General features: G+C 42.1%; 1 long non-coding RNA gene across 2 annotated transcripts; it reads left to right on the top strand.

Moving 5' to 3' along the window:
• Nucleotides 1-16623: 16623 nt before the first annotated feature.
• On the top strand, nucleotides 16624-47605 carry LOC108512435 (uncharacterized). 2 transcript variants are annotated; one of them, XR_001880603.1, is made up of 5 exons: nucleotides 16624-16686; nucleotides 24941-25229; nucleotides 26035-26219; nucleotides 28287-28552; nucleotides 47386-47605. It is a non-coding gene; the product is annotated as an uncharacterized LOC108512435 (long non-coding RNA). The 2 variants fall into 2 exon arrangements; XR_001880604.1 differs by lacking the exon at nucleotides 47386-47605 and adding an exon at nucleotides 31236-31362.
• The last annotated feature ends 24484 nt before the right edge of the window (nucleotides 47606-72089 follow it).

The following is a 72089-nucleotide window of genomic DNA, read 5'->3' as shown; positions in this document are numbered from 1 at the left end:
CGTGCGATTGCTCCAGATGGCTAATAGAACTTTATTGCCACAATCATTCTTAATGTCGCCATTCCAAAGCCCCTGTCTGGAGGCTCAGCTCCTGCAGTGGTACAGCAGTCCCTGGTTGCTGGGGGTAGGGCCGTTGCTACCTACCCCCCTCTCCTGAGCTTGATAGCATACTTCTGCATATGCTATGATGAACTGGCTCTTAGGAAGTCAAAGAATGCCACAAAACTCATCTTGGGGGTAAACATCTGCCCCTGGGCTGAGATCAGCACTTTGAAGAGAGGAGACAGCGCTCAAAGCAGTGGTTGGAACAGGCTCTCTGTTTTGGGTCCTAAGCATGGTGGAAGAAGGGTGCATGCCAGGAGTGGAGGAAGAGGGCAAGTAGGGGGTGACAGGCCCTCCATCCTCTCCCAGTCAACCCTGCTTGTCCCTCAGGGCTCAGCTTTGAGACCTTCCTGACAAGCCAATCCTGGTATCCTCTGTCTTTCACAACCTGTTCTTTTCTTCCAAGCACTTTCCTCCATTTGTGATGATAAGCTTACTTGTGGGCCAATATGTTTAATCTCTCTCTCAGACATTAAACTATGCAGGGCTATAGTTTGTTTTGATTGGCACAGTGCCTGGACATAACAAGTACCCAATAAATATTTGTGCACCCAATAAATAAACAAATGAATGAATATTACTATTGAGCTATCATTACTCTCTCCTGAAGAACGATTTTCTCAGGATCTACTGATAGAGAGTCTCATGATGTGCTTACTAGTAGGTGATTTAAGATTTGAAGGAAGGAGGAAGGACACTAAGATGCTTTCAGAGGTTAACAGAGAAATTAGATTCTGGGCCCTGAAGCCTGAGGCTAAGATGCCCAGTTTTGCCTGGCACGCAGTGGTTACTGAACATTTTTCGTTTTTTGAGACAGAGTCTCACTCTGTTGCTCATGCTGGAGTGCAGTGGCATGATCTTGGTTCATTGTAACCTCCGCCTCCCGGGTTCAAGCGATTCTCCTGCCTCAGCCTCCCGAGTAGCTGGGATTACAGGCGCCTGCCATCATGCCCAGCTAATTTTTGTATTTTTAGTAGAGACGGAGTTTCACCATGTTGGCCAGGCTGGTCTCGAACTCCTGACCTCAGGTGACCCATCTGTCTTGGCCTCCCAAAGTGCTGGGATTACAGTTGTGAACCACCACACTCGGCCAGCACCAAACATATTACACAGTAAGTGAATGAATGAGAAAAGGCTAGAAAGAATTTATTTACTCTTTGTAGATGGCAAAGTAAGCAAGTCTGTAGCAAGTAAGCAAGAGAAAACTACCTATGCCTGCCAAAAAAGGAACAGGGTTGTTTGAACCCTACTTGCTATACTCATGAGGTAATTTCACCACAGCAAGAAGTGGGCATTCGACTTTCCAACCCTCTACCTCCTCTTTATGTTCTCCCTGAAAGGAACTGCCAATGGCTTAGCACCTTCCAGCAGGGAGGCAGTGAGGTGCCAGGCCATCTCTCTGGGCTCTGGATGTGGTGGGACTGGAGGACATTATTGGTCAGTACCAGGATATGGACAAGGGAAGCCATGGGCCTTGGAAGAGCCACCAGAATAGCAGAACCACCTGTCATCAAGAAAAGGAGCTTGCAGGGAGGTCAGGAGGTGGGGATGCCTCCACCTCCCCACTCTGTCCCCTGGTCCTTTCCTCCACTGGGGCCAACTGCCTTGAGTAGGCAGGGCCTCAAACTGAAAGGAACTTACTGGGAGTCCAGGAAACAGCCAGGGTGGCAGAGTTGCCCAGCAGGATGCATGGCCTGCAGGCAAAGCTTGGTCGTGTTTGCTGGACTAGGTCAGTTGTATTTAGTCACTGTGGTTGTTGTGAGGCTGGGGGAAGCCTCATGAGGGGCATGGAGCTTGATTTAGACCCCAAGAGTAGGCTGAACTAGCAGGAGGCAGGGGAGCTTGGAAGGTGGGGGAAGACTGTGAGGACAGAATGGAGGAGTGGGGCACAGGGGCTCAGGGGAAAGGAGGCAGGGAAGATTGAAGAGGAGGCCCACTTCTGGCCAAGGAAGAGCTGCAGAGCTGGACTGTGAATCCAGGGGCCTGGAACTGTGCAGTTCTCCCTGCAGGCTGACAATGATAGGACCACAAAGATGAAGGTATGAAGGTAGCACTGAGGACTGAGAGGGGTAAGGAAGGGTGAGAGCCTCCAGCCAGAACAAACTATATATGGCCTGCAGAAAGAACTGGGAGATGTGAACTAAGGCCACAGATTTGGATGCCAGAAAAATCCCTATATTGGAGTATTAAACACCTGGTTTATAAGAAAACTTAGGAAGGATGTGTTGTGATCATTAGAACTCACCCTGGGTTACTAAGTTTTGTCAAATTAACTTCATATGTTGGTCAGAGCTTCTATCAAAATCTTCCAGGTAGACAGATCAGGGGAGAGGTCATACCTGTGTAAGCCCGGCTTGAGCACATCAGAGACCTTGCAGTCACACATTATCTCCACCATTCAGGAGGAAAAAATGTGTGTTTCACATATTATATCATTGTGGGAGTCAAGTAGGGGTGGGGGGAATGTTAAAGGTCTCTAGATAGGGTGAACATCTAACATCATGTACATGAGTTCATTTTTGAGAGTAGGGTACGTGTCAGCTGAGTCCTTTGGGAAGCAGACATGAGACTTGAGGGCAAAAGGTTTATTGGAGAGGAAGTGAAAGAAAAGTGAAGGAGGAAGTAGAATGAGGTGGGGGGGTGGGGGTGGGTGCTGTGAAAGCACAGTGCAGACCTGCCAGAGTCTTTTCAGTCCAATGGGGAGCTCTGGAGCCAATGCTGACTATTAGAAGAAGCCTTTGTTGGGTGGAAATGTCTGGGTCCTTGTACTAACTTACTCATTGGCCAGGATGACTGGTTCAAAAGCTAAAGTGGTCCTGGGGGATGCAACAGCTGTAGGTAACCACATTCCTTGCAGGAGGCCAGCAAGTCCTTCCTTGAGTGAGTATCTGAGTAGCACATCTCAGTGTCTGGCACCAGTCACTGTTGATAATAATGTTGGGATAGAAGAAGTAAATCAGGATTGTCCTCAAAAACTAGGACATCTGGTCACCATATTTCAGAGGACTTTTATAGAATTCAGTCTTGGATTTAGTCTTATTCTCTCTTGGTCCTATTTTGTTAATTTTTTTCTTTAACCAATTGCTTGTCTTGACTAATACAGCTAACATTCATTGACCACTTATTTATATGCCAGGCATGAGCTGAGCATTTTATATAAATTCATTCATTTAATTCTAACAACCTCAAGAGGCAGATACTATTATCATAGTTATTATAAATTACACATAAATACTTACTATAATTATATACTTACATATAATACATATACTTAGAAATAATACACAATATAGAACATTTATAATATAAGCTTATATGTGATATTATATGCTTATTTAATTATACTGGTATTATAATATCACTCATTTTACGATGAGGAAACAGGCACAGGGAGGTTATGAGGCTTATTCAAGATCATACATCCTATAAGTGGTAGAGCTGGGTTTTAAACCAAGAGGTTTGCTTGCAGGGCCTGAACTCGTGGAATTTTGAGCTAGCAGGATTTCCAGAGGTCATATCACTGAGATCCAGAGAAGTTATATAACTTTTCTATAGTCACATAGAAGGTTAGGACTAGTGCTTATCTCCCTGACTCCTGAGTCCAGAGTTTCTTTAACACAGCATACCTCAGATATGCTTATTTGTAGATAATAGAAAGTTGGAAAGGAAAATTCTGCAACTGAAGATACAATAGTGGTTCAAAGTGATTTTGATAGACTAGAATGGGGGCTGAACCAAAAAGATGAAAGTTAACAGAGACATATGTAAATGTCTACATTTAGGTTCAAAAGCATCAATTGTACAAGTGCCAGCTGGAGAAGACCTTGCCTGAATGCAGTTTGCTGGTAATGAGATCCATCAGAGATGACATGAGGTGAGAATGAGGGGATACAATTTTAGGCTGCATTAATAAGATGTCATTCAGATCACAGGAAATGAGGATCCTCCCCGTGCATCCCTTCTCCTACATCTGGGAAGTCAAGTACTAAGCTTTGTTCTTGACACTATGTTTTTACAGGGATGGAGACTAAGTCAAGAAGCCCCAGAGAAGGGTGCCACGAGAACATGGCCTCTAAACTGTTGCATGGAGAGTGACTAGAGGTGCTGGGGACTCAGTGGGACTGAGGTCAGGTACACTGGCCATTCAGCCCACATTGCTGCTCTCTCAGAGCTGGCAGGGGCTGGGCCACCTGTAGCCCATCCTCAGAAACTCTGCAGAGGCTGGGAGCTTGAGCTCACATTTGTATATGCAAACATGCTAGCCTTAATACCAGGAAGGTTTAAGTTCAAGAAATTCCCAATACTCCAAAGTCTCTTCCCCTAAAATTTCCTGGGACCCTTTTACTCTCCTATCCCATGACCTTTTGTTTTGTCATCATTAAGAGTAGTGGCAGAGCCCCCAAGGGCTCACCCAAAGCCTCTCTCAGAAACCTCACAAATAGGAGGGGAGGGTATTCTCTGCAGGGGGTTAGTTTTCAGGTAAGGGGATGGCTCGAGAGCCTGGGGATTTGGGCTGACCATTTAGGGGAATATCTTCTTAAAACTCTGTCCTATTTTGGCTTCAGGACATGGTCTATCCTGGTGTGGGTGAACAGGCTGGCTTACTGAGGTAGTGAGCATCCAAGGTAAATAGAAATCTGAGAGAGGGTGCATAGGATGAGGTGAATTAGAGAGTGTTGAATTTGAGGTGTGAGTGGGTTCTCCAACTGGAAGTATTTCTTACAGGTTAGGAGCTCAAGAGAGGTGGGGACTAGGTCTGGGGAGTGTTACTAACACACAGTTGGTAGTTGAAGCTGAGAGTCCAAGGAAACTGGGAAAGTAGATCCTCCTTACTGAAAGTGAAGTCTGTAGACCAGCAGCATTGACATCACCTAGTTAGAAAAGCAGAATCTTGGTCTCACCAGTCACAATCTGAATTTTAAAAACATCCCCAGGGCATTTATGGGCATGTTAAAGTCAGAGAAGTGCTGCTCTAGGCCAGTGGTTTTTGTCTCAACCCTGGGTGCATATCTGAATCACCAGTCCCTGGCCCTGCACTGAGATTCTAATTTAATTGGTCTGTGGTGAGACCAAGGCACACGTGTGTGTGTGTGTGTGTGTGTGTGTGTGTAAAAATACCTTCCCAGGTGATTCTAATATGTAGCCAGGATTGATGTAAATCAGTCATCCTTGAACTTGAGTGTGCGTTGGAATCACCTGGAGGGCTTGTTGAACTACAGGTAGTTAGGTCTCACCACCAGGGTTTCTAATTCAGTAGGTCTGTGTGGGGCTCAAGAATGTGCATTTCTAACAAGTTCCTGGGTGATGCTAATGCTGCTGGTCGCTAGCCAGGACTTTGAGAGCCATTGATATATAGAGTGAGGAGACGCCAGAAGAAGGTCCAGGATAGAATCCCAAAGAAAATCAACATTTATGAAGTCAGCAGAGGAAAAAAGGAAAGAGAAGGAGAGGCTTCAGACACAGGAGGTAAATCAGGTAAGAGAGCTCTCCCTGGTGTCTTTTCCACCAGACTATTAATGCCTTAAGGACTTACTTCATCCTGCTCAACCTTCCTCTTTGGCAAAGAATTAGTGTTCCAGATTCTCAACAACCACTACTTGAACATTTTAGATCTGATCATGTCACCTCCCACCTTCAGGAGCTGCCCGCAGCTTTCAGAATAAAGCCCAAACTCCTTAGCTCAGCACACAGGCCCAGCATGACAGGGCTGCTGGCATCCTTGGCTCCTCTCTCTTAATGGACCTTTTGCTCCAGGCATCACAAACTACTTGCCAATCTTCATTACGTTTGCTGTCTCATCCCTCCCTGTCTCTGCAGTACTTCTTGAGCCCTCTTCCTCTTCCTCATCTCACTGCTCCTACTCAGCAAGATTAGAATTCCTTCAGGGAAGGTGTCTCTTTTTATTTATTTATTTTTATCTCTTTCCACCCCACCCTCCGCCACCTCCAACTTCTAGCTCAGTTCAAACATTGCCTCCATCTCCCAAGCCTGCCATGGATCCTCAGGCTAGGACAGGTCCTCCTACCATGTTCCTACTTTCTGTCACAATACTCATCACACCACTTCACAGTTGTTGATTTAATTATCTGCCTCCCTCACTATGTGCGGGCGTCCTTTGAGCAGAGAACTGGGTCTTACTTGATTTTTGCATCCCTAGCTCCTAGTACAATGCCTGGCACAGAGCAGGCGCCAACATTTGTTCATTGAATGAAAAACTAGAGCAACTGGTGAGAAAGTGGATACGAGCGCAGACACATTTGGGAACCAATGTCCCCTTCCTTCAGCCCACAGTGTCTATCAGATGCATGCTTCCTGTAGATGGTTTGCTCCTTCCCCAGAAGGGAAGAGAAAGGACCGCCCTTCTTGTCACTGTCTCATGGGAGAGCATCTGCTGATCACTTCTGCAATACTTGCAATGGGTTTTTGGTGTCTTTATCTCCCTGGCTANCAGGGAAGGTGTCTCTTTTATTTATTTATTTTATCTCTTTCCACCCCACCCTCCGCCACCTCCAACTTCTAGCTCAGTTCAAACATTGCCTCCATCTCCCAAGCCTGCCATGGATCCTCAGGCTAGGACAGGTCCTCCTACCATGTTCCTACTTTCTGTCACAATACTCATCACACCACTTCACAGTTGTTGATTTAATTATCTGCCTCCCTCACTATGTGCGGGCGTCCTTTGAGCAGAGAACTGGGTCTTACTTGATTTTGCATCCCTAGCTCCTAGTACAATGCCTGGCACAGAGCAGGCGCCAACATTTGTTCATTGAATGAAAACTAGAGCAACTGGTGAGAAAGTGGATACGAGCGCAGACACATTTGGGAACCAATGTCCCCTTCCTTCAGCCCACAGTGTCTATCAGATGCATGCTTCCTGTAGATGGTTTGCTCCTTCCCCAGAAGGGAAGAGAAAGGACCGCCCTTCTTGTCACTGTCTCATGGGAGAGCATCTGCTGATCACTTCTGCAATACTTGCAATGGGTTTTTGGTGTCTTTATCTCCCTGGCTAGCTAGCATGACCACCTCTCTCCAGACTGCAATAATGCAGAACACATGCTCTACTCAGATTGGCAATTCTTGATTTCATAATGGACAGCTAGCAAGATGAGGGGCAGAGGGTGGAGGCATCTTTTTTCACTCCTGTGTGTATCCCATGCTGCATGTGGCCCACCCAAATAGACTGTGAATGGGAAATTCAGCCTCCCAAAACCGCCTGGTGGCCTGAGAGTCAATGTCAATAACTCCTTGGGCCCTCAAGGCTCACACACTGTGGTTGCTTGAGCCAGCTACTATCTGGGCAGCTTCCCGATGGGCAATTTAATACACCAAACTGAGGAAACTGCCTAGAGAGAAGAACAAGGAGAGGCGCTTAGAGGAGAGGCCCAAGGATGGTACAATATTGCCACATTGCCAAACGCACTCTGATCTTCACAACTGACATGAACAGCCTTTTTCTGTTGAACAAGAGCTTCCACACCTTCTCCTTCTTATTCCTCATGAGCGGCTCACAGGGAGGGAGGGTAGCTAGAGGTCAAATCCTCTTATCCACGGAAGAAGGCCCCAAGGGTCAGAGCATGGGTCCCCCAGTGTGTGAAGATGTCTTTGGATGTGAACCCAGCCTGGCCTGCCATGATCCTCCTCACCTCCTCAATATGCTGCCTACAAAAAAATGTTCAAACATGTATAAACCCATACAGGGTGCAAGTGCAAATTATTCCTTCTGTGGAAGTGCAAAATAGCCAAGTGGTGACAGGAACTTGGCAGGGATGGAGTGAAATGAGTCAGGGACAGCTTTTTGAGGTAGGAGAGCTGTTCTGTGGGGCTCAGAGAGGAGGAGGCATGGCAGGCAGCGGGTGAGGGGAGAGAATTTTAGTGGGAGCAAGACAGGGTAGGAGGGGATGATACACTGTGTGGCCTGCTTGCGGTGCTGGGCTGTGGACGGGAGCAATGAGACCAAGGGCAGGATCAGCTGGAAACGCCAAGCAACGTCTGATTAATGTGGGCTCCCAGGCCAGAACTGTGTATGTGGGTGTGTGTGTGTGTTTATGTGGAACATGGGTATGTGTGTGGGATGTGTGGGGGGTAGTGTGTGATGTGTGTGTTCCTGTATATAAGTTCAGGTAGGGTTCTGCGCATGTCAGAAAGTTCCCAGTTTTAGGTTCCTAATATTCTTCTTTCTTTTCTTACTTGTGGATAGATACTGCCCTTCATCCATATACACACTGCTCGGTGTTAACCCTACATTCCATTTAGTTTCGGCTACCTGGGATTATGGAATTTATTTAACCAGGTTAAATAGACATGGACTACTTAGGTTAAGTTTTCGCACACACTTAGCTCAGAGTCAGGTATGGCTGCATTTGGGGACTCAGACAACATTTTTGGCACGCTGTCTTTTCTGTCTCTCAGCTCTGCCATTCTTGCTGTTGGATCACAGGCATGCTCTGTTCATGTGATGGTCCTGGCACATATACCCATGTTTATACCCTCCCAGCTTCAAGCCCAGTGGAAGGAAAACAACTTTTTACCTGTAGTTTCAACGAAAATCCCAAATGGAATCTCACTGCTCGGTTTAGGTCATGTGTCCATCTCTGAGCCAATCACTGTGGCCTGTAGGACAAAGAGCTTTGATTGGCTGCTCAGGTCACATGCTCACCTCTAAGCTTCAGGAGTGAGATCGAGCAGCCCAGAGAGAGGACCAGTTCCCAAAGGACCTTCCGGATGCTGGTGCTGGAGGTGCAAGTAGGTGCTGAGTAGGCAGACACAACACCTGCCTCTTCCTGTCAAAATAGGGCTTTCTAGTTGTGTGAACTTGGCCTTCAACCTTGGCCCAGTCTGTGGTTGGCTTTCTCACCTGCCATTTTAAAAATAAACCTCTTGTGAAGGAAAGTTGTTTAAGACTCATACTAGGGGATCTGAAGGTGGGCAGAAATTGGAGGAAGGTAGGCTGGCTCAGAGAGGGAACAGAGCCATGCTTGGTTACCTCCTGTGTGTGTCAGGTCCTGTACTGGGGGATGTTCTGACATTATCTCTTCAGTCTTCACAACCTCCTTGTGAAGTGGGTACCAGTGCACACAGATGAGGCGCTGGTATTCAGAGGAGTGAATTCTAAAATTGGGAAGTGGCAAGGCTGGATAGCAAAAGTGTATACCCTTTGAGCCCACTGCTTCCTGTAAGGTGATCATGCTCCAGCTGAGGACAAATCTTGAGGCTGGATGGAACCTCGGTATTGTGGCAATACTGTGAGTACCAGATTCAGACTTCCTTTCTAGAGCCAGTTCTTGTACTCACTTGTTGAGTCCCAGGCTCCTAATATACAAAATGAGGATGATGATGTCTGTCCTGCTGAGATCCCAGAGTTACCTTGTCAGTCAAATGAGATCAAGGGTGAATGGGCTTTAGAAATGTCGAAGAGCTGAATGTTGTTAAAATAGTGACATCTTTCTGTACTGAGTAGTAAAGAGCCTCTGCTCTTGCCCACCCTGCCATCACTCTGGTTCCTTCCGAGAGCCCTTAGGTCTGGGACTCCTGGGACTGACCTCCATGATCCAGAAACCAAAGGAACAATGCCTTATTCTGGTCACAAGGAGAGGGGTTAGACTAGAGAAATACTGGGTCCTCCGGCTGCCCCTATGTCCTGCCCCTTCAGGTGGGCCCCGATGGCCCCGATGGCCTCGATGGCCCTTCTTTCCCCACAGTGGCCTCTCTTCTCCCTCTCTAATTCCCAGTGTTCATCATGAAGCTGACTGTACTGGAGGGGCTGGGAGTGGGGTTGGGGAAAGGTAATGTCTCCTGATGCTCTTCTCAGTACCTTGTGGGGTCCCTACATCCCCAGCCTCACCAAGGATTTCCTAACCTGTTTTATGTCACAGCTGAAGTGGGAAGGAGGGAGGAAGAATGACTGAAAGTCTCTGAGAAGTCCTATGGGAAGGGAAAATGTTGAAGTTTGTTTAGCCTGTGTTTCTGAATTATGATAAGTAATGCAGCCTGAGGGTTAGGAGCATGGGTTTGGGATCCAGATTGCCTGGAATAAACTTGTGGCACTTCACAGTGAACTTGGGCAAGTTACTAATGATGCCTGCATTTCAGTTTCTCACCTGCACAATGGGGATGTTTATAGCACCTACCGATTTTTGAGAGGATTGAGTAAAAGCATGTTTGTGGATCACTTATGTTTGGCTTACAGTTAGCTATTATTATTTTTTAACTTGGATTTTTTTGGCAACACCTATTTTTCTTCTTTTTTCCTTGCATCTTTTATTTTAGGTTCAGGGGTTACACGTGCAGGTTTGTTACATGGGTGAATAGCATGTTGCTAGGGTTTGGTGTAAAACTGATTTTGTTACTTAGATAGTGAGCATAGTACCTGATTGGGGTAGTTTTTCAATTTTACTCCTCCTCGCCACCTCTACCCTCAAGTAAGCCTTGGTGTTTATTGTCTCCCTCTTTGTGTCCATGTGTACTTAATGTTTGGCACCTACTTATAAGTGAGCACACACAGTATTTGGTTTACTGTTCCTGAGTTAATTTGCTTAGGAAAATGGCCTGCAGCTGCATCCATGTTGTTGCAAAGAACATTATTTCATTCTTTTTTACGGCTGCATAGTATTCCTGTATGTAGCACACTTCCTTTATCCGGTTCCCTGTTGATGGGCATCTAGCTTGATTCCATGTCTTTTCTATTTTGAAAAGTGTTGTGATATGCATGCGCGTGCATGTGCCTTTATGGTGGAATGACTCATATTCCTTTGGGTACATACCCAGTAATGAGATTGCTGGGTTGAATCATAGTTCTGTTTTAAGTTCTTTGAGAAATCTCCAAATTGCTTTCCACAGTGGCTGAACTAATTTACATTCCTACCAGCAGTGTATAAGCATTCCCTTTTCTCCACAACCCCATCAACATCTATTATTTTTTGACTTTTTGATAATAGCCATTCTGACTGGTGTGAGATGATATCTCATTGTGGTTTTGATTTACATTTCTTGAATCATTATTGCTGTGGAGCATTTTTTTCATATGCTTGCTGGTCACATGTATGTCTTCTTTTGAGAAGTGTCTGTTCATGTCCTTTGCCCATTTTTTAAAGGAATTGTTTGTTTTTTTGCTTGTTGATTTAAGTTCCTTGTAGATTCTCGATATTAGACTTTGTCAGATGCATAGTTTGCGAATATTTTCTCCCCTTCTTTAGGTTGTCTATTTATTCTATTGATAGTTTCTTTTTCCGTGCAGAGTTCTTTAGTTTAATTAGGTCTCATTTGCCAATTTTTCTTTTTGTTGCAATTGCTTTTGGAGTCTTTGTCATGAAATCTTTGCCAAGGCCTATGTTCAGAATGCTATGTCCTTGTATTCTTCTAGGATTTTTATCATTCTAGGTTTTGCATTTCACTCTTTAATCCATCTTGAGATGATTTTTATGTATGGTGAAAGGAAAATGTCCAGTTTCAATCTTTTGCATATGGTTAGCCAGTTATCCTAGCACCATTTATTAAATAGGAAGTCCTTTCCCCTTTGCTTGTTATTGTCAACTTTGTTGAAAATCAGATGGTTGTAAGTGTATGGCTTTATTTACGGGTTTTTAATCCTGTTTCATTGGTCTATGTGTCTATTTTTGTACCAGTATCATGCTGTTTTGGTTACTGGAGCCTTGTAGTATAGTTTAAAGTTGGGTAGTGTGATGCCTCTGACTTTGTTCTTTTTGCTTAGGATTGTTTTGGCTATTTGGGCTCTTTTTTGGTTCCTTATGAATTTTAGAATAGTTTTTCTTATTCTGTGAAAAATAACATTGGTAGTTTGATAGGAAGAACATTGAATCTATAGATTGCTTTGGGCAGTATGGTTATTTTAACAATATTGATTCTTCCTATCCATGAGCATGGAATGTTTTTCCATTTGTTTGTGTCATCTCTGATTTCTTTTAGCAGTGTTTTGTAATTCCTGTTGCAGAGCTCTTTCACCTCCCTGGTTAGCTATATTCCTAGGCATTTTATTCTTTCTGTGGCTGTTGTGAATGGGACTGCATTATTGATTTGACTTTTAGCTTGGATGGTACTGGTGTATAGAAATGCTACTGATTTTTGTACATTGATTTTGTATCCTGAAACTTTACTGAAGTTGTTTGTCAGTTCTAGGAGCCTTTGGCAGAGACTATGGGATTTTCTAGTTCTAGAATCATGTCATTTGTAAAGATAGTTCAGCCTCCTCTCTTCCTGTTTGGATGCTTTTTATTTCTTCCTCTTGCCTGATTGTTCTGGATAGGACTTCCAGTAGTATGTTGAATAGAAGTAGTGAGAGTGGGCATCCTTGTCGTGTTCCAGTTCTCAAAGGAAATGCTTCTAGGTTTTGCCTGTTCAGTATTATGTTGGCTGTGGGTTTGTCATAGATGGCTTTTACTATCTTGAGGTATGTTCTTTGAATTCCTAATTTGTTCAGGGTTTTTATGCTGAAGTGATACTGAATTTTATCAAAAGACTTTTCTGTGTCTATTAAGATAATCATGTGGTTTTTGTTTTTAGTTCTGTTTATGTGATGAATCACATTTATTGATTTGTGTATGTTGAACCAACCTTGCATCCCAGGAATAAAGCCTACCTGATCATGGTGGATTAGCTTTTCTGATGCGCTGCTGGATTTGATTTGCTAGGTTTTGTTGAGGATATTTGTGTCTATGTTCATCAGGAATATTGGCCTGAAGTTTTTTTTTTTTTTCATTGTAACACCTATTTTCATTCTCTGGAATGAATATTATGCAAATACTACTTTTGAAAATGCTAATGTAGAGGAATATTGGACAAATATGGAAGTATATGGTGTGTTCACCATGTGTTCTGATTTTAAATTAGAAATCAGAGTAGATTTTTGTGAGTAGACTGTGATTTGGGTTTTGGCTTAGACACTATGATTGTCATCCATTTAAGACATAAACAGCTCTTAAATAATCTTCCTTCTAGGCAATTCTTATCAAGCTACTCCCTTTCATGATTATCCATTACCTTTTTATATTGAGCCAGAAGCTTGTCAGTCTTGCATTCATTCCATTGCTTCATCTGCCTATTCCCAGGCCCATGTCATCAAGATTCTTTAGCACTCCTCACCTGTGTAGATGCTCCGTTCCAGCCCAGTCTGGGGCCATTATCTCTTTCATTCCCATTTCCACCTGTGAAGTTCTCCCACTCTTGCCAAAGCCAGGTTCTCACCTTTAAAACCCAACTTGAAGATTCTCTTTAGACACCACCAAAGTGTTCTGGAAAGGACAGATGAGGCTTTGGCCTCAGCCTTGTGCATGCTGCTTGGACTGGGTTCACATGTATCTGTGTGATCTAGGCATTTTCTATGGATTATTTTTTTTCTCATTTAAACAATAACCACTTTTCTACCCATCCCCCCCATCACAGCAGAGGCCAGACCTATTTCTTTGGTAGCTAGTGCAGGTCTTTGCATTCAGTAGCTGCTTCTCAGGGAAGGTATGAGGGGCTGCTTCTCAGGAAAGGTATGAGGGGCAGCTTCAAAGTTGAGGATGGGGGCCTAGGGTCAGATGAGTTTTCTGAGGCCAAATTATAGCAGGCTTGAGTTATAAAATCTATTAGACAACCAGAAAAGTAATTCCGATAGGATAAGTAGAGCGTGTTTAGAAAGCAGCTCTTTTAACTTCTTGCTCTGGAGTGGTAGAAATTAAAGCCCAGAGAAATTGGCTGAGGACATCACACAGTGGGGACTCTGGAATTGGACCGACTCCCCACCTGATGTCCTTCCATCTCCCACTCAACTTGACTGGCCACAGCTCATCTTCTGCTTAGATCCTCAGCAGGGACCACATCTGCCTTCATGACCCCATCTTTCCTGTCTCTTTAGAGGTGCCACCAGAGGATTAAGATGAGGGCAGTGATTTCTGGCAAGGGCTGGCTTCAAATCCCAGCTTCTTCACCCAGCTGTTCTTTTACATGCAGTGAGTGTTTGCAGAAAACATTGAGGCTTAAAGAGGTTGAGTAACTTCCCACGGGCACATATGACTTGACTTAAGATAATAAGTTCTGGAAAGATTTGTTTAGAAGTCCTTCCTTTGTGAAGCCTTCCAGACTTCCTCTCTCTGTGCAGAATTTTTCATGTCCTCCTCAGGGGCTATGCAGCACATTATATTCACCTGTATGAATGTCTGTCACCATGTTCTCTAGTCATCTGTTCATGGGCCTGTTTCCTCCACAGTCATGTAAGGGAGTAGAGAATGGGAGCCTGTTTTTTCACATGCAATGAATGTTTGCAGAAATAAATGTATTCAGAGTGACTTCTCCTGCCCTGCTCCTCTATTTTAAATTTTAATTTAATTCATTCATTTTAAAATAGGCAATCCCTTCCTATGGTTAAAATTCACAGGAAATATACAGTAGAAATTCTCCCTTCTTTGCCTTTCTCTTTCCAAGAGGCAAACAACGTTACAATTTTTAAATTGTGTATCCTTTAGAACTATTTTATATATGTGTATGCAAAGATATGTAAGTAATATCTCAGTATTCTTTTTGCATCTTCATTTTTGATGACTCCTCTGTGTTGTTGATGTTGTAGAGCCCAGGTTTGGAGCCAGATTGCCTGGGTGCAAGCCCTGGCTCTGTCACTTACTATCTATGTGATTTTGAGCAGGAACATTACCTTTTCTCTGCCTCAGTTTCCTTATCTGTAAAATGGGTATGTAGCAGTTCCTGTCCCATAGGATATTGTAAGAAAACATGTGTAAAGATTTGAAAATAGTGCCAGCATAGTGATATAGTTTGGATATTTGTCTCTACTGAAATCTTATGTTGAAATGTAATCCCCAGTGTTGGAAGTGGGACCTGGTGGCAAGTGTTTGAATCATGGGGGTGGATCCCTCATGAATGGCTTGGGCCATCCCCTTCATGATAAGTGAGCTCTGGCTCTGAGTTCACATGAGATCTGATCATTTAAAAGTGTGTGGCACCTGCCCGCCCACTCTCTCTCTGACTTCCTTCTGCCTTCGCCATCTGACATGCCTGCTCCCCTTTTGCCTTCCATCATAATTGTAAGCTTCCTGAAGCCTCCCTAGAAGCCAAGCAGATGCCAGCACTATGCTTTCCACAAGGCATGCAAAACTGTGAGCCAACTAAACCTCTGTTCTTTATAAATACCAAGTTTCCAGCATTTCTTTATAGCAATGCAAGAACAGCCTAATATACATAGAGTAGGGGCTCAGTGATGTCATCTATTATTTTGGGAGATTTGGGCTGCACCTCGGGGGCCTATAATGTCTCTTGAGACTTCTTGTTAACATCTCCTAGGGCCATGTTCTATACACAGTAGACACTCAATGAAAGAGACTCACTTAGGTACTTCCTTCCCAATGCCTTTGGTTTGTGTTTTGAGGGCAGCCATTCCTGAGCAGGATCTTTGAGGATCTAGGTATTTCCTGGTTTTATCCTCAATTCAACCCAGGGTCTTATGCTTAGAATCTGTAGCTCCTATGGGCACTGGACAAATCTGCCTCCCAATTATCTTTTCTTTTTCCTCGTGTTTATATCAGCAGAAATGAAGGAGAGAAAAATCAGCCTTTAACTAGAATTTTATTACCCATTGACCTCAGCCATCTCCATCTATCTCTCACTAGCTCTGCCCATTAGTTGTCAGGGCAACGTGGTGTAACTCCCTGCCGGCTGCAGTTGGCTGAGTTTAATTCTCCCCTGCTGCTCTCACTAGCTGGGCATGACTGTCCTGTGTAGTTGCTCCAGAAGCACTGTCAGGCACGGCCTTGGAAAAGTAAATCAAGAGAATGAGATGTGTTTGGGGGAAGTGATGGATAACTGCCTAGCCTCTTATTCTCAGAGAGTAATTACAGCTTTAGTATGGTTTCTAGGTCATTGCTGGAAATTGTGAAGTTGAACACAATGCAGAACTGTACACATGGGAATGACTGAAATGGAAGTCGTTCAGCTCAGCTGAACTGAAGCTTTGCTCTGTCCTGTCTTGAATCCCTGTACCTCTTCTGGACCTGATTGTCTGGTCCCACTCCCAGCCCCTCTCTGCCCTCTCTCCTTGTCTCTGACTTCCCTGGAGCAAGGAAAACCCTCTTCTAATTCATCCCCTCCTCATCTTGGCACATTTCTGTTTCCACACCCGGATTCTCATCATTTCCTTCCAAATGATCCATCTTGCCTCTTCTAGCCCCTGAAACACCTTGCTTTCTTCCCTTGCCAGAGTTTTAAATATTTTCCCTTATTTTTCTCTCTATTAGCAACTTTTCCTGCCTTCAAATATGCACAGGCCTCTTTTACCTTATTCACTTGTCTTCATTGCTGCTATAACTATCTAGCCTCATTTTATAAGTATTTATTGACACCTCCTACAAGTCTAGCTCTGGGAAGATGGTGAAGAAGACACAGTTCCTATCTTTGAGGAGCTCACAATTGAGCAGCAGGACAAAAATGTAACCAATGATGATGTCACACAGTGTGTGTACTGGGATACACAGGTGAGTAAACACTAACAAAACAGGGCTTGTGTTTTTTAGAGCCAGTTTACCATCACACCCCAGGGGCATCACCAAGAAAGTAACATTATGCTTGAGACTTGAAAGATAGGTAAGAAATTTCTGGGTAAAGAAAGGGGGAGAGGAAAGGGTAGGGGACATTTGTTTGCTGGGACTTTTTTAGTTACAAGTGATAGAAAATCAAATCAAACTAACTCAAGGAAAAGAAGGACTGTATTAGCTCATGTCATAAAGAAGAGGGTGTGATTTCAGACATGACTGGAATAAGGGGTTTACATAATGTTGTTGAGGATCTGTTTTTCTCTTAAAAGTATCTCTGTTTTCTTCTCTCTCTCTTTCTCTGTCTTCATTTTCACCTTCTTCTCTGTTTTAGCTCCACTCCCGATTTCACAAGGAGAGAGACCCTATGCCCTCTTCCAGCATTTAAATTCATCTTCCAGTTTACTCTACACATAGTCATGTGCCTACTCCTGAACACCTACTCTGTCCAGAAGGATGAAAGTAGGGTAACAGAAAAGAGGTTTTGTTCCCAGAAGGGGAAAAATTTACTGAGCAGGAAAAGAACAAGTTTTTCCCCACAAGATTCCAGGCAGCAGGAAGAGAGTGAGGTGTGAAAGGGCCTGATGGATTGAAGGAATGTTGAGGTGCTTGGTGTGTTTGGCATGCAAAGGTTTCCCATGCAATGCCAAACCTCCAGGATGGATGGCCCACATCTGTGACTCCATTCCCTCTGCACTAGTTCTCTGCATTTTAGAGTTCTCCTTGCCACTCCACTGACACTGATTTCATGAAAGGACACTACTGGACTCTGGTTCTGTTATAATCTGAATGTTTGTGTCACCATCCCCACTCCTTCAAATTCGTATGTTAAAGCCCCAATGTAATGGTATTAGGAAATAGGGTCTTCGGGAGGTAACTGATTAGACTGCTGCCCTTAAAAAAAAGAGAACGAGACACCAGAGTTTCCTCTCTCCATCATTAGGGTACAATGAGAAAGTGGCCATCTCCAAGCCAGGAAAAGCGGCATTACCAAGAATCCAGCCATTCTGGCACCCTGATCTTGGACTTTCTAGCCTCCAGACATGTAAAATAAATGCCTGTTGTTTAAGCCACCCAGTCTATGGTATTTTGTTTTAGCAGTCCGAGCTGACTAAAGTCCCAAAGCCAATAGCTTTTTCTGTCTTCATTTTGTTAACCTGTATTATTCGATAGTGACCCACACATTGATCAGGCTTTCCTTCTTGAAACTGTTACCTGTCTCCTTGGCTTTAGCAGTAATACCATCTGTTCATGTCTCCTACTTCCTGGCAATTTCTTCTTTGAGCTCAAATGTGCTTGGACAACTTTGTCCCTGGTCAACTTCTCTCTCCCTATAGTGTTTCCCCCAGAGCATCCCTTATTCCTACAGCTTAAACCACACTAATAACGTATCCAAAATTCTGGACCCCCTGAGTCTCTAGTTGCATACCTCTTGCAGTCTGTTGTGCTTCCTATTAGAGGTTTCATATTTACTCAGAGTCAACCTGACCCAAACAGAAGATATTATCTTTGTTCTCAAACTGGTTTCTATCACAATTTTTCTGCCCCTATGCGTAATGCTGTACTTCTAGCTTTCCAGCCTTGAAATCTTGGAGCTTTCTTTTAGAGGTCCTCTTCTACCCATTTGTTACCAGTCACCATGATGATCTTTGGTGAGTATTATTATTTCTGCGCTTTCATGCTAGCCCTCGACTCCAGGGCACACTATTTTTCTGGGCATGCACCTAAGAAATCTTTACCTGATCCAATGACACAAAGACTTCAAACTCAATTCCTTTGTGTTCAGACAACATGCTTCTTATGACTTTAATCTTTTAAAATGCATTGAGGCTTGGCCAGGCATGGTGGCTCATGTCTGTAACCCCAACACTTCAGGAGGTTGATGCGGGATGATTGTGTGAGGTCAGGGGTTTGAGACCAGCCTAGGTAACATAGCAAGACCCTGACTCTACAAAAGCAAAACAAACAAACAAACAAACAAAAAACAAAACAGACTTGGTGGTGTATGTATGCCTGTAGTCCCAGCTACTTGGGATGCTCAGGTGAAAGAATTGCTTGAGCCTAGGAGTTTGAGGCTGCAGTGAGCCATGATTGTGCCATTGTACTCTAGTCCAGGCAACAGAGTGAGTATTGAGGCTTGTCTTATGACTTATAATATGGTCTATCATGTGTACACTCAAAAAGTATGTACTCTGCTATTGGTTGGAGAGTTCTATAAATATCATTTAGGTTAAATTTGTTGATAATGTTCAAGTCTTCTCTATCCTTACAGATTTTCTGACTACTTCTTCTATCAATTCTTGAGAAAGAGTTATTAACATTTTCAACTTATATTCTAGATTTGTCTATTTCTCTTTGAAGTTTTATCACTTTTTCCTTTCTATATTTTGAAGCTATGTTATCAGGTACATAAATATTTAGGCTTATTATTTTTTCTTAATGAATTGGTCTCTTTATCATTATAAAATGTTTATCTCTGTTAATGTTATTTGCTCTAAAATATGTTCTGTGATATTGTCATTCCTGTTTTCTCTTGACTGGCATTATGTATCTTTATATTTAAAGTGGGGTGTTTCTTATAAGCAGTTATAGTTGAATTTTGATACTTTTATCTGATCTGATAATCTTTGCAAAATTTTGTTTGAGGATTCAGCGCGTTAATATTTAACATGATTATTAATATAGCTGTGTTTTCTTGTGGGCATAATTTTGGATCATTTTATATTGTTATATCTTCAATTTTACTAATCTTTTGTTACATCTAATCTACCATTAAACCCATCCAGATTTCTTATTATCATTATTTTAAATCTCAGGCTTTGATTGTTTTCATCTCTGGATTTGATTTGGGTTTTCAAATATCTTCCATGATCAATGTTTTCTTTAGCCTTTTAAACATATGAAATACAATTGTAACAACTGTTTTTAATGTCTCTTGAAGCAAATTATGTTTCAATTGATTGTTTTCCTCATTATTATTAGTTGTATTTTCCTGCTTCTTTGCATGCTTGTTTATTTTTTTATTGGAGTAAATTTTACCTTCTTGAGTGTTTGAAATTTTAATATTTTTGTAACTATTCTTAGCTTCATGTGAGATGCAGTTAAATACTTAGAAGCAGTTTGATCATTTTGCTTTAATATTTGTTTTACAAGACCAGGGCAATATTTAATCTAGAACAAATTTTCTCCAGTACTGAAAAAAAACCTCTCTGAATATGCTACCAAACAGTTCATTAATTAGAAAGTTTTCCAGTGTGACAAAAGTTCTCTGAAAAGCAACTTGGAGAAAGGAGACTTTATTCCATTGAATGGTTTGCAACCAGGGAAATGTAGCCTCTGGTGCAAAATGAAGGTGGGTTCCATAGAACAAAGAGAAGGCTCAGGTTTTATAGCAAAAGTTCCTACCCAGGTTCCCAATTAGGTCCACTTATGCAAATGTAAGATGGAAACTTGCCTAGTTTTGATTGGTTGATACAGTTGAGTTCTTATTGGCTGAAACAACTGAGCCCTGATTTGTCAATACAGTTGAACCCTGATTAGCCAAAGCAGGTGATCTCTGATTGAATGGTTCAGGTGAGCTCTGAAAGTTCCAAAGATAAAAAGGTACCGATTTTCAGAGAACTCAGAGTACATGTGTGACCCCTGGTCAGCAAATAGCCACTTGGTACTATTTTAAATTTAGGCCCAGTTAGCCACTCAGGATCTATCTTGAAGGACTGACTCTTTAAGGTTCAAATTTATTCACAGCAGTCTGGCTGGTAGGAATAGGCACTATTCCTGGCCGTGTGTGACCACCAAACACTGGCCCTTCTAATCTTCTTGGAAGGTTCCTTCCCTGGCTTCAGGTAGTCTTTTCACATGCATTTGCTGATTAGTAGTCTGATGAACACACATGGAGGACCTTCTCCCTATCCTTGGGGTTCCCTTTCTTGCTGCTCTCTCCTCTCTGGTATTGTGAGTACTCTGATACTCTCACTGACTTGGTCTCCCTGACTCCAATTCTGTGTCCTTATCTCAGGGAGTCTCATGGGCTCTGCCTGTGTTCTTCTTCCTTGCATGGTGGTCTGCATGCATTCACTGTAAGTTTGAGTACTCATGGGGCTCCCCTTGTTTGTTTACTGTCTCACAGAGATAACTGACTTTTGTTGTCTGATATGCAATGTCTTAAAAACTGTTGTTTAATATATTTTTAGTTTTTAGTTGTTTCATGCTAGAAGGTGTATCCAATCCCTGCTACTCCATTTTGGCTGGAAGCATTAAATTATTCATTTTATTTAAGTAGCTATATTTTAACAACTTGTTTTATTAGTACCTGCTCTTATTTCATAATGTCCTTGTTCTTTTCATAAATGATATTGAAAATCTTTTTAAGGACTTTAAATATATTAGATGCTTTATTGTATTTATTTCCTTAGGCCTAAGATCTTAAATCTCTTGAGTTTTCCCGTTTGTATGTCATGGAGTTGGTACTCCTCATATATGTAGTAACTTTAGGTTATAAGTTAGTCTTTGTGGGTAATTTGTCTTTCATATATTCCGAGTTGTGGAAGCCTCTAGGTAGAAAGATTGTATTGTTTTCTCAACTGTGACATTTTTTGGGGGGATTGATCTTGTCCAGAGCACTCAAGGACCACTTATGATGGACCTCCACCCATGAGGGCAATTTTTTCCTTGTTCATGGTGAAGGCTTTGTCATACATGATTCTGTCTCCATTTTACCTGGGTCTAGTCTCTGACTCCATACAGGAGTCATGCCTGTGATGTACCCACACGTGTCCTATGGGCTGCTATATTGTTCTCTGGTTTAGGAATACTCTTAAAAGTTGGCTTGTGGATATATACTTTCCTAGGTTTTAACCATAGCATTGTGTTTTTAAATATATATTATCTATCATTTCTATGCATTTAGATAAGGAAGAGAGGTTTTCAGTGCTTGCTCAATCTGCCATTATAAACATAAGCCCTTCATAGTGTTTGTGTCACTGAGGATGATGGTTCCCTTCCAGCCCTGGGGTTAGCTGTAGTATTTGAGATCTGAAGGGTCTTAGTTGGCTTTTTACTTGACAGAACAATATTTTCTCTTACACAGATTTCATCCATCTGAAACTCCAAATGGTTCCTCTCCTTGTTTCTTCCCCTTCCCATCTAACTCATCTCTGTGGCTTACAGTGACCACCATTATCTGTCCTTGCTTCATCTATTGAACTTTGGTGACCTACAGGCAATTTAAAATAGTTACCACAGGCTGGGTATGGTGTCTCACACCTGTAATCCCAGCACTTTGGGAGGCCAAGGAAGAAGGATCACTTGAGCCCACAAGTTTGAGACCAGCCTGGGCAACATAGAGAGACCCTGTCTCTACAAACAATAAAAAAAACTTAGGCAAGCATGGTAGCACCTGCCTGTAGTCCCAACTACTTGGGCGGCTGAGGTGGGAGGATTGCTTGAACCTGGGAGTCGAGGCTGCAGTGAGCTCTGATCATGCCACTGCACTCCAGGCTAAGCAACAGGAAAAAAAGTATTTACCACTATCTGATGGTATATTAGTCTGTTCTCAGGCAGCTAATAAAGACATAACCGGAGACTGGGTAATTTATGAAGGAAAGAAGCTTGATGGACTCACAGTTCCACATGGCTGGGGGGGCCTCACAATCATGGTGGAAGGCAAAGGAGGAGCAAAAGGCACGTCTTACATGGTGGCAAGCAAGAGAACGTGTGTGGGATAACTGCCCTTTTATAAAACCATCAGATCTCCTGAGACTTATTCACCACCACAGGAACAGCAAGGAGGAAAAACCTGCCCCCATGATTCCATAACCTCCCACTGGGTCCCTCCCATGACATGTGGGGCTTATGAGAGCTACAATTCAAGATGAGATTTGGGTGAGGACACAGCCAAACCATATCAAATGGTCTTTCTCTAGACAGTAAAGATCTTAATGCCTTCTTCAAGCCTAGTGATTACTACATTTCAGGTATACTAACTGTAGCTAGAGCTACTTTTGGTTTGGAGTGAAAACTATAAATTAAACAACAGTTATAGTAGGCATACTTGGTATGAAACACCATGCACTATGCAGGAATCAGACAACATCAGTGTATGCGCTTTCATCATGTTATGTACTAAACACGTTGACCTTTTTGTGGCCTTTAACCATGTTTTCCAACCTGAGTTAAATTCTTCTTCCTCTGTCTTTCTCCAGTCTCCCGACCTTAACATCCACATTCAAAAGTCTTCAGGAACTTTACTCATGCATTTTTGTCTTGTCTTTGGGCTCTTTTATTAGCCAGAAATGAGGTGCGTTGGTTCAGTGTCCTTTAAATAGACTTTCCATTCTGTCTAGCTGACTTCTCAGGGGAGTGCTCCCATCCCACACAGAGGGAGCTGGAGCAAAACCTTTTCCTTTAGACCTTTCCTAGGCTTGGTAACCCAGTTTAATGAAACAGAAAAAGTCAAATCTGGCTTCTCCCTAGCCGTGTTCTTCTGTTACAGAGCCTTCCATTCAGTGAAAGTGGGACTGGGGATGGGCAAATTTCCCTGACCTTGGGGTTCTCTCCTTATCCTGGGGGCACCAGGCAATGATAGCCTCATTTCTTCTTCCTCTTCTCTGAAATTCATGACCAAAGGAGAGCAGCATTTCTTAGCAGCTGCACTTTCTAAACCAGGTGAGTTCTAGAAGAATGTCTTTATAGAAGAGGTGCCAAATCTTCCGGATCATGCATTTTAAAATATATGTAAGAGATAAGACATCTTAAAAGCAAATTCGTACTAGGTTCCAGACAGTGACTCCTAGCTAGCTGAACATTATAGAGTAGACCTCTGGTTTAGTTTAAAACTTGTCATTTATTTCCTTGCCCAAGGATTGTCTGCTCAGCTCCCAAGTAATGCTGAATCTCTCTTTGGTGTTTGAAATCATTCTGTTAGTGTTTTTTTTTTTTTTTTCCATTCATTGGAAAATGGATTATTTTCTCTCTAGATTTTGAAGGTAAATGCCTGGGTGGGACAGTGACGTGGGACTATCAGTTGAAAGGCTGTAAGAATTCCAGAGAAGAGAACATGTTGGATTCAATCACATATTGATTTTCAGCTCACTAAATCGTGGCTGCTTTGTAGCAAGGGTAACAAGTATGCTGTGCTTTTCAGAAAGAGATGTGATCAGCTTTTAAACAATAAAGAAGCACACTGCTGGGCAGAGTGATTCAATTTAAATCCGCATGAAAGCCAGTGGTGAGCTTAAAATAAACAAAGAAACATTAAAAGCCACCACTATGCCCAGTGCCTCATGTCAACAATAAAATAGGTATGGGAATTTAAGCCATCCAAAGTGAATCTTAAAGAAATCGAATTCCTTTGAGGATAACAGACTAGATTTAGCTGAAATATCTCAGTGGCTATACATTTAGTCATCCCTTTTCCAGGCATGAAGGAAGGATTCAGTACCAAAAAAGGGCTCTCTGATGGGCAGCCATGGGCCATGGTGGTCAGGAGGACTTCTCTTCCTCTAGATGATACATTTGGGCACCTGTGATGGGTCTATGGGACCAAAGACTCCCACAGTTTTCTGACAGGGGCTCTTCTTCCTCTGACTCTGTGCCTTACCTCATGTGTCCTGGATACTCCTCATCAATCCCCTCCTTTGGTATGTCCAATGCAGTGTGTCTCAGCTAAAACACTGTCCTTTCTGAGCACAGAAACAGAGCCCACACCCTGCTATCTCTGTGTAGCAATTTCCATTGCTGGTGATGCTCTTGGGAGAACCTGACTCCCTGTTCCCAGCTTCATGCTTATGAGGTCAGTTGTGTGTTTTGGGTTCTATTCATTAATAATGGAGAGCTCCAAGCCTCCCATTATTTGAGGGTCTAAGACTGCCTTGGTATCACCATGCTGAAATGCCCCTCTGGTCGCTGGGGCAGATAGGCACATGCTCGTCCTCTCCGAAATTGGGCCTAACCTGTGGAGTAGTTCCTCCTTTCCAAGCCCAGGAAGGTGCTATTTGTGTGTGTGTCTGAATAAGATTTTGCAGCTCTAATTTATGTCTTTTTTCGTTTTTGCATTTTCTCCTATTCTTTCTTCCTATTCACACAAGCTCTGTGCTCATTGCCTCAAGGAAGGTATATAATAGGGTAAAAGGCAGATGTTGTCAGCAAAACAATTCCCTTCCAGGTCTTTTTTTTTGTTTTTTGTTTTTTTTAAGAAACCTGTTTTTTAAAGGGAGATGGTAGATAAAAAGCCTCTTGATAAAAACACAAGGGGATAGGCTCCCCCCACTCCACCCTCAACCTCACCCTAGAACTTATTCCCTCAGGCTGGGGAATGGGAGGAGAAAGAGGTTGAAGAGACCAGAATAACAAAGAGCTGAGCCCAGCTACCTGGCTATGCCACTGGGAGGCAGTGAGGTCACTCTCAGTGAAGCCAGCTGCGTGGTACAGATGGGATCGCCTGCCACTTTTAAGGAAGAAGTTCATATACCAAGACTGGAACAGAAATAGAGACATGCAAGTCATGAAGGGGCCACATGGAAAGGGACAGCAGACATCTCACTGGTAACTCATGTATACAGGTGGGAATCCCCCTCTTCAATATCTTGGCACAAGGTAAGAACTTAGAAATGTGTCACAACCTATGGGAGTGGGAACCAGAGGTTTACTCAGTGTTGGAGAGACCACATTGTGTTTCATTTTTCCTCCTGAGCACATAGGAAGACTCTAAGCCTCTTGCATTTAAGGCAGGACAAGCTACTAGTTCTGATCAATGAGCTATGCATGGAAGTGACACGAATCATTTCTGTGCTAAGGCAGATAAAGGTCTTCTGTGACCTTCCAGCTTCTTACTTCTGTCACCATATTGAGAGGACAGAGGAGAGTCTTTCATATCCTGGGGTCCCTGAGTGACTGCAGAAGGCACAGTTTTCCAACTGACCTGTGCTAGACATGTAGCATGAATTAGAAAGAAGCCAGTGTTGTATCACAGAGATTTCAGGGTTAATTTGTTCCTTGCAGCAAACCCCAACCTATTTGATTAACCTGTTGGAAAAGTTAGAAATAAGTTAAACTGTAGAAAATAGAGTAAGATTTCTTATACCCCCAAATTTGTGGACTGAGGTTTGTGCCTACCATGAGGCTATTTGTTTTCCATTCATCAGCTTCAGTCAAAATGCAGATTTTAAGCTTCTTGAGGTCTGCGACTATAATGAAGTAATTGGTCACAAGTCCCTTCACTCTAGCATGGAGTGAGAATCTAGCATAGTGTCTGACCTACTGAAGATGTACAACCAAGATGTCAGTTCCTTTCTCCTGGTACCTCTACCTTCCTCTGGTGTGATAAATGGGAAGCAGGTGGGAAGCAAGGCAGTCTCAAGAAAAAGCATCTCTTTCACTTACTAAGACTACCTGGTGCCAGGTCCCATGGTGACCCCGAGGACACAGAGAGAAACCAGAGTTGACCTTGACCTGAAGTCTAAGGGCGCCGTTGGGGAGATGCTATCACCATGGTAGTATAGCACACAAGAAAGGAGGACCAAGAACTGAGAAGGGAGTTGCAGAAAGTGTGTCCTGGAAATGAAACTGGAAAGGAAATAATAAGAGGTAATGTTTGCTGAGTGCTCACATTGTGCAGAATGCTTTGCTTACAGTGTCTCACTTAATAGTCACAATGCTTCTATGACCCCATCATATAGTTCAAAGCCCTTTCCTGCTCATAGTTTGGGAACCTGGGGATTGGGGAGTAAGAATGAGACTGAGAGTTGTTCTGATTGGGAACACTGGGAGACATGAGAAATTCTATTTGTAAGTGCCATGCTGGAGGGCCCGTCAATCCCAAAGGCCTCTGCATCCCCCAAAAGGTCTTAGCTTCTGTAGCCAGCTTAGCTTCTGTAGCCAGTTTCCACTTGTCAACTCAGAGTCAGTGATGAGCCCTAAGATGGGGCATGGAAATAGGTGTTCAGTCTCCAAAAGGGGGAGGTCTGAGAAGGGACCAGACAGAAGAGGCACACCTGCAAGTGTACCAGGAATTGTAGAAACAGTGTCTTCTTTCAGCACCTTCTCCAATTCAGAGGTGAGAAGCCAGAGGCTAAGAGAGGGACAGACTTGCCAAGGCTCAGACAGGGAATTTGACAATACTGGGACCAGAACACAAGTCCCCTGGCTTTCCCCGCAAACCAGTATTATTCAATCATAAAGGCCTTGTGGAATTCTTGTGGTGTGACTGTCCCTGACCAATGATACCTCTGACCTCAGGGGCATCCCACTAGGGACAAGCAGATAAGGATGTATGAACAAAAGATGATGGACAAATGGCCATTCCAACTATCCATTTATTCACTAGGCATTTATTTAGGGCCCTTGTAGGGCTAAGCCCTGTGACAGGGCCTAACGCTACTGCCAGGAACTGACTGGATCCTGTGGCTCTTGCTGGTGAGGTGACTCTAGTAGTCAGGGTTCTCCAGACAAACAGAACTAATATACATCTACACCTATATATCTCTATATAGACTTGTCCATATCTATAGATCTCCTATTGGGGTGTGTGTGTATATATACATATATATATTCATATATATATATATATGAATGAAAGGAGATTTATTATGAGAAATTGACTCATGCAATTATCTAGGCTGAGAAGTCCCATGGTCTACCAGCTGTAAGCTGGAGACCCAGAAAAGGCTGGTAGTATAATTCAGTTTGAGTCTGAAAGCCTGAGAACCAGAGGAACCAATGGCATAAATTCCAGTCTGAGTACAGGAGAAGATGAGAGATGTTCCAGCTCAAGCAGTAAAGCAGAAAAAGGGGTGAATCCTCTTTCCTCTGCCTTTTGTTCTATTCAGGCCATCAGTGGATTGGAGGGTGGCCACTCACATTGGGGAGGGCAATCTACTTTACTTAGTCCATTGAGTCAAATGCTCATCTCACTGGAAATACCTTCACAGACACACCTAGAAGTAGTGTTTAATCAGTTATCGGGGCACCCTCTGATCCAATTAAGTTGACACATAAAATTAACTATCACAGTGACCATGGGCACATTGAAGGAGGGGCCCTAGAACTTGATGTGTAGCTTCTAATGAAATCTTAGCCTCATGTTGGGGCTCTGGGGCCAAGCCAGGGGTTGGTGAGGGAGACGAGGCTGGGAGCTCTTTGGTACTCAACCCATCTTCAGTTCCAGGGCTGAGACTTATAGAGCCACTACCTACCTGTGACTCAGAGAGTACTCAGAGCTCAAGGTCATTCTCCTTCCATGCCCCAGAGAGGACTGGTGTATGCTACTCCAGCCACCACTTCCACTGCCCTCACTGTCTTGGCTAGAGGACTGCACTTCCAGAAGCTGGACTTCTAATATGGGCACAGATGTCCCTATGGGATCAGTGTACTTCTGAGCGGAGACTTCTGACCATAAAGGTTTCTGCTTTACTGCTGGCTCCTCAGGACCATCATTAGGGTCTGTAGTGAATTTTCTGAAGCCCCAGAGCTTGCCATAGAGGATGGCTATGTTTTCGGAACTCTGGAATAGAGAAACCCTATCCCTGATATGCTAGTAACTTCCTGGAGGATCCTGAAGGGGATATGAAGACCCAGAATAGTGGCTATGAGAAGGGATTTCTGGCTTTAGGCAATGCCCAGTCCAGAACTCAGGCTTCTCTCAATTTCTTATAGATCCAATCAAAATCCTGGGACAGATTTTTAAAGAATCCTGAGATTCACCATTGACCCTTGACTGCTGTCTGAAAGTACAAAGCCAGTGTGAACTTGGAAGTTTACAGTAGCACTGGTGGTCCTGACTCTACACAGCTTTGGGCTCTTATTTGGATTCAGACACCAATGAGAGCTGTTAGAGAACCCTGACCTGTGAGGAAGCCTGTGGGACCTGATCACCTAACTCATGTCAACAGCCCAGGCCTCTGGGACTTTCGGAGCATCAGGTACTGACAGACTTGATGAGCTGGGACCTGGCTGTGCAGAGAGAACCCTGTGGTAGCCAAACTCAAGGCAGACAGTGAAGGGGACTGTAGTGCTGGTGGGAAGGCTAAGAGAGTCCACCAGCCTGAATCTAGGGCCCTGGATGGAAGCTCCTTTGTCTAGAATTAGGAGAGGGAATTGAATCTCTGGGTGAAGATTTAGAAGTTAGAGAAGAGACTCTGAATGAGACTGACAAGGAGTAGGGTCGCAAATGATAGTGAGTCAGAGCATCTGGGAGCCAAGCAGGGATGAGGAGGGAGTTGAGGGCTAGAGAGTGGGAGTTTGTAGCGGGCAGCATCCTGAGACAGGGGTAATGGCTCTGTTGGCTTTTCTGCACTCACTGTGACCTCACATGTGGGTCTCTGATGTTACCACAGCATGAAGGATGAAGGGTGGGTCAGACAGGGATGAGCCGTGGCAGATGCTGGGCTCCATGGTTTCGTTTGCAGGGTCTTGCCAGCCCGGGGACAGAGTCTTAGTGAGACAGTCTTCTCTGGACCAACAGAATCCTCCTTCTTCCTTGTTTCCTGCATCCCTCATCCAGTGTGAGACAGCCATGTTTGACCATCCTGCCAGGGTGTGAGGACATGAAAAGATTGTGTGGGGTGCCTACAAGGCAGCCATTGACTTCTTTTAGAGCTTAACAAAAATTTATCTGGGCAGTTCTTGGCTCCTCCTTAGACAGTGATGTGCATTTCCAACTGCCCCTCGTTGAATTTCATTTTAATAGGAGCTGGGAAGGGTGCAGTCCTGGTTTGGAGGCATCCATTTTTTGAGGGCTTCTGGCCTGTGTGAGGAAGCTGCCCTCTTGCTGCCTGGCCCCGTCAGAGGATCTGGGAAAGGGGTGGGAGAATGTTGACACAGGACCAATTTTTCTTGCTTTCGTAGGTGCTCATTAGAAATTATTTAAGGGATTATGGTATCTCCCCTGCCGGTCACAGTGGCTCACGCTTGTAATCCCAGCACTTTGGGAGGCTGAGGTGGGCAGATCACGAGGTCAGGAGATTGAGACCATCCTGGCCAACGTGGTGAAAACCTGTCTCTACTAAAATAAAAAAAAATTTAGCCAGTCGTGGTGGCGTGTGCCTGTAGTCCCAGCTACTCAGGAGACTGAGGCAGGGGAATCACTTGAACCTGGGAGGTGGAGGTTGCAGTGAGCCAAGATTGTGCCACTACACTCCAGCCTGGGCGACAGAGCAAGACTTTGTCTCAAAAAAAAAAAAAAAAAAAAAAAAAAAAAAAAAAATTTAAGGTAAGAACCTTAGTCACAGTTAGTTCCTGGGCTTGGGTTCTGGCTGCTCCATGGCTTGGCTGAGTGATATTTTGAGGCACTAAGGAACTCCTGTAAGATTTAGGGAATCATCCATTTAAAATGAAAGGGGAAAGTAGAGGTTTCTTCTTTCAGCCCTCAGAACAACTCTCAAACTCCTTGCCATGTTCTTCTACCAGCTCCTGCATGATCTGGCTTCTGCCCACTTCCAGGCTTTACCTCCTCTAGGCCAATCTCCTTCATGACCTTCCAGCCACTGAAATTTCTGTTTTTCAAACAGCATGACTTTATTCTGGCCCCAGGGTCTTTGTGCTTGCCATCTCTCAGAACACTCCATCTTCTGATCTGTGCATGGCTGGTTCCTTCTTATCATGAGTTGCTGCTAGATATGCCTTCTCAGAGAGGCTCCCCGTCCTCCCTTTAAAACAGCTGCCCTTTTCCCATCCCCCAATTATTTTTACTTCATTATCATATTTTATTTATTTTTATTGCACTTATTATCATCTGAAGCCATCTTATTTTTGTGTGTATACTTGTTTGTTTTCTGGTTGCCTCACCTCTCTCCACATGGAATGATATTGGGGGATTTGCTTGTTTTGCTCATTGCTATATCTCCAGTAGGCTCACCTCTCTCTACATGGAATGATATTGGGGGCTTTGCTTGTTTTGCTCATTGCTATATCTCCAGTGGTGTCTGGCACATATTCAGTACATGTTTGCTGACTGAATAAATGGAGATGGTTATTAACAACTGCCTTGCTTGCTTCACAGGGTGGTTGAGATAACCTAATATGGTGGTACATGCTTTGAATGTTCTGTGGTGCTAGCCCAAGCATGAGGAGTGCTAATTCTCTGCCTGTATTCTCTGAACATGCATCAGAACCCTGGGGATATGAGGCCAAGGAGAGGCACGGTGACAGAGGAGCACAGCCAGGGGCCTGGGAAAGTCAAGAAAGGGGTGGAGAAGGCCCCATGGTGCTTGCCTTATGGGTGCCAGTGTTGGCATATGAAAAAATCGCCAAGACTACCCACATTCTAGACCTATCTAGGAATTATCCAGAAATCCTAGGTTTGAGATGTCTGCTTCAGTCATTGGAAAAGCTTCCTGGCTTCTGTGGCATAAGGTCCCAGTGTTCCCAGTTTTCTTGAGGTAACTGGGTTAGAGGGAAGACCATTGCTTGGGTCTCAGAGACTAATTAGCCAAGGTCTCTATTAAGCTGCTAGTGTTACTACTAAGACAATGCCATTCAATCCCCGGCAGCCTGTCCTCAGGGAAATATACATTCAACAAATTTTATTAAGTTCTAAGTCCTCAAATGTAACACAAAGAAGTGGGGCAAACAGCCTCTAAGCTTCCTTTCCCTTTGATTTCCTAGGGTTCTGAATTGAACGAAGCTCAAGACATTATCTGGCACAGTTTCCATCCACAATCTGTCACTGGCGCAGCCCAGAGAGATCTCCGGCTGGAAGCCATAAATTTGGGTGGCTGAACCTGCTGGGAAATAAAAACCATATCAAAACTCATATTTACATACAATTATCTATTTGCATAGAGCTATGACACTCATTTTCTTGCAGTGGGAGGAGGCTTGTTTGAGAAGGGGATGGCTGCTTGAGGCCTCTCACCTCCTACCCCGTCCTTTTGCTGGAGTTGCTGTCCACTCCCAGTGTGTCTGTGCCCTGCTGGAATTCTTTCTTTCGCCTGAACTGATGCCTTTCATCAGATCAGGAGCAAAAGTGAGGAGGGTGTGACAAGCAGTGCACATGGGGATAAGCAGTGAGGGTGTTTAGAAAGTGTCTCTTCTATCATCTTACTATGGAGGGTGAAGAGGGCCAGCAGTTGGGCTGCTCAGAGGTGAAGTCCATGAGAACTGGGCCGGTAAAACTCAGTGCAATAGCAGCCCCCAGGGAGAGGCACTACCTGCCAGAGAGAATGAAGAAGTTCCTCGTCTGATACTAAATATTTCCTTCCCTTGGTTATTTGTCATGGAGAGATCTCAGCAGGTCATTATCATGTTACCACTTAGCCATCAATTAACAAACATCTACCCCTTTGGGTCATTTCTTATAAATCAATCTCTCCATTCCCCTCATTATTTGGTTGTTTTCTTTTAACAGCCTCTCCTGCACTGTAATTTATGGAGCCTCATCATCTAAGAGCACTACTCTTGCTCTGAATCCAGGGAAAGCCTTTTGTGGAATTTTAAAGGGCCGGTGAAAAAAATTGCACAAGCAAGAACTGTTTTGTTAGATTAAACCTTTTTGCGTTAGCATTATGTTCTTTTCCTCCACAGCACCATCCTGCAAACAAAAGGGGCAAAGAGCTCTGGGGTGGGAGTGGGCAAGTCACTGCATTGGGCATGGTTTGCATTTTCTGACTTGAATCTCATTGTGTTATTTCCTCTTCATATTTATTACCACTTAATGTTCATTTACATTCCCTCTCTGTCCACAGTGATCAGAGCAACACCTCCCAAATTAGCGTCATTTGCAAGTTTCATTAACATGCTGTTTATTCTCTGTTTTTCAGATCATTAATAAAGATGACCCCTGTGCACCCTGCCTCCCCCAACCCAATACATTTCCATGTCTTCACCCTTTGTTTGCAGACTTTGAGCGAGTTTTAAATTTATGTGGCAGCACTCCTTACTAAGCCAATTTGAATTAATTTTGAGTGTAACACTTTATACCACTATATCAAATGCTTTTCTTATAGCTGCATGCATTCCATCAATAGTATTCTTGCACCTTTCTATTTGGTATTCAGGCTGAAAGCTCTCAATTCTGCCTGGCATTTTAGTTCTTTAAAAGTCACTGTATCCTCTGTACTGACTAGGGACTTTCTCCTAATTTTTCGGTTATTTTGAAATGATTGATGTTATGAAAGAAAGGATTTGGAGAGCTATTTATGGCAATCGATAGCTTTCATCTTGCTCTCCCACCTCTGCTATTATGGTGAATAAGTAATTTTGGTGAAATTCCCTCACATTCCAGGATGTATGAGACCTGGACCTCCTATTTTGAAGGCTACAGATTTCACAATACTCCCTTCCCTTGTTTGAAACTGACTGTCTATTTTTTAACCTGTATACCAGTTTTGAAGCTGCTTTAAATGCCTGGCATATTGTGGGTTCTCAAAAACTTTTTTTTTTGAGTTAATGAATGAATACAATAAAACCTGTCAGTCATTTGTGCTTTTCCCCCTAATCGGTACCAATTCCTCATTTGGTGAGGTAGTGAACAGTTAAAAAAAAAAAAAAAAAAATCAAGGCTTCTAGTGGATTATAGGTGTCTTACTGTCACTCATTTATTTATTCCACATATATTTATTGAGACTTTACTTTGACCAGATACTGTTCTAGGCTCTGAGGGTATTGCAATAAATAGACAGAATCTTTTCTTTTATACAGTTTTAGACAGAGATAATGAACAAACATACAGGTATATAATAGATCATCAGATTGTGATAAGTATTATGAAGGAAAATAAAGAGAGATAAATAGAGACACCAAGAGAGAAATAGCATTTGGAAGCTATTTTTCTGTGACTGACTTATCATTTTTAGCTCTCAATCTTTTATCTGGAAAGGTGTAGAATTTCCAGAAGCTCAATAGTTAGAAATAATGACTTACACAACACATAGAATTTCATTATAGCAGGTGGTTAGGCAGGCCCTATTTGAGACTCATGTTGTGTGTACGTGCAGATGCACCCATGCTGGGCCAGAATCTGGACTTTTTTTTTTCTTTTTTTGAGACAGAATCTCGCTCTGTCGCCCAGGCTGGAGTGCAGTGGCGCGGTCTTGGCTCACTGCAAGCTCCGCCTCCCGGGTTCACGCCATTCTCCTGCCCAGCGTCCTGAGTAGCTGGGACTACAGTTGCCTGCCACCACGCCCGGCTAATTTTTTATATTTTTAGTAGAGATGGGATTTCACCGTGTTAACCAAGGTGGTCTTGATCTCCTGACCTCGTGACTCACCATGTTAGCCAGGCTGGTCTTGAACTCCTGACCTCAAGTGATCAGCCTGCCTCGGCTCCCAAAGTGCTGGGATTACAGGCATGAGCCCCCGCGCCTGGCCTTTGAATCTGGACTTTTTATAAGTACCTGGGACCCTCCCAGTTCAGGCATCCTTAACAAGACTCGAGGGATGTTATCCTTTTGGACTTTATGAAGATCAGCAAAACACTGATGGAGAGCACTGAGTTCACCCAGTGGACTGTACCAGGTACAGATTACCAAAGGGTCCACTTGGTATGAAGGTGCATACATCAGACCAGAGATAGCTTACAGACCCAGTAAAGGAAATCTCAGCAGGAGCCTGCAGGGGCTGCAAGACAGGCTGAGGACATATGTCTTCAACATCCTGTGGCAGGGTGCTGAGAGGACCTCAGCTTCTTCCTGAGTTCAGGCCCATAGCTCACCAGCTGGCTGGGGCCACTCTTAACAGGGATCCTTATTCTTAAGTGAAGTCACTTTTGCAGTCAATTTCATGATGGCTTTTTATTGTTTTTAGATTCGCCCCTTTTCTCCTTTGTTATTTTATTTTGTCTTCCCAATACCTTTTTGTGGAAAAATGATTGTTCCAAAATGCCAAAACAGCTGTTACTTTTATATTGGAAACCCTAAGATGGCACTTCTCCACCCGCAGGATAGCATTAAAATGCTTAGCTCAACTCTCACAGCTTCTGGCCTGGTGCCTCCCCAAGCTGTGAAGCCTCATGGGCTGCCCCGTCCTGCCTCTCCTGCCCTTGGGCTCTGACGAAACCCAATCCCCTGGGCTCCTCCCTCATACTAGATGACCTCCTGCTTCTCCGTGCTCCCCTCGAGGTTCTTTCTGAGTGGAATGTCCTCCCTTCTTCTTCACCTGCAAGCTCCCACTTAGCTACTTCCCCCAAGCCCCAGGCTTTAGGACCCTGGACATCTCTCTACCATCACCCTTACACATTGACAGTGGGTTTCCAGAATGACAGGGACAATGTCTTGTTCATTTTTGTATTGACATTACCTAGGACAGCCCCAGGCACAGGGCAGGCATTCAGGAAAGGTTTGTTAAAGGAAACTGAACTGAAGATGAAAGAAGTGAGGGGTTATCAATCCCACTTTGCTGTTCAGGAGACTGAGGCTGGGGACGATAAGCTGCATGACCCAGGCCATCTAGGGAAACCTAGGGTGGGGCTGATATCAGAGTGCAACGCAGTGGGTGCCTATTCACCAGATCTGCTTCCATGTCCTAGGTGATTTCAAAGCACCGTGAACTCAAAGAACTCAGCTGTCTCTCAGCTCATAGGCATCATTTTTATTCAAAATATTCTGATTTGCAACTAATGACTTTTGGTGTTTTTTAGTTATCAGTTGGCCTATTTTTGTTGGTGGAGTTTATTTTTTCTGTAAACGTTCTTATTCATTTTCAAGTTAAATAAAATCTGACTTTTATCCCCAGAGGAACTTAGATTTCAAACCCGTGACTTGAGCAGGATTTTGGTTGGAGTTTGGGTTTGACTCATCTCTTTGATTAAAGGCTTATCTTCTTCTAAATAACAGGTCTTAATAGTTACTCTTTCCCTTTCTAGACCTTCTAAATTTAGATAAATGAGACCAATTATTGCTTCCAGAATGTTCAATTTCTACTCTGGTCCTAGAATTTGGTCTCTAAGAGATGTTGATTTTCTTCCTGTGGGATCATTTAAATTCTGCATTTTCCCAGTTGGTGTCCTTATGGAAGGGGAAGAGGACTGTGGGCGGGGCAGGCTGGCTGCTTGCTAACCAGGAGACACAAGGAGGGGATTTCAGCCTCTTGGGAGCCTGGTTGTGACCCACAGAGACCTCACCAGCTGCGGGCAGAGGGATGGCCTGCGGCAAGGTAGCTGGTGCGTGAACAAGCCTATGAGATCATCATGTCTGTGGACACCCAGGTAAGGGAGATAAACCTCTGGAAATGTGCTGTGATGATGTGAAAACTGCACAGGGAAGAGAGATGTTTTTCAATTCCTTTTCTTCTCTGCAACTTCCAGAGATGATCTGGAATCGGTGATGGGCAGATATGGCACATCCATACATCATTTCAATATATATTTATTAAGCACCTGCTGTGGGCCAGGCACTGAGCCACACTGTGCCTAGGGGGTAAACAGGAAGATACAACCCTGCAGTCTGGAGAAAAGGAGGGTTTGCTGCAGGGGGAGGGAGAATTATTCCTAGCAGAGCCTCAGAGCTTAGGAGAATAACTTGGGAACTGCTTATGATATTGTAAGACCTGGAGATGGGGAGAAGGAACCAGAGGATTTCTTTCCTCTGATGCCTGCCTGCTTTTCTCTACTGAGTTTCCCAACCTCATCAACCCTGACTACCTACCTGCTCTCCCACCCAGACCCTCTCTGCTAAATGTGCACCTGTAACTCTGGATCCCTAGGGCCTCAGCAGACGGAAACCATTTTGGGCAAGACACAGTTAGTGTACAATTTGAGATTGCTCAGATGTAGGGCTGAACAACCCATGCTTGATCCCTGGATGTGAGGCTCACTAGCACTAGGGTAAACAGATTTAGAAGAGGAATGACCATTTACCCAATTAAAAATAGAATCCTTAGATCAACCTAGAAGTCTACAATGTAGGATGATTACAGTGTAAGTACACACTGTTCAGAGGAGGGTATTTTAGCTAGAATCCTTGGGCTGATCCCACTTTTCCGGGCTTCTGAATATTGACTTGTATGTGAAATGTTATTCTGTGTGTGAGCATATATGCATTTTTTTTTTTTTTTTTTCTGAGAAGAGAGTCTGTGGTTTTCATTAGAATCCTGGCAGGGTATTGTTTTAGGGTCCAGGAGCCTTGATTCCAGCCCTTGGCTCCTATCTTTACCAGTTGAGGTAGGGGAGTCACATGGGCTCTGCTTTTATCTACAATAGAGTAAAATAACAGCACCTTCCTCACATGGCTGTTACGAAGTTAAAATGAGAGACATGGGTAAACTATGAGATTTGCAAACCATACACTACTAGATGAATGCCTGGAATGGCCATGTGGTCCTCTTCCCTCCTTCCCCATTACCTCTCCCTTTCCCCTTACCTCCTCCCAACCTAGTTAACTTCTAATTTTTCTTCAAGACCCATTTCCAGGAACACTTCAAAAAAGCTTCCCCTGGCTGCTAAGCTTGCTCCCTCTGGGTAAGGTGCACCTTCCCCCTTCCCTTTACCATCCTTCTCTTAGCTGACCTCCAATAACATAAATTCTACCCTGTTGCAACATTTACTTCCTCTTCCAAACCTGGCTCTTCTACCCAGACTGCATGATCCTTGAGGACAGGGATGGTGACCTGGTTGTTTGCTCTGCCTGTCACAGTGTAGCTTTAATATAATTTTATTCAATCGATAAAATGTTAGTTAATTTATTTTTAAATTGTGTTTTAATGAGCTAACTCCTGATTATTTTTATCTATTCATCAAAGGCAGACTTAGTTCCTTTTACTATGTGTAAATGAAAGTGATAAAATGGAATCCTTTAACAGCATCTTACTACTGTCTATTAGGTTGGCCTTCCAGCAAATTAGTCTGAATTAATGAGGGTTCATCTCCCTCTGTTGAAGGAGGCAGGAAATAAAGCAGTTGCATGCTGTGGTGCCAGGCCAGGCACTGTGACTACCACAGTAACTTCCCTCCTCACTCACAGAACAGCACCCTCCTTTCTAGCCTACTACCTGTGGCACAGGCTGATCAAGGGGATTAGGTCTGGGATTATACAACTCTAGAAAGTCTCAGCAGGGCGCGGTGGCTCACGCCTGTAATCCCAGCACTTTGGGAGGCCGAGGTGGGCGGATCATGAAGTCAGGAGATCGAGACCATCCTGGCTGACACGGTGAAACCCCGTCTCTACTAAAAATACAAAAAAATTAGCAGGGCATGGTGGCAGGCGCCTGTAGTCCCAGCTACTCAGGAGGCTGAGGCAGGAGAATGGCATGAACCCGGGAGGTGGAGCTTGCAGTGAGCCGAGTGAGCCACTGCATTCCAGCCTAGGTGACAGAGCAAGACTCCATCTCAAAAAAACAAAACAAAACAAAGCAAAACAAAACAAAACAAAAAACAACTCTAGAAAGTCTCCCAGCTGGCCTCACCTAGGCAGCACACTGCTGCGGCAACAGGCTGGCCTGAGCCTCTCTCAGCCCCTTTCATAGGCACTGTAATCTTCTGATCATCTTCTACTCTTTTTCTTTGTTATTTACTGGCAGTAGCCATTGCAGATGTGTCTTCTGAAGTTCCTCTTCCTGGCCTCTCCTGGATTTTCCTCTATTTTGTCTCCTGCTCCCATTGCAGGAAGCGCCACAATTTCCATCCTCCCTGCTTTCATTTGTATTACTGGAAGGAAAAAGGAATTATGTACTTCCCACCAGCTCCAACTCAGCTGGCACTAGACATTGTGTAGACTGATGTAATGTTACAAAGGAGGAAATTATTAAAAGATGAGGCTAATTTTCTAATTCACACCTGGAGAGCAAATCTGATGGTGCTTGCACAGATCTTTAATGAAACAACATTGTTTAAAAAGTTTCCAGAGAAATTCATCACTAATTGATTTTGAACTGTGGAAAAGATAATACAGAGAGATGAGATATTATCTTCCCTCTGGCCTGACTCCCCCACGAGCTTTCCAGTTCCTTAGTCCCCTTTTCCATAGAAAATCGATAGCAGCTTTCTGAATTGGTGTTGCAGACAGTAAGGCCCACATAAAGGCCTGTGTTTGGATGGGATGTGTTTTCTTTCTGCTTCAGTTTTCCATCATTTGGGCACTGCTGTGAGTTCTTGGTGAAAGCCATGGATTTCCGTGGTAGAATTGGAAGATTCATTTTGTGACTCAAGAGAAAGGCAGCAAGCAGGAGAAATGCACTTGGGCTCAGGTTGGGTGTCTTCAAAACGGGCAGGTCTATAGTGGGAATATAGGGGCACAGCCCTCCCTTTAACTTCAGAGACTTCTCAGACTCCCCCAACACCAACATATACATTCTTTATGTGTACTTATATATTCTTAGATAGGGACCACTGAAAGTTTCTTATTCTTATATAAAGTATGAATAAAATCATTTCAAATAAAATTCTGTTTTTAAAAAGTTGGCCTGAAACATGTAATCCAGTTTAAAACTGAGTGCCAGTTATGCAAAGCCACCTCTATGATAAGCCCCCAGCCCTTCTTCACCCAGGTTGCCATGTTCCTATCCCTCCTCTTTAGAATTTTTGAAGATGCAGCTCCTGGGTGTTGAACTCCTGGGCTAGTCGGAGAGGTTCTTCTTGTATTATCTCCTTGCAGCTGATGGATTCCATCTGTCTTCTATGAATTTAAAGGAATTTTGAGAATCAATAGAGTTCCAGATCTCAGGAGAAATAGCTTTGGCTTAAAGCGCCTTTACTCCAAGTCTGGCTTGTAAATATATTAAGGAAGCTTGCCTCAACTTGAGGTGCCCTTCATAGATCCAACTGGTAGACTTTGCCAGGTCCTCTGCTGCATGCTGGTGAGCCAATAAGACCTACTTTTGGACCTACTTTTGTACTCCCAGAGCTCACAGCTGGTGAGATAGAAGTACCATGACAGGGTGGCTCAAAATGCTATGACCTCCTTGAGAGCAGATGTCTCCTTCAATCTTGGGGACCCCGGGAAGACTTCCAGAGGAGGGGCTGCTGGGCTGAGCCTGGAAGGAGGGATGGCTATGCCCACTTTTTTTTTGTTTTTTTTTTTGATACAGAATCTCACTCTGTTGCCCAGGCTGGAGTGCAATGGTGCGATCTCAGCTCACTGCAAGCTCTGCCTCCTGAGTTCACCCCATTCTCCTGTCTCAGCCTCCCGAGTAGCTGGGACTACAGGCGCCCACCACCACGCCTGGCTAATTTTTTGTATTTTTTTTAGTAGAGTCGGGGTTTCACCGTGTTAGCCAGGATGGTCTCGATCTCCTGACCTCATGATCCACCCGCCTCGGCCTCCCAAAGTGCTGGGGTTACAGGTGTGAGCCACCGCACCTGGCGACTATGCCCACTCTTTAACTTGTAAACTTTTTCCTCCACGGAGCCTCACACATCCTCTGTGGCCCCCACCCTGGGATTTGATATGGAATAATCTCTTATTATATTGGGATCTTTGCAGGATTTTTCTGCTCTTCTTGTCAATGTATATTTAACTCTACTGTATCCCCACTCCCCTTTCAAGCTCTCACCCTGGCTCTTAGGGGTCTGCTAGGCTAGTTCTCAGTATGGTGTTGATGATAATAACAGTTCCAAAATTCACTCTCAAACTGTTATTCCCATTTTCACCTTTCTTAAACAGATTAATACAAGGGAGGTTAGACTTAGAGTCCGGGAGGCATTGTTGGTGTGGACATTTCCTTGGCTCTTGAAATGATGTTTAAGGATTCACTAACTCTGGCTTCTGTAAGACTTGCTTTTCTCAGTGGTTTGGACATTGAGTGCCCCCTTAGGAGCCTTGCTACGGTGTGCGGGTGGGTATGGGAGGGCACCATCTGGTCCATGAAGGCCAGTGTGAAAGCCCTGTTCTGCCAAGGTGATGTTTACAGGGGCAGGAGTGCTGATCTACGGTCTGCCCCTGACCATTTTGGGCAAGGTAGTATCCCCTCAGTCCCTACCACTGTAAATTGCAAGGGTTGAAAACCAACTCTGAGAGTTTCTGTAGCTCAGTCATTCTGGGCATGTCTGTATTGGATGCTTTTTCACTCCTCATTTTTTAGGGCAATATGGAAACGCACTAACACCCTGCCAGAAAGTGAATTTAATTTATCAAGGGTGTAACCATGTATTTTTATTCCATTTGTAAAATAATATTAATTGCAATGATGTTAATAACGCCTTAATTTTTTTTTTTTTTTTTTTTTTTTTGAGACGGAGTCTCGCTCTATCGCCCAGGCTGGAGTGCAGTGGCTGGATCTCAGCTCACTGCAAGCTCCACCTCCGGGGTTTACGCCATTCTCCTGCCTCAGCCTCCCCAGTAGCTGGGACTACAGGCGCCCGCCACCTCGCCCGGCTAGTTTTTTGTATTTTTTAGTAGAGATGGGGTTTCACGGTGTTAGCCAGGATGGTCTTGATCTCCTGACCTCGTGATCCACCCGTCTCGGCCTCCCAAAATGCTGGGATTACAGGCTTGAGCCACCACGCCCGGCCAACGACCTGAAATTTTATGGGACTTTTCCAGTTTACAGTGTTTTTAAATCCTTGATCAGTTTGGATCTCCAAGTCATCTCTATGAGGTGCCATCTGTGAGCACTTCACCGTATGCAATGTAGATTTGTCTTGTCCTTTAACCCTCTCAAGAATTCTATGAGGCAAATATTATTATTATCTCAACATTTCAGATGAGGAGTCTGAAGCTCAGAGAGGTAAAGTATCTTGCCTGAGGTCATGCAGCTAGTGTAAGTCTTTGGAGGACAGTTTATTCCACGGCAATAGTGTGCCACTTTCGTTCTCTCTGAACCCCTCTTATTCCAGATACCTTTTAGTTGGCTATGCACTATTGCTAAGCAGTGGGGTGGAGGGGCTGCTGTGTTTTTAGCTCTGAACAGCTTGTAGTGCCAGGTCATTGTGAAATTTCTTTGTGATTTGACCATGAGGCAGCATGACTTACCAGAGTTGGATGAGCCTGGGCAATGTGGGATGCTGTTTGTTGGGGAACGTAGCTAAGGGTATGAACTGGGGATACAGCATGAAGAGAGAAAATGATAACAGTTATGTAATTTGGTGGAGAACAGAACCAAAGTGGGACTTTTAGAGCAATTGAAGAGAGGTCTGAATAGTTGAGAGACTGGCTTTAGAGGCAACTAAAACTCCAAGGAGTCATAAGGAAAAGAGAAGGAGAAAAGATTCTTGCTTCTTGACCAGAATAACAGGAAAGTTAAGAGGGATTGAATGTAAGTGTCCAAACATTTGGAAGACAGTGGCAGGCTTTTGTAGAATTTCACAGAAGAAGACACACAGAGGACTGGTTAAATTGGAGCACTTCAGAAGACAAGACACTTGGTTAGCTTTTAGGAAGGATTTCTTGGATGTCAGGCATTTCTAATGCTGTAACAGATGTCAAGCTACTTGCAATGAACAAGGTATCAGTCAAGCCACTTGGGTGCCCAGCACTCTTGTACACCCTTTCTAAGTTTGGGGAATTTCTCATTTTCTGAGTCTGTGCCTCAAGTGGAAAGCCAGAAATGGGCTTTCCAAGCTTCCCTTGTATAGAGTGCAGGTCTAAGTTCCTTCCAACCAGAGGCACCTGTGTCTGGCTTCATTTAGGAGGCCAGTGATACTAGGAAGCAGGTGTCCAGAGGAATTTGTTCTGGTGAGAGGAGGGACATAGATATTTAGCATCTAGATGCAGCAATCACAGAGTTGATTGTGGAAACACACAGTGCTCAGTGCTGTGGGTGGGACCTGTGGTTTCTGTGTCAATTGGGATGCTAATGGGGATGCCATAAAAGCAGTCTGGAGGATAGTGTGATTGATCCACTGTTCCTGGCTGTAGGGCTTCCCAGAGACACTCACAGAGAACTAGCAACACTTTTTAATAATTTCATTTTCTTCTTAAATCAGCTAGGGAGTGTTCTTTTGTCCACACCTAAAAACCTTGACTGGTACAACAGGTAACTGAGGGAGTTTATGGAGTCTCTGGAGACTTTTAGAAATAGGAGAAACACTTGGCTGTCAGTTCAGCGTGATCACAGTATGTATCAGTCAGGTTTCTTGGTTGCAAACAACTGAAACCAACTCTTTGTATTTTAAGCAGAAAAGGAATCTATTGAGGTTTCAGTGATTCAGTGAGATGCTAAAGAATCAATTTGAAATGTGGACAGAAACTGAGAGCTTGAGTTAAGAACCCTCTTAGGACAACTGGGCCAGGAAGCATCCTTTGCTTCTCTAGGATAGCGCTTGACCTGTCATTAGACACCAGGAATTAGATACCCTTATGGCTGCCAGGAAAAAAACCTGACTATCCCAGAGTCTTCATACCACTCACTCCAGCTTCTGGATGAAGGGTCTATCTGTCTGAATTTCTAGGGAATACAGACAGGCAGATCCCCCAACCTTTGGACTTCTGAGGTAAGAGGCTGGGTACTGAACCCTACCAGCATTAACATAGGGCAACATTGACTCAAAGAGAAGTGGGAGTTAGACACAGCAATAATAGATGTCCACATTGGGGCTGGAAAAGGCGGTTACATGCAGCCTCATTGATCCTTGCATGGTTACCTGTGAGTGTGTCCTCAGACCTGGAACATTTTCCTATATAGAGATAAAAAGCCGTCACGGCCTTTGCTGGACTGATTGCCCTGTTTGGGAGTATCTTTCCCTGTTCTAGGTTTGATATGAACTTTTTTGTTTTGCTGAAGCGTGTGCATCCTGTGGTACCACCCTAGCAATCCCACTGCTATATCTCTTCAGAACACGATCCTTTGCCTTTAATATAAGAGGAGTGCATGCAGACAGTCTCCCCGCCTCAGCTCCAGGGCTGGCTTACTGGCCATGGGAGACCAGTGGTCACTATAGAAGCTGACCTTGCTCTGTCTTTTCTCTAAAATGCTGTTCCAAACAGTGCCTCTGGGAGTTGTGTCTTTCTTGGTAATCTTGAGTCTATAAACCATGCAGTGGGTTGACATTTTGATACTGCTGCTTCTGGTGATATGCAACAGGTCTCACTTGCTTGACAAGGGCGCATGTCTTTAGTTTAATGCTATAAGATGTTGAGCTGTAAGAGATAAATGAAGGACAAACTCCTAACAGATAAAGAGGCTTGTATTAGTCCGGGTTCTTTAGAGGGACAGAACTAATGTGGAATAGTCATATATAAAGGGGAGTTTATTAAGTACTAACTCACATGATCGCAACGTCCCACAATCGTCTGTCTGCAGGCTGAGTTGCAAGGAGAGCCAGTCTGAGCTTCAAAACTGAAGAACTTGGAGTCCGATGTTCGAGGGCAGGAAGCATCCAGCACGGGAGAAAGGCGTAGGCTGGGAGGCTAGGCCAGTCTCTCTTTTCACATTTTTCTGCCTGCTTATATTGTAGCCAGTCTGGCAGCTGATTAGATCATGCCCACCCAGATTAAGGGTGGGTCTGCCTTTCCCACCCAGTTACTCGAAAGTTAATCTCCTTTGGCAACACCCTCACAGACACACCTAGGATCAATACTTTGTATCCTTCAATCCAATCAAGTTGACACTCAGTATTAACCAGCAAAAGGCCTCTATGCTGCAAAAATCAATGATGGGACAAAAAAATCACTTTGTCCCATCCTGGTTTTTATTGTTTATTTACATACTGTATCCCATTTTTATGTTAGATTCCCCTCCATATTTAAAGCAACTGCTGGAACAATGGTATCACATGCTCCATGATCCATCCATCCATCTATCCATCCATCCATCCATCCATCCATCCATCCATCCACCCACCCATCTATCTATCTATTCACCCAGTAAGCATTTACTATGAACCTCCTCTGGGCATGCCCCAGTAAGTTGCTGGTGATGCAAGAATTAATGAAGCAGTCTCTTTTTTTTTTGACACTGAGTTTCCCTCTTGTCACCCAGGCTGGAGTGCAACGGCATGATCTCAGCTCACTGCAACCTCCGCCTCCTGGGTTCAAGCGACTCTCCTGCCTCAGCCTCCCAAGTAGCTGGATTACAGACGCCTGCCATCATGCCCAGCTAATTTTTGTATTTTAGTAGAGACGGGGTTTCACCATGTTGGCCAGGCTGGTCTTGAACTCCTGACCTCAGGTGATCGGCCCTCCTCGGCCTCCCAAAGTGCTGGGATTACAGGCGTGAGCCACTGTGCCTGGCCAGCAGTGTCTTTAAGGAGCTCAATCAGTGAGGAAGTTGCTACACAAACAGAGAATTACAATACAAGGTGTATTAGTTTTCTGCTGCTGTGCAAAAAGTCACCACAAATTTAGTGGCTTAAAACAACACTGATTCATTAGCTCACATTTCTGTAGATCAGAAACCCATCACGGTATATCAGTTCAGGGTATCACAAGGCTGAAATGGAGGTTTTGGCTGGACTGACTTCTTATTTGGAGGCTGTGGAATAATTTACTTCCAAGCTCATCCTTGTTGGCAGAATCCAGTTCCTCAAGGTCGTAGGACTAAAATCCCCATTTCCTTGTTAGCTGTCAGCCAGAGACAGTTCTCAGCTCCTAGAGGCTGCTCTTAGATCCTTGCCCCAGGGTCCCTCCATCTCAGCAACTGAGAATCTTCCTCATGTTGAATCTCTCTGACTTTTATTTTTGCAACCAGCTGGAGAAAGCACTGTTTTTAAAGCACTCTTGTGATTAGGTCAAGACCACCTGTTTAATCTTCCTATTTTAAGGTCAACCAAATAGCATATGCTATATAACATAATGTAATTACAGGAGTATAATCCATTATAATTGATGTAGGATTTTTCTCGACCCCTTTGTCAGACTTGCAACGGGGGTGCCCTGTTTACTTAGCTTGCTGGGCACAACCCCTTGCAGGAGGGAGCATGTAAGTGAGTGAATGCAGCATCTGATCGGCTGCTTCAGGCACCAGCAGGAGCAGCCTCTGTGTGGGCCTCCTGGCGGTGCCCCCGTTGGGGGTGCCTGCAACCCCTGCAGCCCCAGGGGATATATTACAATATGCTCTCTTAGCTCTGCCATCCGTGGACAGTGGTGTGTTATCAGCTCAGTGGGCCCCTTGCCTCGCTGCATGGGGTGGCTGCCGTCCATTAGTGAGGGAAGAGGGCCAGTGTGACAGCCTTTTTTGGGTACCCACACTCGGTGGGTCCTGATTGTCTGGCATCCAAGAAGAATGAGGTCACCCAGACACCTGAAGGATGCTCATTTTATTAAGCAATGGGAAATGGCTCTCAGCAAAGAGGGGAGTTGGAGAGGGCACAAGATGTGCAGATAGTCTTGCCCTGAAGTGCAGCTGTCTCTGGTCAGCTGCTCCCTGAAGTTAAACCATCTCTCCGAAGTTAACCTGCCTCTTCTCTGAAGTCCAGCTGTCCCTCTGAAGTCAAGTCACCTCTTTCCAGTCAAGCTGCTTCTCTCTCTTCTACTGACTGAGTCTGTGGTCTTTATAGGCACAGGATGTGGGGTGAAGTGGGCCATAGGTAGTTTTGGAAAAAAGACATTATTCAGAAAGAACCAATTGGGAGAGAGCCGGCAAACAGGGATAGAAGTTCTCACTTTGGGCTGTGGGTTTCAGGCTTTTCGGCTCAAAGGTGGGGTTTCACTGGGGACCTGTCCCCAGTCGGCCTAGAATTTTTCTGCCTCCTGCCTCTATCATGATCACTGTCCCAGAAATTATGCAGAGCATAATTATGAAATTGTGTACACTGGAAGGGGGTGTATGGACAATCTTCGGGACATCACAGAATCCTGCCTGCCATGCAAAGTGGCATGTGCTGTGTTTGGAGGCATACACAAGAAATCATAGGAGTGCATAGTTTTGGAGGTGGGAGAAGCCAGGGAAGTCTTTTTGGAGGGCTGTTATCTTCAGGGATGCCTTTGGAAGGATGTCAAAGGCTATTCAGTTGAGAGGGCTGAGAAGCACTTAGCCCTACAAAGTGAAGATTGGTCATAGGACTATTCCAGCTAGAAGGAATGACTTATGTGGGGCCAGAGGTGCGACACAGCATGGTGTATTTGGAAATAACAAGTTTGGGGTTACTAGAGAGTAAGTATTTTCCAAGGAAGGGAGTGGCAAGATGGGGACCTGGAGAGGCCTGGAGGAGTCCAGACTAAGGATCTGGGAGAATCAGATCTTTGGGTCCTAGCACAAAATGTTTGATTTGGGGTGGGGCCCAGTAATTTGCTTTTCTAACAAGTTCCCAGGTGATACTGATGCTGCTGGCCTGGGGCCACACTTTAAGAACTGGGGCTCTGCAGAATGAATGGGAAGAGAACAATTCTGTGGGTCCAGTAGGAGGTCATGGTACTAGTCAAGCAGGAGATAATGAAGCTCTGACCAGGTTCAGAGCCAGGGCATTGAGAGTGGGTATAATGTGGAGTAAATGGGATTTAAAAAAAGATTTAGGAGGGAGGCAGTACTGGGGTGTGGGTCTGAGAGACAAGGCAGTTAGGGCTGACCTCTGCTCTGGAGAGACCTGGAAGGAATCTTAGCCATGACCCAATTCAGCCCTCTCATTCCTCAATGTGAGACAATGTGAGGCCCAGGGAGAGCAAGTCACTCCTTCAAGATCACACAATTGTTGGTATTGGCACTGGGACAGGGGAACCAGATTCCCTGGACTCTGCAGCATAGCATTTGTGAATGAATTTGGAAGGAAGAAAACAAAATAAAACCAAGGTAGCCCCAGCTCTCCTAGAAACTCCTTGTCAGTCTCATTCCCCTGGCTCCTATCTCCTTTGTCTGCCACTTGGCCCAGCATGCTTCTGAGGTAAAGGTCATTACAGCCTGTGTACAAGAGGAGCAGGAAGTTCCTCGCCTGGACACAGACCTGTACAGGGTTCCTGAAGGAGAGGTCAAACTTGTCAAAGGTGTTTTAAGCCTCCTAACTGATTTTCTTTCAGCCCTGGATTCTTGGTTGCAGGAGAATTTTCATAGCTGAGATACTCTACCAGTGACAAATTTGCTGAAGCCTGGAGACAAGATTGGGAAATTACAGCATGCTCCTTGGATTTCCAGAGGGACAATACTGAGCACGGACATTCCTTCTCACACACACGTACGATGGAGTGCACACACATGAGATGGAGATCAATCTTAACCCCCAAAGGTCCCTTTGTCTCACTGAAGTGCTTATTAAATGAATCTGTGTTTCCACTGGCAGCTCTGAGTCATCTAGAAAGGGAACACAATGCGATGTCAGTCAGTATTTGTTACTGTCAGAGCCTTCCTCGCAGCCTGCCCTGCGTTTATTGTCTTTTTGGGGCCCGTTTTATCCATTTTCTGTGGGTAAAGTCATTAATCTTCCTCCTGGCTCGGGGGCTGTGCATCACTGACAGCTGGGGTCCTGGCTTCCTGGGCTGCTGGGTGAGGGCACCTCCGGGCCTCTCGGTGATGGAGTTTTGATTAGAAAGAGTGAAGAACAAGCCAAGCCTTTAAGAGGACCCAGGAGGTGGGGTGTAAGTGTCTGTGGTCCCACAAGGCCCTGGGGATCAGTGGAAAAGGTCACCCTGTTTTTGAATCATCTGCAGTGCACCCTGACACCAAAATACACTTAGTCCTATGCAGAGTCACTTGATAAAGAGGCTAATGAAGTGGAAAGATGTCAGCAGAGCTAAGCGGGCCAGGCTCTCGGGGATGCACCATGATTCAACCTTCTGTTACCATGGAAACCAGGGAGGCTTGGCTTCCTTTTTTCTCTCCTTCCTTTTGGAAGGTCTCTCCTTGGTAACCTTGACCCTTTCACATTGGCAGCCAGAGATAAGAAATTCCATTTTCCCTTATCTGGTCATGGTTGGCTGGTAAGACTCTGATGGGTGTGTGATGGAGGAGGGATGCTGGCCAGGGGCTCCGGAGCGCCTTCATTCAAATGCATAAAGTGGAGGGTGGGAGGCGATAGAAAAAGAACACAGTTAATTAAGGTTGATATTGCAGAGAAGGTTGTTTTCTGAATAATAAATTCTGTGGGCTTCAAAAACAAGTGCAATTAAAGGAGTGCAAAAGGAGAGTCAGTTGAAGGGCAGAGGAAGACCAGTTTTTTTGGGGGTCATAAGGGGGATACAGGGTGCATCTAGGAGACTCTCACTATGCTGGGATCTTGATACGCAGAACGAATACTGTGTTTGATGATGGTTTGTGACATTGCTGCCTGTACAAATGCCCTTTGCCTTGAGCAATCGAGTCATTTACATCCTTAGCTAATGAAGAAGGGCTTTGAAGTTGATCCAGAAGGGAAGATTGGCCTTAGGTTGCTATCAAGGAGAGGGCTTTTGCTTCGATTTACTCTCAGAAATGTTGTTCCTGGGCAGATGTTTCCTCAGTCATGTTGTACATCACTTTCAGTTCAAGTGCCCACTATACCTTTCTGTTCTCTGTGTCTTTTGGAATAAATTATTGATTGAAAAACATGTATAAATTCCTGGCCAGTTAAAGTTTGGTGCTCCTTGGGCTGGACATCCAATCCTGAATCAGACAGAGGGGTGGGTGGCCAATGACATGCAGTATTAACATAGCCCCCTTACCCACCCCTCAATAGTAATATGAGTTAGAACAAGTTTTTAGAGAAAGAAATATAGTGTCAGGCTCACCCAAACATCTTTTCTGTTTTAGAAACCTTTACTTAACTTCAACAAATGTCAAGAAAGGAATATGTATCTTTTATAATAATTATTATAAAGGTAAAAATCTTAGCCTGTCCTATGTGATAAAGGTGTTTTTCTTTTACAACTGTGAATCAGGGAACATATCTGCAGGTGTGTGCAGGATCTGAGAGATCTCAGGTTTGGCTAGGCTACCGAGGAGGAAGTTCTCCATGGTTGATGAAGATGGCTGGGTTTTCAGGATTTTCCTAATCCACCCATTCTTATCACATTTTAATTGGTGACCTCACTTGGGCTGGGGTGATGTGATTGGGAAAAGGGCTGGAGGGAACCACACTCCCTTATCCAGCTAAGAACCACACCCCCTCATCCATATTCCCTCATCCAGCTGGCTTAGGGGAACACTGAGAGCAGAAGAGATTTTACCTCACTTCACATTGATTGTGTATAGAGATTTCCTGTGTATGACATAGATTATGTATAGAGATTTTTCCTGTATATGATTTATCAATAAAGAATTGTTCAACTAAATTATGCTACATCTATAATGGAATACAGTGCAGCTAGGTAAAAGCATGAGGAAATGCTGGAATGATATGGAAAACATCCCAGCATCTATGTTTAAGTGAAAAAAGCAAGAGCAAGCAGTGAATGTATTATATTTTGACTTCTACTAGAAAAAGGAGAGAATCAAGAAAATATCTTCATATATGATTGCATTTCCATAAAAAAACCATGGCAGTACACAAATCTCAATAAATAAAATAAATAAAACAATTTAAAAAGCAGCCAGTGGAAGGATGGGGTGAGAATTAGATTGAAAGGCAGACTCCACATATACACTGTTAAATTTAATTTTTGAACCACACACATTTATTACTTATCCAAACATTAAATGAATAGTAGAAAACACAAAGTTAACATTACAAAATGGTTAATGAAAATATTTAAAAAACCAGGAAAACCAGTAAAATCTCTTCAAAAATTCTTTTCCCTATGTTCTTGCTTGGGAAACTCTTTCTTTCCTTCCTTGCTGTCTCCTGTTTTTCCTTTTCTTCCTTCCTTGTTAGACAAGGGCTTTAAGATGACTGGGGGGAGAATAAATACATATACTGCAAAACAGATTTTAAAAAGTTTACTTGGAGCTGATGATGTCAGCAAGATGGCAGAATCAGAGATAACCCACTTATATTACGCCACAATAGTAAGAATTCTGTACGCATTTACAGGACGCAGTCTCTTTGAGGGAGCCTTGGAAGTCAGATAGGAGTTTATGAAACCGCAGTGGAGTCTGAGATATAGGAAGGCCATTCTGAGAGTGCATGCCAGCACCCAGGTAGCAGACCCTACAATCATGCTCCCAGGTTCAAATCCAGAAACAGCTTAATTTCCCAAAGGGCTTGGCCACAGCCCCATTTGGCCTTGAGCCTTCAACCAAAACTCTCTTCCAAGGAGTCTGGGAGGAATCATGCACATTAATGCCTTTGCAGAAAGGCTTATCTGTCCACTGATATCAATCTCAGCAGTGGATCTGAAGGTCACCCTGTATCTCAGCTCCAGCCCTCTTCCGCTGGTCTCAGAGGGAAATTTGTCTTTATCCTGAAGACTGGGAATTATCTGTCTGTCTGAACTTCTATGAGGAGCCCACCAGCCACCATTCCACAGCAGATCCTGAGGGGGCACAGTGTTAGCTATGTCTCCTTTTGCTGCAATTGGGGAACCCTCTTGCCCATGCAGGAAACCAGTGGAAAGTGTGCAAGTCTGGGACAATGGGGCAAGCGTGTCAGCCTCTGTCCCATGGTGAATTCTGAGGGGGCTCATTCTTGGCTCCAGCCCCTCTCTCAGCAATCAAGGAACTGTCACACCCATACAATAAACTTCTGGTAAATGTGTGCCCATTGGGCACATGGGACAGGCTTGCAGAATTGGGTCCCTGGTTAACTTTCCTGCACATCCTGGGTATCCTCCTTGGGTCTTCCCCAAGTTTATCTGGGTCGAGGTGCCACACCAACCTTGCAGCTATAGCTAGACTTATGGAGAATCTGAGCTTAGGGCGCCCTCTAGTGCTGAAATAGTTCCAGTAGTCACTGACTCTGAAAAAGGTCAGCCAGCTTAGATTTTTGGGCAGGCCGACTGAAGAAGGATGGGCACAAACACGAGCAGACTTGCAAAGACTGGAATACATACCTAAGTCTTCAAAGCATAGATATCAACATATGTCTGCAAGGGTAAAGAACAACCTGGGGATTATGACTTCATTTAACAGACAAAACAAGTCACCAGTGACAAACCTTAAAGAGATAAGATGTGTGCTCTGTCAGACAATGAATTCAAAATAGCTGTGATAAGGCAGCTCAGTGAACTTCAAGAAAATACAGATAAACAATTCAGAAATTTATTGGAGAAATTTTACAGAGAGATTTAAATAATACAACAAATTCTGGATGTAAAAACTGCAATGAATGAAATAAAAAATGCAATAGACAGTATCAATAGCAGAATTGATCAAGCTATTGAAAGAAAGAGTGACCTCAAAAAACAGGCTGTTTAAAAATACCTAGAGAGAAAAAAAGACAAAAGAATAAAAAGAGATGAAAAAAGCTTATGGAATCTATGGGCTATCTTCAAAAGAGCAAACATTCATATCATTGGAATTCAAGAAGTAGCAGAGAAACACGAAGGTATAGAAGACTTATTCAGTGAAATGATAACAGAAAACTTTCCAAACTTTTTATATCCAAAAGGTATATATATCCAGGTAGAGGAAAACTAAAGTTCGCTAATCAGATACAACCCAAGTAAGACTACGCTAAGGTATAGGATAATCAAACTCTGAAAGGTCATTGTGTTAGTCTGTTTTGCATTGCTATAAAGGAACACCTGAGGTTGGATAGTTTATGAAGAAAAGAGGTTTTTCAGGCTGTGTGAGAAGTGTGGTGCTGTATCTGTTTCTGGTCAGGAACTCAGGAAACTTTTAATCATGGCAGAAGGGGAACGGGGAGCAGGCATGTCACATGACAAGGAGGGAGGAAGATGGTGGAAGGAGGATGCTATTCTCTTTTAAAAAATCAGCTCTCGTGAGCTCTCATGTGACCTTATAGAGTCAGACTCACTCAGTATGACAGGGAGGGCACCAAGTCATTTATGAGGGATCTGCCCCCATGACTCAAATATCTGCTACTAGTTCCCACCTCCAGCATTGGGGGTTACATTTTAACATGAGATTTGGAGGGGACGTATATCAAAACTATATCAAAGATAAAGAAAATTCTGAAAGCAGCAAGAGAAAAGAAACAGCATATAAAGGAATTCTAATACATACGGCAGCAAACTTCTCAGCATAAACCTTGCAGACTAGGGGACAGTGGGATGATATGCTCAGAATGCTGAAGGGAAAAAACTGCCAAACAAGGTTATCATACCCAGCAAAACTACTTTTCAGAACAGAAGAAGAGACAAACACTTTTCCAGAAAACAAAAGCTTAGGAAATTTGTCACCATCAGACCTATCTTACTAAAAAAGGTAAAGGGAGTTCTCCAAAGGGAAACAAAAGGATGCTAACATGTAACAATAAAACATCTGAAGATATGAAACTCACTGGCAAAAGTAAGTATGCAAACAAGTTCAGAATACTTTAATACTGTAATTGTGGTGTGTAAACCATTTATATCCTTAGTATGCAGACTAACAGAGAAAACAATTAAAAATAATAACTGAAATAATTTGTTAAGAGACAGGCAATATAAAAGATATAAATTGTGACATCAAAAATTCAAAATGTTGGAAGAGAATGGAGTCGAAGTGTGCAGTTCTTTTTGTTTCTTTTTTTCCCTTTGCGATCAGTTAGATTATTTGTTTAAATAACTGGTTATAACTACAGGATGCTTATTGTAAGCCACATGGTAATCATAAAGCGAAAACCTACAACAGAGACACTAAAGTTAAAAAGCAAGGAATCATAGCATGCTACTAGAGAAAATCACTTAATCACAAAAAAGAGAGTATGAGAGGAGGAAAGTAAAAACAAACAAAAAAAAGAATCTACAAAACAATTAGAAAACAAGTAGCAAAAAGGCAGCACTAAAGCCTTTACCTATCTATAATTACCCTGAATGTAAAAGATTTAAATTCTACAATTAGAAGACATAGAGTGGCTGAATGGATAAAAAAACAAGACCCAACTATTTGCTGCTCACAAGAAATCAACCTTCACCTGGAAGGACATAAATAGATCAAAAGCAAAGGGATAGGAAAACATATTTTATGCAAAGGAAAACCAAGTAAGAGCAGGAGTAGCTATATGTGTATCAGATAAAATAGACTTTATGCCCAAAACTGTAAAAAGGGACAGAGAAGGCCATGTATAAAGATGTCAATACAGAAAGATAATATACCAATTATAAGTATACATGCATCTAACATTGGAGTACATAAATATATAAAGAAAACATTCAATAAAGTTAAAGGGAGAGATAGACTGCAATACAATAATAGTAGGGGACTTCAACACCCCACTTTTAGCAATGTGCAGATCATCCCCACAGAAAATCAACAAAGAAACATCAAGGTAAGCCACACTCTAAAACAAGTGAACTGAAAGACATTTTCAGAACATTCCATACAAGAGTTGCAGAATACTCATTCTTTTTAATAGTACATGGAACATTCTCCAGGATAGAACATGTTAGGTCGTAAAACAAGTCTTAAACATTAAAATATTGAAGTCATACCAGTATTTTCCTACCACAATAGAACAAAACTAGAAATTGATAACAGGAGAAAAGTTGGAAAGTGTAAAATATGTGGAAATTAAACAACATGTTTCTGAAAACTAATGGGTCAATAAATGAATTTTAAAAAAAAATAAATTTCTTGAGACAAATGAAAATGGAAACACACATCCCAAAAATCTGTGGAATATAGCAAAAGCACTTTTAAGAGGGAAATTTATGCAATAAATGCCTACATCAAAACAGTAGAAAGACCTCAATTCAGAAAGCTAATGTTGCACCCCAAGGAAATGAAGAACAAGAGCAAACTAAACCAAAAATTATTGGATAGAAAAAAAATAATAAATATCAGAGAATAAATAAACAAGGAAATTACAGAAGATCAATGAAACAGAGTCAGTTTTTAAAAAGGTAAACAAAATTGACAAACCTTTGGTTAGACTAAGAAAAACAGAAAGATACTCAAATAAATAGAGAGATGAAAATAGATAAATTACAGCTGATGCCACAGAAATACAAAGGGTCACATGAGACTGTTGTAAATACCTACCTGCCAAAAAGTTAAAAAAACTAGAAGAAATGAATAATTTCTGGACACATACAACCTATCAAGATTGAATCACGAAGATAGAGAAAAATCTGAATAGCCGTAACAAAAAAACAGGAGTGAATTAGTGATAAAAGTCTCTTATCAAAGAAAAGCTCTGGACCTGATGACTTCACTGCTAATTTTACCAAACGTTTAAAAAAGAACTAATCTCAGACCTTCTCAAACTATTCTAAAAAACTGAAGGGGAGAGAATTCTTCCAAACTCATTATTGGAGGTCAGAATTACCTTGTTACCAAAACCAGATGAGGACACAACAACAACCAAAGAAAATTTTAGGGCAATATCTTCGATTAATATGGATGCAATAATCCTCAGCAACATTCTAGCAAACTGAATCCAGCAGCATGTTAAAAAGATTGTTTACTATGATGAGTGGGACTCATCAAAAGGAAGCAAGAATGGCTCAAAATATGCAATTCAATAAATGTAATACATTACATTAACAGAATCAAGGAAAAAACCATAAGATCATTTCAACAGACATAGAAAAAGCATTTGATAAAAATCAATGTCCTTTCATGATTAAAAAATCCTCAACAAATTAGGTCTAGAATGAACATACCTCAACAAAATAAAGGCCACATATGACAAACTAACGGCTAACACCACATTTAACAGGAAAAAGTTAAAAGCTTATCCTCAGAGATCTGAAACTAGATAAGCATCCCCACTTTTACCACTTCTATTGAATATTGTACTGGAAGTCCTAGCCAGGGCAATCGGGCAAGAGAAAGAAATAAAGGGCATCCAAAATGGAAAAAAAGGAAGTCAAATTGTCCCTTTAGAGTGTTCTATATATAAGACATGATCTTATGTATAGAATACACTAAAAATTCTACCAATAAACTGATAGAACTAATAAATGAATTCAGTAAAGTTGCAGGATACAAAATCAACATACAAAAATCAGTAGTGTTTCTACACTCCAACAGCAAACTATCTGAGAAAGAAATCAAGAAAACGATTCCATTTACAATGGCTAAAAAACCTGGAAGGAGACCAAGATGGTGGACTAGAAGCAGCCCATGTATACTGCTCTCATGGAGAAGAAACAAAAATGGCTAGTGAATGCTGACCCTGTAGGCTGATCATCTGAGAAACCACGTTGGGATCCATCAAGGCAGCAGGGGGACACAGAATAGAGAAGTGAAGCTGGGCACCAGCCTGTCTGGGCTCAGTGTGGTGCCAGGAGAACCTCTGCAACATGGGAAAGGGTGAGTGAGTGAGAGGTCCCAGGAAGACTGGAAGATTCACAGCCTCCACAAGCATCTGTGCAAGACTAGAAACGGAAGAATTTCCCTGGCCTCCCAGCAACTCCCTTCCCTGATGCTTCTAGACTGAGGCAGAAAGCCATCTGGACATTTTATAGGGCAACTCTCAAGTCCATGGGGACCTTTACAAGCCTTGATCCCTAGAAAAGACCAGAACTGGTGCCATATCCCCAACAGAGGCTGCAGTTGTAGTTCCTGGGAACACTGAGATTGCTTCATCCCGCCTCAACAAACAGGGCTGGTGACTTCCATCCCAGCAGTCTTGCTTCAGCTTGAACTTGGCTGGCTACACCACCCACCCCCACCACTGGTAGCCAGGCTGGTGATGCTTGCTAGAGCTTCTGACCCAATAGTCCCCCTTTTGTGTGAACTCAGCTGGGGGCCACAGCCTCCTGTTGTCCTGGGAAGCATCCAGACAGTAGGGTGCATGACCCCACCTGTCCCTACTACTGGTAGCCAGGGGTATAATGCTTGCTAGAGCTTCCAGCTCAGTGATCTCACTTCTGTATGAACTCACCTGGAAGGTGCAGATTCCTGTTGTCCTGGGAAATACCCAAATGGTAGGATGTGTGACCCCGCCCATCCCTGCCACTGGTAGTCAGGCAGGCAATGCCCACTAGAGCTTCTGGCCTAGCGACCCCACCTCTGTGTGGATGCAGCTGGAGAGTGCAGCCTCTTGTTGTCCTGAGAAACACTTGGATGGCTGGGCATGTAACTCCACCCACCCCTGCAACTGGTAGGCAGACATATAGCGCTTGCTAGAGCTTCTGGCCCACTGGTCCCACTTCTGTGTGAACTCAGCTGGAGGATGTAGCCTCCTGTGGTCCTGGGAAATGCCTGGATGGCTGGGGTGGGTGACTCCACCCACTCCTGGGACTAGAAGCCAGGCAGGTAATGCCTGCTAGAGCTTTCAGCTTAGTGCTCTCACTTCTGTGAGAACTCAGCTGGAGAGTGCAGCCTCCTGTTCCGGGAAACACCCAGATGGCAGGGCACACAACTTACCCTTGCCAGATTGGCTGTAATGTGGTGTTTCCCAGGGAAACATGGGGTTGTGCCTGCCTGCAGAATTCAGGAAAAATTATCTTCCATGAAACTGAAACTGGTCCCTGGTGCCAAAAATGTTGGGGACTGCTCCTCTAAGCCTGAAATATTTACTATGTAGCCTGTTGGAGGCAAGTTTGCAGACATCTGATAGCCAGGTAGACAATGCCTGCTAGAGTTTCTGGACCAGTGGTCCCAATTCTGTGTGAACTCAGCTGGTTGGTTCAGTCACCTGTTGTCCTGGGAAGCACCTAGACAATAGGGCACCCATCTCCACCCAAACCTGCCACTAGTAGCACACAAGTCATGTCTGTTTAGAGCTACAAGCCCAGCAGTCCTGCTTCTGCCTGAACTCTGAAGGCAGGCACAACCCCGTGTTTCCCTGAGAAATACATGGACAGCAGATTACAGCCAACCCAGCAAGGATAAGGCTTGTCTGACAACTGCAGCCCCTGCCCAACTTCACTAGAGAGGTCAACATTCATATTCAGAAAATGCAGTGAACTCCTGCAAAATACTACATAAGAAGACCATCCCTAAGACACATAGTCATCAGACTCTCTAAGGTTGAAATGAAAGAACAAATGTTAAAGGTAGCAAGAGGGAAGGGACAGGTCACCTGCAAAGGTAACCCCATTAGGCTAACAGCAGACCTGTCAGCAGAAAACCTACAAGCCAGAACAGACTGGGGATCTATATTCAGCATTCTTAAAATAATTTCCAACCAAGAGTTTCATATTCAGCCAAACTAAGCTTTATAAGCAAAGGAGAAATACGTTTGTTTTCCGACAAACAAATGCTAAGGGATTTTGTTACCACCAAACCTGCCTTACATGAGGTCCTGAAGAGAGTGCTAAACATGGAAAGGAAAGACTGTTACTGGCCACTGCAAAAACACACTTAAGTATATGGACCAGTGACATTATAAAGCAACCACATAAACAAGTCTGCATAATAACCAGCTAACAACATGATGACAGGAATAAATCTGCATATATTAGTTTTAATCTTGAAAGTAAATGGGCTAAATGCCACAATTAAAAGGCACAGAGTGTCAAGTTAGATAAAGAAGCAAGACTCAGTGGTATGCTGTCTTCAAGAGACCCATCTCATATGCAGCGGCACCCACAAACTCAAAGTAAAGGGATGGAGAAAAATCTACCAAGCAAATGGAGAAAAGCAAAAAGGACAGGTTGCTCTTCTAACTTCAGACAGAACATATTTTAAACTAACAAAGATCGAAAAAGACAAAGAAGGGCATTACATAATGATAAAGGGTTCAATTCAACAAGAAAACCTAATTATCCTAAATACATATACAGCCAACACAGAAGTACCCAGATTCGTAAAACAAGTTCTTGGAGACTCACAAAGAGACCTAGGTAACCACACAATAATAGTGGAAGACTTTAACACCCCACTGACAATATTAGACAGATAATGGAGGCAGAGAAAAAGATATTCAAGATGTGAACTTGACATTTGACCAAATGGACCTAATAGGCATCCACAGAACACTCCATCCAAAGACAATGTAATATATATTATTCTCATCTGCACATGGCACTTACTGTAAAATCAACCACACAGACACATAAAAACCCTTAGCAAATTGGAAAAAAACCCAGAAATCATACCAACCAGGCTCTTGGACCACAGCACAATAAAAATAGATATCAATACTAAGAAACTTGCTGAAAACTGTGTAATTGCAAGGAAATCAAACAACCTGCTCCTGAATGACTTTTGGGTAAACAATGAAATTAAGGGAGAAATCAAGAAATTCTTTGAAATTAATGAGAACAAAGATGCAACATAACAGAATCTCTGGGACACAGCTAAGGCAATATTAAGAGGGAGTTTATAACGCTAAATGCCCACCCTAAATATTCAAAAGATCTCAAATTAACAACCTAACCTCACAACTAGAGGAAACAGAGAAACAAGAACAAACCAATCCCAAAGCTAGAGGAAGATAAGAAATAGCCAAAATTAGAGCTGAACTGAAAGAAACTGAGATGCAAAAAACCATACAAAAGTCAATGAATCCAGGAGTGGGTTTTTTGAAAAAATAAATAAGTTAGATAAATAACTAGCTAGACTAATAAAGAAAAAAGAGAGAAGATTCAAATAAACACAATCAGGAATGACAAAGGGGACATTACCACTGACCCCACAGAAGTACAAAAAATCTTCAGACTACTCAAAGCGTCTCTGTGCACACAAGCTAGAAAACCTAGAGGAAATGGAGAAATTACTGGAAATATACAACCTCCCAAGATTGAACCAGAAAGAGACTGAATTCCTGAACAGAGCAGTAAAGAGTTCAGAAATGGAATCAGTAATAAAAAGCCTACTAACCAGAAAACGTCTAGAACCACATGGATTCACAGCCAAATTCTACCAGATGTATAAAGAGTTGGTACAATTCCTACTGAAACTGTTGAAACTGCCTTTGCAAAATTATGATTGAGACAATGAAAGAGATTTAATCTAACTGACTCCGTCTTGGCTGTAACCTTTAAGCTGTCCTTATTCCTTTTCTGGGCATAGGCTGAACTAAGTTTGGGAGGAACTTAGTTTATAGTTTAAAACAAAGATGATAATAGCCCTTTCCCAAAACAAACCTCCTTCTTGCATGGTGACTAGGCTGTCTTTGTAGGACTAAGAAATTATCCACAAGATTAGAAATTATGGTTTAGGAGTCATGCAGCTGGAGGCTACAAGATTCTGACCTTCCCTAAACTTCTCTTAAGATCAATACTTGAGATATTTTGTAGACCCTACACTTGATGGATCAGCTGGCACCACCCGGATTGATAAACTGGCTCATCTGATCTTGTCGCCCCCACTCAGGAACTGACTCAGCATAAGAAGACAGATTTGACTCCCTATGATTTCATCTCTGACCTGACCAATCAGTACTCCTGGCTCACTGGCTTCCCCTAACCCACTAAGTTGTCCTTAAAAACTCTGATCTCTGAATGCTTGGGGAGACTGATTTGAGTAATAATAAAAGTCTGGTCTCCCACATAGCTGACTCTGTGTGAATTACTCTTTCTCTATTACAATTTCCATGTCTTGATAGATCAGCTCTGTTAGGCAGTAGGCAAGGTGAACCCATTGGGCAATTACTCTATTCCAAAAAACTGAGGAAGAGAGACTCTTTCCTAACTTATTCTGTGAGAACAGTACCATTCTGATGCCAAAACCTAGTGGAGACACAACAAAAAAGAAACTTCAAGTCAGTATCCTTGATGAACATAGACTAAAAAATTCTCAACAAAACACTAGCAAACAAAATTCAGCAGCACATCAAAAAGTGAATTCACCGTGATAATGTAGGCTTTATCATTGGGATGCAAGGTTGGTTCAACATATGCAAATCAACAGATGTGATTCACCGCATAATGAAACCAAAAACAAAAACCACATAATCATCTCAATAGATGCAGAAAATGCTTCCAATAAAATTCAACCCCCACTTCATGTTAAAACTCTCAATAGAATAGGTATTGATGGAATATACTTCAAAATAATGAGTTATCTATTAAAAACCCACAGCCAACATCATACTGAATTGGCAAAAACTGGAAACATTCGCCTTGCAATCCAGGGCATGACAAGGATGCCTCCTTTCACCATTCCTACTCAACATTGTACTGGAAGTCCTAGCCAGAGCAATCAGGCAAGAGAAAGAAATAAAAGGCATCCAAACAGGAAGAGAAAAAGTCAAACTATTTCTCTTCACATATGATGTGATTTTATACCTGGAAAACTTCATAGTTGCTGCCCAAAAGCTCCTCAGTCTGACAAATAACTTGAGCAAAGTCACAGGATACAAAATCAATGTACCAAAATCAGTAGCATTTCTATACACCAATAACATCCAAGCTGAGAGCCAAATCAATAATGCAATCCCATTCACAATAGCCTCCAAAAGAATAAAATACCTAGGAATACAGTTAACCCTGGAGGTGAAAGATCTCTACAACAAGAATTGCAAAACACTGCTGAAAGAAATCAGAGATGAATAAACAGATTGAAAAACATTCCATGCTCATGGATAGGAAGAATCAATATTGTTAAAATGGCCATACTGCCCAAAGAAATTTACAAATTCAATGTTCTTCCTATCAAATTACCAATGACATTCTTCACTGAATTAGAAAAAAAACTGTTCTAAAATTCGTATGGAATAAAAAATGAGCCCAAATAGTCAAGGCAATCCTAAGCAAAAACAACAAAGCTAGAGGCATCACATTACTCAACTTCAAACTATACTACAAGGCTCCAGTAACCAAAATGGCATGACACTGGTACAAAAAAAATACACATAGGCCAATAGAACAGAATAGAGAGCCCAGAAATAATGCTGCACATCTACAACCATCTGATCTTCAATGAAGCTGACAAACGCAAACAATGGAGAAAGGATTCCCTATTCAGTAAATGGTGCTGGGATAGCTAGCCATATGCAGAAGATTGAAACTGGAGACTTTCCATACACCATATACAAAAATCAACTCAAGATGGATTAAAGACATAAATGTAAAAACCTAAAACTATAAAACCCTGAAAAACAGCCTAGGAAATATTATTATAGACATAGACCCTGGCAAATATTTCATGATGAAGATACCAAAAGCAATTGCAACAAAAACAAAAATTGTCAAATGAGACCTAATTAAATTGAAGAGTTTCTGCACAGCAAAAGAAGCTATCAACAGAATAAATAGATAACCTAGAGAATGGAAGAAAATTTTTGCAAACTGTTATTCACCCAACAAAGGTCTAATGTCTAGAATCTATAAGGAACTTAAACAAATTAACAAGCAAAAACAAAAAACCCTATTAAAAAATGGGCAAATGACATGAACAGACACTTCTCAAAAAAGACGTACATGCAGCCAACAGGCTTATAGAAAATGCTCAACATCACTAATCATTAAAGAAATGCAAATCAAAATCACAATGTGACACCATTCCACATTAGTCAGAATGCCTATTACTAAAAAGTCAAAAAATAACAGATCCTAGCGAGACTGTAAAGAAAAGCAAACACTTATACAGTGCTTGTAGGAATGTAAATTCATTCAGCCACTGTGGAAAGCAATTTGGAGATTTCTTGAATAACTCAGAGCAGAATTACCATTCAACCCAGCAATCCCATTATTGGATATCTTCCCAAAGGAATATAAATTGTTCTACCCTCAAGAAACATGTGCACATGTGTTCATTGCAGCGCTATTAACAATAGCAAAGACATGGGATCAACCTAGATGTCCATCAATGGTAGACTGGATAAATAAAATGTGCTACATATACACCACGTAATACTACACAGCTGTAAAAAGAATGAGATCATGTCCTTTGCAGTAACGTGAATGGAGCTGGAGGCCATTATCCTATGTGGACTAACACAAGAACAGAAAACAAAATACCGCATGTTCTTACTTATGAGTGGGAGCTAAACATTGAGTACACATGGACACAAGGCAGGGAACAACAGAGACCAGGGCCTACTTGAGGGTGGAGAATGGGAGGAAGGTGAGGGTAAAAAAACTATCAATCAGGTACTAGGCTTAATACCTGGGTGACAAAACAATCTGTCCAGTCAACCGCTGTGACATGCAATTTACAAATCACAAACCTGCACATGTACTCCTGAACCTAAATAAAATTAAAAAACATTAAAATACCTAGAAATAAATTTAAGCAAGGAGGTAAAGATCTTTATGATGAAAATGATAAAACATTGATGAAAGAAATGGAAAGAAACAAATAAGTGAAAGCTATCCCGTGTTCATTGATTGGAAGAATTAATATTGTTAAAATGTTCATACTACTCAAAGTGGCCTACAGATTCAATGCAATCTCTATCAAAATATCAATGACATTCTTCACAGAACTAGAAGAAAAATTCTTAAAATTCATATGGAACCACAAAGACCCCGAATAGCTAAAGCGATCTTGAGCAAAAATACCAAAATTGGAAGCATCACACTATCTGACTTCAAAATAGACTACAAGGTTATAGTAGTCAAAACAGCATAGCTGGCATAAAAACAAACACCCAGATCAATGGAACAGAATAGGGAACCCATAAATAAATTCATACATCTACAATGAACTAGTTTCCCACAAAAGTGCCAAGAACACACACTGGGGAAAAGGCAGCCCTTTCAATAAATGGTGCTGGAAAAACTGGATATTTACACATCTGCAGAAGAATGAAACTATACTCTTATGTCTCATTATATACAAAATTCAACTCAAAATGGATTAGAGACTTAAATATAAAACCTGAAATTATGAAACTACTAGAAGAAAACACAAGGGAAATGCTTCACGACATTGGTCAGGGTGAGGATTTTTTTTTTTTTTTTTGACAAGACCTCAAAATCATAGGCAACAAAAGCAAAATAAACAAATGGGATTATGTCAAACTAAAAGCTTCTGTACAGCAAAGGAAGCAATAAACAGAGGAAAGAGACAACCTACCAAATGAGAGAAAAAAATTTCAAAGTATGTATCTGACAAGAGGCTAATATTCAGAATATATAAGGCGGTCAACTCAATAGAAAAACAAAACAAAACAATCTAATTTAAAAATGGGCAAAAGACCTGAATAAACATCTCTCAAAGGAAGACATACAAATGGACAATAGATATATAAAAAAATGTTCAACATCTCCAATCATCAGAGAAATGCAAATCAAAACCAGAATGAGAACATCATCCCAGTTAGAATGGCTATTATTAAAAAAACAAAAAATAAGAAATACTGGAAAGAATGTGGAGAAAGAACCCTTATATACTGTTGGTAGGAATGTAATTTAGTACAGCCATTAGGGAAAACAGTATGAAGATTCCTCAAAAACTAAAAAATAGAACTACCATATGTTCCAACAATCCACTGCTGGGCATATATCTAAAAGGAAATAAAATCAGTATATTGAAGAGATATCTGTACTTCCATGTTTATTGCATGAATATTCACAGTAGCCAAAATATAGACCCAGATCATATCAGGAATAAAATCCTGTTGTTTGCAACAACATGGGTGAACCTAGAGGACATTATGTTAAGTGAGATAAGCCAAGCACAGAAGAACAAATACCATGTGATTTCAAACATATGTGGAACCTAAAAAGTTTATCTCATAGAAGTAGAGAGTAAAATAGTAGCTGTCAGAGGCCAGGGAGAATACTGGAAATGGAAGAATGAGGAGAGGTAGGTCAATGGTTACAAAGTTACAGTTAGATAGAAGGAATAATTTCTGGTGTTTGATTGCCCAGTAGGATGACTATAGCTAACAATAATGAATTGCATATTTGCATATAGCTAGAAGAGATGATTTTGACAGTGCTCACTACAAAGAAATTATAAATATTTGGGTAAAGGATATGCTAATTGCACTAATTTCATCATTATATGGTGTATACATATATCAAAACATCACACTGTACCCTATACATATGTATAATTATTATGTGTCAATTAAAAACAAAATAAACCTTAAAAGAAAAGTTTTCCTGATTGATTTCTAGCATGACTAAGTGAGGGGGTCGACAGATGTTTCCCTCCCAATGCAACTATAAAGCTGAAGAAAACTATAAAAAAGCAATAATTTTGGTCACTGGAAAGTGACCAAAGCATTTATTTATGAAAACTACTGAGTCATGGTTAATAACAGTAAAAGTCTGTAATGTTTTCATCTGGGGCTGCTCCCATCTTCACTCCAGCTCTACTGGTGCAGTAGTTCATCCAGGATAGGGTAGGAAAGGCCATGAAATCCAGGTGTTTTGGGACCACTTCCAGAAGAGGATTACTTGATTTGGAACATTGTCTGTTACAGCAGTATCTTGGCATCAAGCAAATCCTAACATTTATATGGAAATATAAAGATCTAAAATAGCAAACACAATTTTGAAAAAGAAGGAATTGGAATACTTACATTACCTGATTTCTAAGCTTAATATAAAGTTACAGTAATCAAGAAAGTGTATTATTGGTATAAGAACAGGCATACAGATCAATGAAACAAAACTGAGATTTCTTATGTTATAGTCAATTGATTTTCAAAAAAGGTACCAAAATAATGAGGAAGGAATAGTCTTTCCAACAAATGGTACTAGGACAACTAAATCCATCTGAAAAAATAAAAATGGACTTAGACACTTACCTTATATGATACACAAATTAACTGAAATGATAAAAAATCTGAATATATGAGATAAACTAGAAAACTTATGAAAGAAAACACAGAAAAAATTTTTGTGATATTGGGTTAGGCAAAGAGTTCTTGAATATAACATCAAAAGCTTAAGGTAAAAAAGAACAAAATGATAAATTAGACATCATTAAGATGAAAACTGTTTTGCACTTTATGACACACCATTAAGAAAAACACAAGGACAAGCCACAGACATGGAGAAAATATTTGCATATAATATATTTAATAAAGGATTTCTATCCATAATATATAAAGAACTCTGAAATCTCAATAATGAGAAAAGTCAATTAAAAATGGACAAAAGTATTTCATTAAAGGATGAAAATGGTTGCCAATTAAATGAAAAGTGATCATTATTAGTCAATAGGGATGGAAAATTAAAATTAAATGTGGTATCTCTATACAACCACTAGAATGACTACAATCAAGGAAAATAGATGATATGAAGTGTTGGCCAGGACGTGGAGAAAATGGAACACTCCTACATTGCTGGTGGGATATAAGGTGGTACAGCCCCTTTGGAAAATACTTTGACATTTAAAAAAAGTTAAATAAAAACATACCATATGAGCCAGTATTTCCACTCCTAGGAGTCTACTCAGGAGAAATGAAAACATGTGTATACACAGAGACTTATATGAGAGTGTTCTTAGCAATATTATTCATAAAGCCTCTAACTGGAAACAATTCAAATGTCCATCTACTGGCTAAACACAGTTTGGTTTATCCATACAATGGAATACTCTTCAGCAATAAAAAGGAGTGATGTATTGATACATGCTACAACATGGATGAAACTCAAAAGCGTTAAGTGAAATAAGCCAATTGCTAAAGACTTCATATTGTATGATTTCATTTATATGAAATATGCAGTTAAGACAATTATATAGGCAGAAGGTTGATGAGTGGTTCTTTGGAGTAGGGGTGGTGGTATACAGATTGACTGCAAATGAGCCTGAAGGAATTTTTGGGAGTGGTGAAAATGTTCTAAAATTAGGTTTTGATAATGCTATCAAGTTACTAAATATTATTGAAATGTAAACTTACAATGGGTGAATGGTATAGAATGCAAATTATATCTCAACAAAGCTGCTTTTTTGAAAAATGATTCCTGTCAAAGAGAAAATAAGAGTAGGGAAAATGAGATGGTGATATACAAAATGTGTTTTGTAAGAGTCTCTATCCCAGATAGATCAAATGTGTCATAGTTTCAGCTAGTCAAAGCAAGATCAGAAATCTATAAAATCAAAGCCATTCAGAAGCAAAATTATTCTTGTTATTGAGACTTGAGATAAATTGCTTTCACTTTGAATTAATTTTACTCATTTATTCATAAATATTCATTGTATGTCTGTTATGTGCCAAGCACTATGTTAGGTTCTGGTTACATAGGAGTGAACAAAACAGTCATGGTTCCTGCACTCCTGGAGCTTTGGTCTAGTGGTTCTTTCTGGGTATGGCTCCTATCCTTTTGAAAACATAATTGAGATATTACCATATGTTTAATTTTGCATTCTGATTTTTTACTCAGTATAGTATTATAAAAATTTAGTCATATCTTTAAAAGCTCTTCATAAACCTTATTTTTATTTGCTGCAAACTTTATCACAATGTGCCTCTATGCTGAACATTTAACTTGTTTTCAGTTTGTTGCCGTTATCTATGATGCTCCAGAGAATTTCTTTTGCAAGTGAGTCTTTCTTTTTTTTTTTCCATCTAGAATCTGAGAAGAGACATTATTGGATCAGAGTTATAAATATTAAGATATTGATACCTATTGCCAAATTGTTTTCTGTAAAGGTTGTTATCAGTTTGCAGTCCTACTATCAGGGTAGAGAGCTTGTTATCATCCAAGACACTGGGCTTGGTTGGAGGATGAGCCAAAGCCCAAGGGGTGGGTTAGCCACTCTTGCAGCTATGGGCACTGGGCCCTGGTCCTAGGCATTTAGTGGTCTCCTACACACAAGGCACTGTGCTCTTGGAGCACAGATTCCTCAACAAGAGCAGAACTAATTCCTGGCTGAGCTCTGGCTTCTCTCAGGCTACAGAAAAGTGGCTAGACTGATACAACATCCAGGCCTCAGAATGAAGTACCAAGTGGGGGAAGGTGAACTTGTCCCAGTTAGGGAGAGAAGGGTGTCAGAGACAGAGATGCTTACATTAAACATAAGCAAGATGAAAAGAAATGACAGAGCAGCTAGGCAGATATACTACAGGAAAATCAATTAGTCAAAAAGTCAGGCATGATATGGAAAAGTCAGGCATGTTATGGAAAAGTCCAGAACCCAATCTGGAAGAAACGTGATAAAAGTGGCTTTCTCATGAATGTTTTCCTGTAGAGAATAAATTAGTAGAAATATAAATGTAATAAAACAAGAGCTCAAAGATGAGACGATAAAACAACAGAATGAGTTATAAAAGGAGATTGCAGACCTAAGGAAATGAATTGAAATAAAGTAACATAAAATAGCAAGGAACAGAATAGACATAGCTAAAAACTGAATTAATGGCATGAAAGGAAAGCTAGAGGTAATCACACTGCATGCACAAGAGATTAAATAATTAGAAGAGCAAGAGAAACAAAAATGATTCAAAATAAGGTAATTGATGTCCCTGCAAGAAAGAATCCAACAAAAGGACAGAGGAAGTATTCAGGGAAGACTCAGATCTGCAGCTAGGAAGGGTTCCTTACATATATGAAAAACAAACTCAGAATGACAGACATCAAGGATTTTTCTAGGTTGAATTATTAAACTTAAAGAATAAAGAAGGTGTTCCTGAGGCATCTAGGTACAACAGTAGTTCCTGACAGTGGAAAAAATTAGGGCATCCTCAGATACACTATGGTAATTTTTTGTGTTTGAAGATAATGGAGCAATGTTTATAAAGTTCTGAGGTTTGGACAGACCTCAAAAACTTATATGCACCCAAGTAGTTGTCCACGTATGAAGGCAACAGATAAGCAGTCTTAAATATGAAATAACAGTGGGAGTGGTACATCTACAAAACCTGCTTGCATAAAGCCAAAGCCCTTTGGTGATGAGACCAGGTTTGGCAAGGCTATAAAAAAAGCCTGGTAATGAGCACTGAGTTCATTTAAATAAAGAACTACTTTTCCAGGAAAATTATGGTTGCAGAATAGAATGCTACTATTACAAATTCTGACAAAGCAAAGCCAGCCTGATTGGAGGGTGAAGGAGGGAAGATGGAAATGTGAGAGCATTATCCTCTCTATGCTGCTTGTAACAGCAAGTTAGTCCACTACTTAAAATTCTATTTAAAAAATACACCTGCAACTTCCTAATGGTTTTCATAGTATTTTCATTTTTTTAAACTTAGAGTAATTTGTAAGTAGTAGTATCTCTTAGGGATGAAGAAATATTTATTGGATATGCTATAAATCTTTCAAATTCCCTTTGTTTTGTTTTTTTTTCTGTTACATTCAAGAAAATATTAAATTTGCAAACAGCAAATAGCATTTATAGGATTATCTCATTTTTAGAAATCTCTCTGTCCCTCTCATCTTTCCTCCCCTCTCTTTCTATCCTAACATCTGTATAAGTATCAGAGAGAGTCTAAAGGATGATCACAGATGTTAACACTGATCATTTCTGATTGATAAGAATTCTTGTGATTTGTTGATTTGTACTTTTCTGTATATCTTGCATTTTTAAAATAATGACTGTGAGTGATAACATTTATCATTGTCCCAAAATGTTATACATGCTCTTTGCAGAAAATTTGAAACACACATAAGAAAAGGAAAAATCTGCCATCCAGATATATTTGCTATGGGTGGCTCCTAATGACCAATGCTTCTGGGTATCCATGCTCCCTCCCACAATGACTCTAGGCTTGGCTATGTATGATGGGTAAGTTTTTGCACCAACTTGACTAGCCTATGGTGCCCAGTTGTTTGGTCAAACACTAGTGTAGATGTTTTTGTGAAGGCGTTTTCTAAATGTCATTAACATTTAAATCAGTAGACTTTGAGTAAAGCAGATTACCTGTCACACAAACTATCCTCATCTGGTCAGTTGAAGGTCTTAAGAGCAAAGATTGAGATTTTCCTAGGAAGACATAATTCTCTCAGTATTACAGCACAGAAGCCCGGCTTGAGTTGCCAGCCTGTTGCCTTGAGGAATTCAGACTCAAGACTACAACATCTATGAGTGAGATCATGTGGTATTTGTCTTTCTGTGTCTGGCTTATTTCACTTAACACTATGCCCTTCAGGTTCATACATGTTGTGGCAAATTTCAGGATTTCTTTCTTTTTTATGGCTGAATAATGTTCTATTGTGTATATATACACATTTTCTTTATCCATTCATTCATTATTGGACATTAAAAGAAAAAGTTGATATTATAGATGCAGAGAGCAGAACAGTGATTACCAGAGACTGGGAGGGGCAACAAGAGGGGAGGATGGGGAGATGTTGGTTTATTGGTACAAAATTACAACTAGGTAGGAGGAATAGGTTCCAGTGTTCTATTGCACAGAAGAGTGATGATGCTTAACAGTAGGATATGGAATGTTGCAAAATAGCTAGAAGAGAGGCTTTTGAATGTTATCACCACAAAGAAATGCTAAGTGCACAAAGTGATGATCATGCTGAATACTCTGATTTGATCATTATACAACACATACATTTATCAAAACATCAAATGTTACCCAATAAAAACATACAATTACAATGTGTCAGTTAAAAAAAGTAAGACTGCAACATAACTCTTATTTAAATTTTCAGCCTGTCGGGCATACCCTATGGACTTGCCAACCCCTACAATTATATAAGCTGATTTGTGTGAAGAGGTCTGGCTGCCCTTCTGGAAAGACCATGGAGAGATAGTGAGAGTGAGAATGGGCAAGAGAGATGACAGGACAGAGAAGGAGGAGGATAAGGAGAAGGAGAAGGAAAAGAGATATTCATACAGGCCCTAGCTGTTCCAGCCATCCTAGTTGAGGGGCCAGACGTGTGAGTGAAGTCCTTTTTGATTTCTAATCTCAGTCAAGCTACCAAGTGATGGCAACTGCATAGGTGACCCCAGGAGATATCAGCAGAACTATCTACATTGCAGAATCATGAACAAATTAAAGGTTATTGTTTTAAGCCACTAATTTCTGAGGTGCTCTGTTACTCATCAGTAGATAACTTACGTAAGGACCATTACCATTTTGACACATGCACTTTTAGTTTTTTAATATACCTTAAAAATTTTAATAAAATTGAGTTCATACTGTGTACTTTTACAACATGCTTTTTCAGTGATATTATGGGCAGTTTCTCATGTTACCAAAGGTTCTTAAACCTCATTTTTAGCTGATACGGAGTTTTTGATCATTTCCTATTGTTGCACATTTGGATGGTTTCTAATATTTTGCTATTCTAAACAACATTATGATAAATGCTCTTGTATACATTTCCAGAACCACCCAGCAAAGCAGCTTCTGAATTTCAGAGTCATAGAAACTGTGTAAGATAATAAACATTCATTATTTTAAGCTAGTAAGTAATGGAATAAATTGCTATGCAGCGATAAGTAGCTAATACTGGCCCCTTGGGATTTTGAGCTTTTAATCTTCAAAGTAGGAAAACCTATCATAGGTTTAGTTTCTTGTTAACCCAACTTTCAGAACTGAGTAACTACCTTCCCCTTCCCACTGTACCAGTATTTATGAGAGGGAAAATTTAAACAATTTGTACCACATATGCACTTCCTGGGCCTTTTCCTTCACAACAATGTCTTCACTGACTTCATATCTGACAACTCATCAGTATATACTGGAGTTCCAGCCCTAGTTTTTTCCTGCATTGATATCAGCTTCATATTTCCAAATGCTCATCTCCTATCATTTTCTTTTGGATGTTCCTCAGGGTGTCCAAAATGAAGTTTATCATCTCTTGCTATAATCCTTTCCTCCTTTCTTATTTACCTTGATTGAGAGGTGGGGTTAGGTTGGTTAAAAGGTGGGGATGTGACACTGTATTAGTTATCTATTGCTGCATAACAACTTACCCCACAGCTTCGTGACTTAAAACAACAAATATTTATTATCTCACATAACACAGCTTATAAGAGTTAGGCATCTGGGAGTGGATAGCTGGGTGGTTCTAGCTCAGAAGTTTTTATGAAGTTAAAGTCAAGATACTGCCTGGTACTGCAGTATCCTGAAGACTTGCCTGGGGTTGGCTGAAGGGTCTGTTTCCAGGATGGTTCACTCACACAGCTGTGGGCTGGAGGCCTCAGGTTTCTGCTGGCCTTTGGAAGGAGGCCTTCATTTCTCACCACATAGACCTCACCATAGAGCTGCTTGAGGGTTCTCACAATATGGCAACTGGCTTTTCCTAGAGTGAATGATCCAAGAGAGAAGAAAAGGCAGAAACCACAACAGCTTTGATAACCTAGCCTTGAAAGTCACATGCTGCCATTTTTCTCATATTCTTTTTGTCATACGGACCAACCTTGAAACAATGTGAGAGGGTACTACACAAGCTATGAATATTGGAGTGCAGTAGGGTTAGTGGGAGCCATCTTGGAGACTGGCCAATGGTTCTTGTACCAATTGTGTTGGAATTAGAATAATGGCTTTAAGGATGTCATACAGGGCTTTCAGGTCTCTTGCCCCAAGAAAAAGTATTTGGAGCCAGATCACTTAATTGAGATGGGATGAAATGAGAAGAGGAAACCAGAATGAGACCCAGAGTGGTATGAAGGGGCAAAGTAAGCAACTTTGTATATTTAACCTGAGTGTGTGTGGTGTATATGAGTATTCCTTGCACAAAGGCACAGAGGGAAAAAACAAAACAAAGTAGTAAGAGGCATCTGTAACCTTGGCTGTCACTGTTGCAGGGACCAGCTCTTCTCTCACCTAACTGTACTTCAGCCTTACCCTGTTCATATCTATATCCTCCCTCTGCCTTGTTGCTCCCTGTAACTCATGAGACACAAATTTTTAGTGCAAGTAGTTCTTTTAAGAGGTGATCCCATGAGACACTGGCAGGAGATTGGGAAGGTGCACTGGTAAGAGACAGCGAAGTAAAGGCAGTCGAGCAAGGACTTATTCCTATGGGCAACTGACTTAATCCCTCTGGGGAACTCTGGGAAATAGTAT

This window comes from Rhinopithecus bieti, unplaced genomic scaffold (genome assembly GCF_001698545.2).
Source record: "Rhinopithecus bieti isolate Rb0 unplaced genomic scaffold, ASM169854v2 scaffold_30032, whole genome shotgun sequence".
NCBI lineage: Eukaryota > Metazoa > Chordata > Mammalia > Primates > Cercopithecidae > Rhinopithecus > Rhinopithecus bieti.
This window is presented reverse-complemented; position numbering and strand designations above follow the sequence as displayed.